Source organism: Hylobates moloch, unplaced genomic scaffold (assembly GCF_009828535.3).
Source record: "Hylobates moloch isolate HMO894 unplaced genomic scaffold, HMol_V3 SCAFFOLD_11, whole genome shotgun sequence".
NCBI lineage: Eukaryota > Metazoa > Chordata > Mammalia > Primates > Hylobatidae > Hylobates > Hylobates moloch.
In genome coordinates, this window is record NW_026652286.1 from 9,999,393 (window position 1) to 10,071,481 (window position 72,089).

The following is a 72,089-nucleotide window of genomic DNA, read 5'->3' on the forward strand; positions in this document are numbered from 1 at the left end:
GACTGGATGTTTTAAAGTAGCCTTACACAATGCCTGGTGATTGGCTTAATGACAGCTAAGTGGAGGGATGTCTTAGCCACATGTGTCTTGTTCTTCCAGGTAGCCTGGGTTATTAATGTGAAGTTCTAAAAAGCAGCAAGAGAACAAGCTCTACCCAATGTGCGAGTACTTTGTATACCTCTGTTTGCATCATATTTGCTAATGGCCCGTGACCAACTCAGATTCCAAACTCAAAGAATTTTTCTCTAAAATATATAATGTAAAAATACATATTTTATCCTGAATTATATCTGAGCTACTAATACTCTGAAGAGTCCACCTTTTTTACACTGGTACTGCCTTAAATGAGATCCATTTAATTTTATAGTTAAAAGAATACAAAAACAATCAAAATACAAACTACATTTGAAATGTTGACTCAGTGTAGAGACACTTTCTTAAGATTTATCTCTGAGCAGCATTATTTTTAATGTACCCCCTTATCAATGATTTAGAGGGAAACTGATAATCGGAAACTACCAAATTCCAGATTCCAGGTCCAAGATTATAAATGACTACAAGATATTTTTTAAAAGACCAGAATTAGTGAAATCTTTATCTTGGTTAACTTTATTTCATGAGAGCATGGTGCATTAAACTGATGTAAGAAAATCTATCATTCATGACATCTTTTGATCTTATACATCTTTGCAATTACATACATGGATTTCAATTGATTCTATTATATAGGAGCAGAAAATTTTCCTGGCATTAATTCATTTCTCTAAACCAGAAACCAAAATAGAAACAAAATATTTTTTGTCTCTATTGACATTGCTTTTGTTCAAGATTCATGCAATACCAACGAAATATTCATCATGTCTATACATAATGATTTTCTAATTTAGAAGTCATTATATAGTAATTGAAAATATGTAATGCAGCTTCAATTAACAAAATATTATTGTTTAATGAAATGACAGAAAAACCCAGGTTATGACTAGAAAAAATTGAAAGATTTACAAACATAAAAATTAAATTTTCTGAATGGAAGGACACTACTGACAGACTCAAAATGAAAAGATAGAGCAATAGAAAATCTACAATAAAAATAACTAAGAATGTAGAAAATTAATATTTGCAATATAAAGAGAGCTCTTGTGTATTGGTATTTTAAAAAGTGTAAAGAAATAAATAACCAAAGTATAAGAAACAAACCTATAAACAAAACCCAGCAAATCTGGCCAAATAGCATAAACTGTCATTAAAAAACAAACAAACGAAGAAACAAAAAAACAGAAATGTAAAAGGCAAAAGAAAAATATGTTAGAAAATGTTCAACTTCACTAGGAGTTATGAAAAGATAAATGAAAGCATCTTTAAGACAATTTTTCATTCTTTTGTTTGGCAAATAGTAAAATCCATTTTAATATATCCAGTGCTGATTACATTGATGGAAAGTAGGTACTTTCATGAAATCCTGGTGGGCTATGCATATAGACTCTTTGTTGGAAATATGCTGAAAGTATTGATCAAAAGTCAATGACAAATACAAAGCTTGGCTTTTTGCTGGAGAAACTTAAAATACACAAATACTCTCTCCTTAATCTCAAAAAGCTGTGTAGAAACAAATAGTGAAAATCTGTATAAAATCATCAGAAAGCTGCTGAAATAATCGGTTAGACAGACAAAGATTTCAGAAAGAGATAACTGTGGAGAAATGAACTTATTCCTGGAACTATATTCTATATTGTAGAGGCCTTTTCTGATTCTGAACACTATGAGTATCTGTGTCTGGTTTCAGAAAATAGCTACTTCTGGGGAACATACTGAAATATTGGTGTTCTAATCAGGCTAGAGAGACAAAATTGGAGCATCAGTGGTCAACATCTAAGAGAAAAGGAAATAGTGTATAACCGAGCCTGACACATAGTCAATTCTCTCCTTAAGACATTGGCTGTAATCTGCAGCTGCCCAGAAAAGACAATAGAATGTTAAGCTAAAACCATAAGGAAAAGTGAAGTAGAGATTTTAGCAGTTTCATCAAGCCAGGAAGACAAAATATTAATGTTCATGACTTGCCAGAAGAAGGATTGTTATAAGTAAACTAGATTCTTGGTTGGAATCTCTAGAGACCTTTGTTCTACGAACAAACTTAAAATAATTATTTTTTTAATACTACCTTAGCTATATGGCCTCAGCTTGGAATTAGCCAATGAGAAAAAATCCCATGAGATTTGAAAGACAGTTGAGAAGTAGAGGTCCCTGATTTTTTGATCTTTCAATCAGGTGGACAGTAGGAGTGACAGATTTAGTGACTTCTAAAGACTTGGCAGAATCCACTAACATGATGGATTCCATTTTGGGGCAACCTCCACCAATGGGACATCTTTCTTAGACATGGCACAATAATAGAATACATTGAATGATGTCAAGACTTCCTTAGTATTACATAGAAAAAATAAAGTTTTGGGAAATAGAAATGCTAGAGTAGGTTTATTGTGGATACCCTGCTTACATACGTCCTCATTATGTACAACAGAGGGCCTACAGAATACTCACTTTAAATAGGCTTCTAGAAATGTACTGTTGAGAGATTAATAGTATCCTTGAAAGGTTGTTTTGTGCCTGTAATCTGTGGTCCAGGAATCACAGTGGGAAATGCTGCCATCATAATAAATCTTCTGACCATCATCCCTCGATAGGAATGATGAGAGCCCAGCATGACAGGGGCGAGACGTTGGCATCTAACAACCAGAGAAAAGATGGTCACAATGACCATAATAAGCATAATGAGCATAAGGGCAATGGCAGTTAGAGTTCGACATACAGAAATCTTTGATTATGAATAAGGGAACATAATTAAATATGAAAGAAATGGGCAAACTATTAATGTCTTACTCGATTTACAAAACAAAACATATTATCTTAGGTCTGGTGAACTTAAATTGCTGTATTAGAGGGTCATGGTCCCTCACTGTATTCTGCAATTTAATCAGTTCAAGATCCAGGGCAGTGTGAATGCAGGAGAGGCAGGATTCTCCTGAGGAAGAACACTGTTACACCATCCTTCATTCTATGGTTATTTTACAAGTTCCAGAATGTACTGTGGGAGTCAACATATTTAGCAACTGACCAATTTCCACATGGCTTACTGACTTAGAAATAACAGGTATTATGGTAGAAAGGGCCAAATGAAAGTTCTTTAGACTGTCTCTACCTGCTCAAAGCAATACCACATTCTTGGAGGAATACTCCTTAAAAATTAAAGATTACAAAAGTAGTAATCTTTATTATATCCCTCTTTAACACCTCTGATTGGTCTGGGTAGAAACAGGTGAATCTTGGAGAAAGAGTAGATTAAAGTAAACTTAATGAGATAATTGCTCCATTGTAGCTGCTGTTCCAGAAGTAATTTTTCTGTTGACCTCATATGGCATCTGGTATAGAACAATTGATCTGGTATGTGTTTTTTGTTTGTTGGTTTCCTACCTGTTACTAAAGAATGCCAATTCAATTTTCTTTCATCACCTTATCACAGGGATGAAAAACCATTAAGTATTTCACATAATACTTCTTTACCATCTTATCACAGGGCTATATCAATTCTCCATCCTTTCATTACAAGTTAGCCTGTAGGGATATTATTCATCTTTCATCCCACAGGATAAAGTGTTCATCTTCTATATTGATATATCATACTGATTAGATATTGGTGAGACACATGTATGACAAAGTTGGAGAAGAAAAATATTTTACAGTTAAATTACCTGAAACTTCAGTGAAATACCAAGTGTCGAACAGTTCAGAACACAGTAAGGTAATCTTCCCAAGTTAAAGGACAAATTGTCAGTTAAAACTGACATCCGCTATCACTGCAAAAAAAAAAAAAAACAAGAAAAACACAGGTACTAGAGGGCCTCTTTGTATTTTGGAGGAAACACATATTTCATTGCTGCTCCTACTTAAAACTGTTCACTGAATTATGTGAAAGGGACCAAGAACAATAAAGGGCTTTTCAACTGATTCAGGCTGCTGTGAAAGCTGCTCTGTCACTTCAGCCATATGTTTCAGACAATCCCATGATACATAAAATGCCTATGGCAGATAAAGATGTTGAAATTGATAATTTGACAGATTTCAATAGAGCCTAATAAAATATTTGAAGCAGAATACTCTAATATTGCAATGATGGAGCATAAATTACTTTCAATTATATCATAAAAGTTAAAAGACAAAAGGATTAAAAATAACTATATCTACAAATATTTAGTAATAGATACATGATATATAAAATATGTAAATAGCGACATAAATTATATAAAATATGAAAGTAGAAAAAGTTGAAATATAGAGGTTTTGTATGCAAAGTTAAGTTTAAAATAGTCAATTATATCAATAAGATGTTTTATTTAGCCTGATGATAAGCATAAACACACACATATAAAATCAGTAGCAGATACACAAAAGATAAAAATAAAGGAATCAAAGTATACCACTAGATAAAAATACCTACTTTCTGCCGGGAGCGGTGGCTCACGCCTGTAATCCCAGCACTTTGGAAGGCTGAGGTGGGCGGATCACGAGGTCACGAGATTGAGACCATCCTGGCTAACACTGTGAAACCTCATCTCTACTAAAAATACAAAAAATTAGCCAGGCATGGTGGCGGGTGCCTGTAGTCCCAGCTACTCGGGAGGCTGAGGCAGGCGAATGGTGTGAACCTGGGAGGCAGAACTTGCAGTCAGCCCACATTGCCCCACTGCCCTCCAGCCTGGGTGACAGAGCGAGAATCCCTCTTAAGAAACAAAAACAAAAACAAACAAACAAACAAAAACTTACTTACAAAGAAATACAGAAAGAAACTGCAAAACTGTCAGAAAAAAATTAACAAAATGCCAATAGTAAGTTATTACCTATTAATAATTCATTAAATGTAAATGGACTAAATTGTCCAGTCAAAAGACAAATGATGGCTGAATGGATTAAAAAAGAGTATCATCTAACTGTATGCTTCCTAAAAGAGACTCACTTTAGATTTTAAGACATACATATGCTGAAAGTGAAGGGTGGAAGAAGCTAGTCTATTCAGACTGTAACCAAGAAAAGCAAGGTTGTCTATACTTTTATAAGACAAAATAGAATTTAAAGATAAAACTATCACAAGAGACAAAAAGGGCAATTATATAATAATAAATGAGTCAATTCATTAAGTGAGACCAGCCTGGGCAACACGGTGAAACCCCGTCTCTACTAAAATACAAAAAATTAACCCATCTTGGCAGCATGCACCTACAACCCCAGCTACTCAGGAGGCTGAGACCGGAGAATCCCTTGAACCCAGGAGGCAGAGGTTGCAGTGAGCCAAGATTGCATCATTGCACTCCAGCCTGGTTGACAGAGTGAGACTCTGTCTCAAAAAAAAAAAAAAAGAGAAAGTATATTATAATTGCCAATGTATATGTATTCAACATGGGAACACCTAAATATATAAAACAAATATTGATAGAACTGAAGGGAGAAATACACAGCAATACAATTGTAGTAGGGAACTTAGATACCTAATCTTCAGCAATGCATATATCATCGAGACAGAAGATTTATAAGAAAATAGCAGACCTGAACAACACTAGAGACCAAATGGACCTAACAGACATATACAGAATATTTCCTCCAACAGCAGCAGAATACACATTCTTTTAAAGAACACAGGGAACATTCTCCAGGAGAGATTACATATTAGGCCACAAAACAAGGCTCACCAAATTCGATAAGTCTGAAATTATATCAAAGATCTTTTTTAAATACAATGATACGAAACTAAAATTAATAACAGAAAGAAAATATGATAATTAAAAATATGGGGAAATTAAAGAACACATTCCATAATAACAAATAGGTCAAAGAAGAAATCAAAAATGAAGTAAAAAATATATTGAGACAAACATAAATAGCACCCCAATATGCCAAAACTTATGAGATACAGTAAGAGCAAGTATAAGAGGAAATCTATAGTGAGAAGTGCCTGCATTCAGAATGAGGATCTCAAATTAAAAACCTAACTTTACATCTCAAGGAACTAGGAAAAGAAGAATAAACTAAGTCCCAAGTCAGAAAAAGGAAAGAAATAAAAAAGAGGCAAAATAAGCAAAATAGAGAGAAAAGTAACAATAGAAGAGATCAATAAAACTAGGCTGGTTTTTCAAAAACATAAACAAAAGTCACAAACCTTCAGCTAAACTATGATAATCAAAATAGAGAAAATAAATAATATCAGAAATGAAAGAGGAGACATTACCACAGACACCACAGGAATACAAAGGACCATAAGAAAATACTACAAACCATTACACCCCAACAAATTAGATAATTTAGAAGAAATGGATAATTTTCTAGAAAAGTATAATTTACCAAGATTAATTCATTAGATAATAGATCTGAACAGATAAATAATGACAAAGTAGATTGAATCAATAATGAAAAATATTTTGGAAAAAAGCTCAAAACCTGATGGCTTCATTGGTAAATTCTACTGAGCATTTAGAAAACAATAAACCTCAATTCTTTTCAAATTATTCTAAAATTTAAAGAGTTTGGAAGTGTTTACTCCTATACTTACTATATACTTACTTATTACTTACAAAACTACTTACCATGAGTAGTTGGAAGTGTTTACTCCTCTTTAATTTTTTGGAAGAACATTACTCTATATCAAAGCCAGACAATATCACTACAAGAAGAGAAAATTAAAGACCAATGTCCCTGTTTAACATATATGCAAAATTCTCAACAAAATAATAACAAACTTAGTTCAACAGCATATTTTAAAAACCGTATACTATGAGTAAGTGAGAAATAATCCCTTGGATGTAAGAATCGTTCAACATACAAAAGTCTATATATGTGATATAACATATTAAAAGACTGAAGGATAAACATCATATGGTCATCGCAATAGATGCAGAGAAAGCATTTTACAACATTTAATGTCCTTTCATGATGAAAACTTTCATCAAATTAGGCATATAAAAATTTACTTCAACATAATAAAGGTCGTATATAACAAGCCTACAGTTAACATCATTCTCAAGTGTGAAAAGCTGAAAGTTTTTTCACTGTAATTAGAAATAAGACAAGAATGCCCATGCTCACTACTTCTATTCAACAGAGTACTGAAATTCCTAGCCAGAAAATTAGGCAAGAAAAAGAAATAAAAGGCATCTAAACTGGAAAAAAAGAAGGGGTTAAATTGTCTTTACAGGTGACATGACATGACAGGTATACTTTGAAAAGCTCGGCATCACTAATTATCAGGGAAATGCACATTAAAACCACAAGATATCACCTTACACCTGTTAGAATAGTATTATTAAAAAGACAAAAGATAAATATTGGCAAGAATGTGAAGAAAAGGCAATCCTGTATACTATTGATAGGAATATAAATTAGTACAAACATTGTAGAAAACAGTATAAGAATTACTCGCTAAATTAAAAATAGAGCTAGTATATGATCCAGCAATTTTACTTCTGGGTATATATCTAAAGAAAATCGAATCCGTGTTGAAGATACATTTGTACTCTTATATTCAATGTTGAAGATACATTTGTACTCCTATATTCAGTGTTGAAGATACATTTGTACTCCTATATTTAGTGTTGAAGATACATTTGTACTCCTATATTAATTGCAGCATTATTCTCAACAGCCAAGCTATGGAAGCAACCTAAATGCCCAGTGGAGGACAAATAAATAAAGAAAATGTGATAGGTATGCACAATGGAATACTATTCAGCCTTAGAAAATAAAGAAGTCCTGTCATTTGCGAAGATGTGGATGAATCTGCAGGCCACTATGCTAAGTAAAATAAGCGGAAGAACAGAGAGTCAAATCCTACATGATCTCAATTACACATAGAATCAAAATATTCAACCTGTAGAAACAGATAACAGAATGGTAAACGGAGGCTAGAATAACAAGGAAATGGGAAGATGGTGGTCAGAGGCTAAAAAGTTCCAGTTAGACAGGAGCAATATGTTTTGGAGATCTATTGTACAACATGGTGACTATAGTTAATAACAATATATTATATACTTGAAAATTGCTAAGATAATAGATTTTAAATGTTTTTGTGAGGTGGTGGATATGCTGATTAGGTTGATTTAGTCATTCTACAATGTATATGTATATCAAAGCATCACAGTGTCTAAATACATATAAAATTGTCAATTTTAAAAAAATAAATATACAAATGACACTTGAATCTTTCAAAAGTGGATGTCTGGGATGGCTATAGCATAGCGACCCCATTCAGGAGTAGCTGTAGAAGACAGTAATGAAGGGAGCATTTTCCAGTGGGCAAAAATCTGACAGGTATACTTGGTAGTCATTTTCCCTAAAAGGGGAGATGGCCAGAGACACTAACCTACAGTGATTCATAGGAGTGTTTAGTGGTTGGTCTGAGGGTTAATGACTTGAAAAGAACAAAGTTGAAAAGGATCAAGGAGATTGGTGGAATAAATATTTTGGGTGAACTTCCCTAAATGGGCATAAAGTGTGAGAATATTTGTATCTACTATAAAAATCCACTAAAGATAGCCTTAGTACAAGGGATTATCCAAAATTACATGGAAAAAATGTCTGATGACTCTGTTGATGTCAGTGACCACTTTCCTTAAATGCCTTTATTTATTTATTTATTTATTTATTTATTTATTTATTTATTTATTTATTTATTTTGAGATTCAGCCTTGCTGTGTCGTCAGGCTAGAGTGCTGTGGCTTGATCTCAGTTCACTGCAACCTCCACCTCCTAGGTTCAAGTGATTCTTCTGTCTCAGCCTCCCTAGTAGCTGGGATTACAGGCGCGCGCCACGACGCCCAGCTAATTTTTTGTATTTTTAGTAGAGACGGGAATTCACCTTGTTCGTTAGGATGATCTCGATCTCCTGACCTCATGATCTGCCCATCTTGGCCTCCCAAAGTGCTGGGATTACAGGCGTGAGCCACCACGCCCGGCCAGTTCCCTTTATCTTTAATGAGTGAACTCATTGTGGCAAGTATGAAGGTTATCATGAGCTAAGCTATGTAGATGTTACTTACCATAGTTGATCTGACTACAAACCTTCAGTGCTAATTTATCAACAGCAGAGAATAACACTGAGACCCAGACATAGCATAATGTCTCCACAGACCATATAGATACCTGAAAGAGATCTATTTGTACTTTCTGGAATAGATACATCCTAATGCTTCTGCCCAACCTATCCTCTGGAGACTTACAGAACACCTTTTTTTTTTCCTGGTATTCCACATACCAATGCTTATTGCCAGGAAACTCATTTTATAGAAATTCAAAAAGCAACAATTTGTTCACGATTAAAAAATTCACAGATCTTACTATTTTACTCATAACCCGAAGGCAACTGTCCTGATAGAATGAGGCAGTGCCTTTGCAGAAGACTGTTATGGCACCAGTTAAATGGCAATGTTTGTGGATTACAATAATGTTTTGCTACATGCTCTGAATCAGTGACTAATACATAGTATTTTTATGCCATAGCCATGATACATAGTTACAGTAAACAAAGTAAGAAAATTGTATGCTTCTCCCATTACCTCTGATAATCTAAGTAAATACTTCGAACAAGTGAAACACCAATGGTCCATTTAACTGGAAGGAGAAGCAGTGCAAAGAAGACAATTGCTGTGCTGACTGGGATGATTGATCCTATCCGTAATGTGAAATTAGGTTGTTACTACACACTGGGAAAGAGTATGTCTGGAAAATGACTGAGATTTTCTGGGAATAATCTCAGTATCCCATATCTAGTGATTACAATTAACTGAAAACTACAGCAACTCAGTACAAGAGAAACACATAATAGTGTAGACACTTTGTTAAGAGAAAGTCTGAGTTGCCTTAACCAGTGGGCCACTATTATAGATTATAGAGGTAGAATGAATATTAGAAGAATAAATTTCTAATTTCTAGCTGCTACCACATTATTAATTGCTATATTATGTATGCATTTTCCTCTTTGCTTTAATATTATTTGTATATATTAACCAATTAGTTTTATCTCCCTCTGACTAATATGCATTATTAGATGTTAAATCTCTCTAACTCAGTAATTAAATTACAGGATGTCAAAGAGAGATTGTGACTTCACTAGAACAAGAATAAATGTGATCTGAAGATTATATGGTCTTTGCATCTCCTCTTTCTGGAAGAAAGTCGACAAGTCTTTAGTTTTATGTGAGATGGTTGCATTCAGTTGAGCTGAAGCATTATTTTCTTAGTATTTTTATTCAGAAATTAAATATAGTTAAAAGGAGTAGTTATAGATGCTACATTGGTGAAAGAATGGTCTGTAATAAATTATGTGCTTCAACTAAGCATCAGCACACTTCATATTTCCCAGTATTCACCTACCTATATGAATTCGGGTTACAGTTTGTTCATGAGTGGTACTTGCCCAAAGTTTGGAGACAGACATGAAGTAGAGTCCATTATTATTCTAAGCTGTCTATAGCTGTCATATGTTGTGTGGTCAGAAGTGGTGATTGCCATGGCAGCTTCCAAATATACGGAAACTTCTGCAAACACTGCCTGCTTTGCAGATCTATCCGTCACATCCTTTTGTGCTTGTAGTTGATTCTCAGATTTCCCCATGATTATTTTTTTTCTCCCCTCTAATGCTTTAGATCAATATCATTGTAAGTTGTTTCTGATCTTTTGGCCACAGCAATCCAGACTTTCTTGTCTCCAATGCAAAACACATTTACATAACCTGTAGTTTCTATGTGCAAATCTTATTCCCATACTTGCAGTGGTTCTTATTTTCTTACTAAATCAAAATAGAATAATTCGCTAACGAATAAACAAAAGTCAGTCAAATGTGGACCAATGAAGTAAGTATGTTATTACCCAATAATTATGATTGACTCAAGCGTGGGCCTGTTGAAGTTCAGAGAAGAAAAACAAGATTGAATCAGCTGGAGTGTGATTATAAGTCACCTTCAAATGCTTGTCTTAACTGAATAAACAATATGTACACAAAGACTATAGGGAATTTAAAGGAAGCATTTTAGATACAGTCGGTTAATATCAGAAGCAAGATAAGGATAACCACCATCACCATTTCTAATGGTCATTGTGCCTGTCTGTATACCTTGTCAATACAATTAAATAAGAAAAAAATAAGGTAGAAAGATTAGAAAAATTATATGGATATAAATGATAGTGACTTGTTAATACTTAGGTAACAGGAAGGCAAGAAGATATTCTTCAAATGTTGTTTTTTGAGGGAATAAGAACCAAATATACGAAATATTCTTTAGTAAAAGGAGGGTATGAGAAAGTTTATTAGTAGAATGGGAAAGTGAGTAAACTAGCAAACTCTAGTTGGTTCTCAGTACTGAGAGACAACTTGACGTCTGTGGTCTTGAATAAAGAGATAACAATCACGGAGTTACTCATGTTTTCTAAGGCTATTTTCAATTGATTGGATATGCGTGTGGAGATACATATGGATTTAGCAGATTTCTGGTTAGGCAGTGTAAGTGACCAGTTTTCTAACAGCAAATATCTGAAAGTTTTGCTTAGTTCTGTGACTGCACAAAAGCCCATGGGTGACTTCATTTTGGAGATACTTCCTTTGCTACAGTTCTCTAAATGCTTATGGAAAGCTGTACCAAATAAATTATTTAAAAAAATATACGAAAAGCTAATGAGAACAGTGCTGATAAATCATACCCGTGGGTTGAGATAAATTAGACATTGTTTACATCAAAGCTTTAAAAAGCCCATTTCTTTTAAACATTAGCTTCATAGCAATGTTTACCTCATAAAACAAATGTTCAGTGTCTTCTAATAAGGAACTCACTCATAAACACATAAATTTTGTCTGCATAATTGTCATAGAGCTATTTGCTCCCCTTGTGAAATGATAATATGAATGAAAATTAAAGACTTAATGAAAGCTACATTTACTGTTGTTAACTAAATTAGCTTTAACCTTGACTTTCTAAAGTCTGCAACTTTATGACAAAGATATTCATGCAGTTAAAAAGATGCCATTCCCTATCCTTCATTTTGCTCCAAAATACTTACACCTTAAAAATGGCCTTCAGGGGCTTATATAAATGGAAGAAGAAATACACAGGTACACCTATAATTACTTTCCTATCTCACAAATTGTCTTCCAAAATCTAATATGGTAAATCCCTTAAGGTTTTGGAAAATATGCTGTGTACATGTTCCAGGATACAAATAATTTTGGATTTGATTATTGTTTTTCTAATCTTTTTTTTATGAAAATCTGTATGTAACCTCAGGAAATCAATCATACAGTATAAAAATGATAATATGAGCAGAAGATGAAAAGAGAGAAGGCCGGGGATTCAAGACCAAATTAGAATAACATCTTCATATTCTGTAAGTAGCAGTAGTCAGAAAAGGGAACAGACATATTGCCTAATTTAGAAAAAAAAATACCTTTCAACTTTAAAATTACAAATGTTTATTTGGTGTTTTAAAAAATAATTGTGTCCAGTATCACTCAGAATTTATGCCCAGTGTGTTAGCTTCTTTTGTCATTGGAGATGAACAAAGAGAATATCAATTCAAAATCTTGCCACCTCAAACTCTTTGAACACTACCCATGAGGCCCTAGGTTTTAGAATATTTCCTTTGTGTAAAAAGATCTACTATTTGAGGTAACTCAATGAATAAGTAGGTGTGAGTAGTGAAGCATGTGGGTAAGGTAATCTGAGAAAGCAGATGGAGTTGGGATGGATGGTAGTTCCTGTACTGACATTTGGCTACCTAATTGGTGGCATAAAGAACTTAAGGTAAGCTCCTTCAGGATGGCACAATTTGTATTCCAGAGTTCTTTACACCTTATTTTAAAATAAAATTTAGTTTTACTTTCTCTGTTTTCCTATTCTGATATATTTGCCTATATTTCTGCTTAGCATCAGAGAAAATCTGCTTGCCATAACAAATGTATTTATTCAAATAACAAAAAGCCAAGTATTATAAGGTTCCAGAGGAATAGTTGGCAAAATTGAAATTTCTAAGTTATAAAAATTACTGTGGTTGTCCATGTCTAAGCATATACTTAGTTGGTAAAATACCTATGTCAAGTTGTAAACGAAGTATTTTATTAAAATCACAGATATTATGTTAGGTTACAGTAATCCCTATAGCAGCAGTCAATCCTGCCCATGTTGTCTTTAACGAGAATTTAAATACTTATTTTAAGAATCACTTTGTAATAATCAGATCAATCAGCAAGCCCCAGCAATTAGGTTACTCAGTGTTTCCCAGCCTTTGGTTATCTTGCCACCAAAGGAACAATTCACAAGTAAGCAGTTAGAAATGGAATCACCAAAGAAGACAAGATCACTATCTCCCAGTTGGAATAAATCTTGAATTAATGAAGTGTTCTGTGTGACACAATCATGAACATAAACTTGTTTATGCATTTTGCACCTTGCTTTTTCCCCGTCTGAACTAAGACTTACAGAACTTCAGTACCAGGCAAGCAAAAGGGGAAGGAAATTTTAAGTTGGGCAAGTGTGTGAATTCATTCAATAGAGAAGAATACTATTTGGAAAGGGATTAATTGTTCTCTCTGTTAACTACCACCATTTTATACATGTGATTACAAATACGTATACACACATGCATCCATACTCATGTGCAGACCTACACACATGTGTACAGAGACACACATGTATGACCTTTCATTTTCTGCTGGTACTTTTGACCTTCCACTCATTGGAAAAGCTTCTAAATCCTATCCATTGACTGATGGGAAGAGTTGTTTATAACAAAAATGCAGCAAAAGTGCTTTGAGTTTGATGCTCTGAGTAGACAAAAATTCAGAGAAAAACATATGGTCTATAAAATATTACCCAGAAATATAAACAAATTAATTAAGTAAGTCCTGGACTAGGTTACAAATAAGTAAAATGAAATATGGAGTGAATAAATGCCAGTGGGTTACTGAAAAGAGGTTCTGTTCCCTAAGTTACACCCACTCCCTCCATACTTCTTCCCATTGGGACTTGAGCTTGGAAGAAGGTGATGACAGATGATAGTGTTATTGAAATCTAAGGACAAAGGAGATCTTTTATCCCTCTCTCAGGCAAAGCCTGGGAAGGTGCCAAGGCCCCACAGTGAGAATAGCTGCACAGTAGTGCTTTGTTTCATTAAGGTTCCCTATAACTATAGAAATGTGTAGAGAGAGTAGAATAATTTCTATGCCCTGCAAAACAGTAGAAAAGGGTGACAGTTTTTCATAATGCCGGGGGATGAAGCACAGTAGAATAGATTTCAGCTACCTTGGAAAACACAAAAAAATACCAAAGAGCTACATCCTGGAGTCACTCACTCGCATGCAAGCTTTAACTTATTCACAGCAGAAATAAACATCTCACTATGTATCAGTGGACAATGCATCGTGTCATCCGATTCTCGCAAAAACACCATCCGCAATTTATAGCTAGAATTCAAACTTAGAACTCTCAAATTCAATTTGATGATGTCTTCATAATTCTGCTATGAACACTACTTCAATTTTATTTTTGTTGATTGAAAAAATAAGTGAATGAATGTAATTGAATTTATTTTTGTATACAGCAACTGAAAGGTCTTAAATAATTTCAATTTATAAATTATTTGATAATTTTATTTTACATGTAATGCAATAGTCTAGTTCTTATTTGAATTTCTATCAGGTAGATGTTCTTTGGCTATGTTCAGAGTAATGCACACTCTTGACCCAAAGTAAGGATATATGTCAAGAATTTATGGCCACATTCTGGCACTTAAGACTCTATCAAAATTTCTATTTTATGATAAAGTTGATAATGCATATCTCCAATTAGGTTTTCTTATCCGTAAAGAACTGTTCTTAAAAGCTTTCTATACAATAACCGGTTTAACTTTATTTCTGCAAATCAATTCAGTCAGGAGTGTATGTTTGTAACTTTGCTAAAGGAAAAAATTACTTATGTTTTTAGAATGACAAGAGACAGGCAATACAGGATAATTTTTTAAAAAGCTAGAAGCAGTTGCTTTCATAAAATGAGAAAAGCACCTACTTTTATCAGAGAGGCAAGCTGTTTTCCCCCTGATAAAGTGGCCATAATCAGATAATAAATGTTGTGGCCCTTGGTTAATCATTTAAATGTATTTAAAAGTAAGTTAGATAGCCTAAGATATTTTATATCCTTAATATTAATATTTTAAATATATTTCTGTGAACAGTTAAAATTTAAGTAAAATTTTTTAATCTTTTTACAGTTTTATTATTTGTCTATTTTAAATATGCTTTTTTTTCTTTCTCTACTCCTTTGTGAAGTAACATATAATCATCCAAAAAGTATGATTCCTATTATACAGGTATTAAATTGAGGCTATAACCCTTTTATTTTTAAAACAATAAATTTTACTCATTGACAATATGTTGTCCCATAGATCTAAAAAATATTCTCATTTTTGGCTCATGCCTGTAATCCCAGCACTTTGGGAGGCCGAGACGGGCAGATCACGAGGTCAGGAGATGGAGACCATCCTGGCTAACACAGTGAAACCCTGTCTCTTCTAAAAAAATACAAAAAATTAGCCAGGCGTGGTGGCAGGTGCCTGTAGTCCCAGCTACTCGGGAGGCTGAGGCAGGAGAATGGCGTGAACCCGGGAGGCTGGAGCTTGCAGTGAGCCGAGATTGTGCCACTGCACTCCAGCCTGGGTGACAGAGCGAGACTCTGTCTCCAAAAAAAAATTCTCATTTTATTTGAAAATGATGTTATAAATGTATGCTAATTATAGTTTTAAAACCAAATCATATGATGTTTAAATTAATTTCACATACACAAAGAAAATGTAAATAAACTAAAATGGAAATCTCATTTATAAAATGAATTGCCATAATCCTAGAATGAACTTTTGTTCTTTAAATATTGTCTCTTTCATTCTTAATAATGTGTAACCATTCTGGGACTATCGAAGTTTCAGTTTCTCCCCCATCTGCTATGCATTTGAGTATGTATTCTTATGACCAAGAAAGTGCAGAAAGTTAGCTCTTGTTAAAGAGAAAGGCAGAAAAGCCATACAGAAATCACTGCCAGATTCTTGGGACATGAAGAGACAAAGCATGAAATGCAATAGTGACGATGAAGAGTTTTGACAAAAATGGCCTGATTTTCATTTACCTCTGATGCCCTGGGCTTCAAATCTGAGAAAACACATTGTAGCATGGAAAATCATCAGTAGCTACAATCCAGCATGGCTATCATCCGACAGGAGCAATGGAGCAGGATAAAATAAATCAAAGCTTGAGGGATTCAAGTTTAATACCATTTGATTAAAGACAGATACTACATGCACTAAGCTTCCTATTCTATTAAATAACACATAAGTGACTTTTGATTTGATAGTTATTTTAATTCATGCTGTATGCATGTAATAACATTCTCTCACTTGACATTCCAAGAATACTCATTCAATGAAAATAGTTACCAGTTCTGCAAACACGGGAAGAAGGAATTTTCTCTAATATTTCATTTCTATTAAGAGATTACATGTAATCAAGAGGGTTTTAAACACTGTCCTCAGCTTGACCAAACTTCAGTTACTCTTATTCCTGACTACAGGCCCCTGACCTCCTTTTACTTTAAGCATTTACTTTATAAAACTTGTAAATTCTTTCTCTGCCTCTTTGAGATAATGTAAATATTTTTATATGACTCTTACCAGTTTTACGACCTTGGGATATCTTTCTGAATGACCTAGGAATGATCTCTTAGAAATGGAATCATCAAAGAAGACAAGATCACCACCTCACAGTCTCTGTTAGGGTAGCAACATAATTTCAGTGGGCTCCGATTAGCAAACATGAAAGGCCTAATCACACAGAAAAGCATGAGTAAACTCGGGAATAATTTATAGTTCTCACTATATCCCTGGATCAACCTCCCCCTAAGTTTTCCACTAGTGCAACCCAGCACTTAAAAAATATGATGAAAGAAAAGAAAAGGGAAAGGAAGTGTAAGGAAAAGAAACACCTCTTGTCTTTGGTTTCAGCAGAATTGAGCTCAAAATGAGTTCTAGCCTTTTTTCTTTATCGTAATATCAATGGGGAAAGTATTCCCTATTTAATAAATGGTCCTGGGATAAATGGCTAACTATATGTAGATGATTGAAACTGGACCCCTTCCTCATACCATGCAAAAATGCAACTCAAGATGAATAAAAGATTTAAATGCAAAACCCAAAACTATAAAAACCCTGGATGACAACCTAGGCAATACCATTCTGGACATAGAAACTGGCAAAGACTTCATGATGAGACACCAAAAGCAATTGTAACAAAAGCAAAAATTGTCAAGTGAGATCAAATTAAATTTAAGAGCCTCTGCTACAGAAAAAAAAAAAAAAACAACAAAAAACAGAATAAACAACCTACCGAATGGAAAAAAAAATTGCAAATTTTGCATCTGACAAAGGTCTAATATCCAGCATTTATAAATAACTTAAACAAGTTTACAAGAAATAAGCAAACAACCCTATTATGAAGTGGACAACAAGAGTGAAACTCCATCTCAAAAAAAAAAAGTGCAAGTGTAAAAATAGACCCTGTATATTAGGGTCTAAATCATACCTCACAAAATGAGAGCACTCCCCAGGTAGATAGATTTCTGATGGAGATTTTGCATTATTATCTAGAACAAATATTCAACTTGGTAAAGCACAATTATCACAACATCAATTCTAGGATAACAAACAACTTACCCATTCTGAGGCTGTGAAAACAAATTGCTGCAACTGACCTATTAATGATAGCTATTTAAAAATGTTAAAAACTTGGGGAATTAAAAAGTAGATTTTGACAAGACCCTGGAGTAAATGTATCATTCTCCATATGTCTGACTTTATATTTTTTAATGCATTGAAACCTCCTGAAAAGCCCAGAGAACTGGCAAAAATTTGGACAAACCTCCATGTGTTATTTCCTGACTGAAGGGTAGGTAAAAGGATAATTGGTGAAATCTGTAAAACAGATCAACACTTATGGAAGAAGAAAACCACAAAGGCCATTTACCCCAGGTAGAGAAAGAGTCTAATCAGGTTAAGAATGAGAGAAATAGCTTTCTGTGCAGGTTCTGATTGTGTGAATTTTCTGGCTCAATAATGAGAGAACCAAAGTACAGGTGAAAAAAAAAAATCCAACAAGAAATTGCTGAAAACCAGCAATTTTCCCTTGTAGATTTTTTAATGTAAATAAAGGAAACACACTAAGAGCATAAAAATAATGCTCATTGCAGAATTATTTTTTAATAGCTAAAATCTCAAAATAACCTAAATATTCAATAATAGAATGATTATGTAAATAATGGTTTAGTTGTGATGAAAAAATACTAAGCAGATATTCAAAATCATGTTCAAAAAGTCAATGACACAGAAATATTCATATAATTTAAAGGACAAAAGCAATCTAGAAAATGCAATTTATGCTATTAACATGATTACCTAATATATATGTGTATGCATAAAAATATTAAAATTTGAACTAAAATAAAATTATTATGCTTCTCACTGTAGAGATCATAATTTTTCTTCTTCCTTTTATCTCCTTTTCAAATTCTCTGCACTAAGAAAATACTGCTTCTCTAATTAGAAAAAAAATCCAAAATAAATAATAAATAAATAAAAAGTATTAAGACTAAATTTTTTTCCAACCTGCAAGATAAAAAGTTAGCCTGGCCAAGCTTCATGGATGCTGAGTCAGAGGTAAAGTACTTTATTAATCATGACAACAGCAGACAGCATGAGCTTCATGTTATCACTGGTCCCATTAGCCCTCAAGTTCCGCAGGCGTGAGGAGGAAAAGTTTGTGTACATGGAGTCTATTTGTATCACAGTCCAGGAACCCTGAGTTTAAGAAACCTGGATCTTTTGGAGCTTCTAGCAAATGTGCCTAAAGTTTGTCCCAAAGGGAGAGAATATCTTTATTATACCCTTCAGGAAACAAGTCTGCGCTCTGCCTCGGATGGAGATGTTATCTCTGTCTTCAAAGCTGTCTGCTATTAAAAACATCCTTGAAAAGATAGTTTGCTGAAAGCATCCAATGCCTCTTGTTTAGCTCATGTGCAGAAATTTAAGAGAGTCATTGCAAGTACTGTCTCCCAAGGGAAGATAAATCTCCAAAATCAGTGTCTACTATGTCTTTATATTCTGAACGTGTTGGCAAAAGGAATAGTGCCTTTAAGACATGTTGTTGCAATTATTAGTACTGACATCCCACTCCCTGAGTCTGCAATAAAGTTCTTCATAGGACAGTACTAGTACTTGCATTATAATCCTATTAAGGATCTGTGGACTTAACACCCTCTTGAGACACCTGCATTTCACTGCTAAACAAACATTGGCTTGTCCTTTGGTTATTACAGGTGGTTTCCTACATCTGTTTCTTTCCAAAGGAATCCCGGAGTCAAGGAATAGATCTGATCCCTTGAACACATACTATGAGGGGAAGGTGGGATGAGGATCTTCAGGTAACCAGCCTACTTCAGGAGTCAGAATGTGAATAGGCAAAATACATTTCTAACATCATTGAGATATATTCTCCAGCCCGAGTCCATAAAATTTTAAAAATAGGCTATTAGGTAGACAAAATGAGACTATCTGACTTTGGTTCATATATTAAAACCCCTTCTTCCACAAATGAAAATCCTCTATTGCTCAAAAGGATTCCTCAGATATCTAAGTTCATTATTAAATCTTAATTATTTGTGACATTAGAGAAGTTGCATTCTACTACTTACATTCTTTGATCTGTGCTTCTTTAATTCTTCTTTATTATAGATAGAGATCTAAGTTAAGTCACCAGGAGTAACATGGGCAAATGTCACATTATTTACCATAACTATAACTTAAAAAAAATCACTTGATCCAGTGGTTTTTATTTTCACTACTACTAGCTCTATCTTTACCATCATTCTGTTTGAAAAGAAGTCAGATCTGAAAAAGCATATTGGCTTCCTAGAAAAGTCCATAAATGGAATAAAAATATTAAAATCACATAGTTTTTTAAAAGTGGTCATCCAACCTAGTGCTTTAATGGAAAAGCAATAATTTACCATTATGGTAATTTTCAGGATTTGCAAGCACCAATTCAGTAGAAAAACGAAGAAACTTAGTGGAGTGCATGATGATTATGCTAGCTTTCTTTTGTGTCTCTGTTCATATGACCTGCTAAACAAATGATTATAAATTTAGTTAATGATTATACTGGAACACAAGTTGATAGGTTTGGCTCTGTGTCCCCACCCAAATCTCATCTGGAATTGTAATCGCCATAATCCCCATGTGCTGAGGGAGAGACCAGGTGGGAGGTGATTGGATCATGGGGTGTTTTTTCCCCATGCCGTTCTCATGATAGTGAGGCGAGTTCCTACAGATCTGATGATTTTATAAGGCAGTTTTCCCTGCTCTTTCTGGCTGTCTCTTGCCTGCCACTATGTAAGATGTGCCTTTTCCCCTTCCGCCATGATTGTAAGTTTTCTGAGGTCTCCCCAGCCATGCAGAACTGTGAGTCAATTAAACCTCTTTCTTTTATTAATTACCCAGTCTCAGGTATGTCTTTATAGCAGTGTGAAAACGGACTAATACACAAATCTTCCCTTTGTTTCATTCTACTAACCTAGCAACAGTTAAATAAATAAAATGCTCTCCATACGAAGGACAATGCTTGCTATATAGGCAAGTTTAAAAAAATCACTATTTTTAACATTGATATTTGAAAAAGTTAATATGAAGTGTTACAGGACAAAAGTAGATCACAATATTATTTCTTTAGGTTGAAGTGAGGATGTATTTTTCCCTTCTGTGAGGGAGAATTTATCTCTACATTTAAAGAAAAACAGTATCATCTAATTTTTTATTAATAAAATATGGTTTAATACAATAACAATTTAGTGGCAAGAAGAAGAAAATATGTAGCTTATGTTGCTCCAACTCTTTATTCATCCAGTCCACACATATTAACTAAGTTAATGTTTACAACTTCAGAGGTTCTCAAATTTACATACTTATAAGTTGTTTAAGCTTAGGCAAACTAGGGTAATTTTTTATGTTTTAGACTCCTCATATGTAAAATGTGGTTAAAATAGTACTTATGTCATATGATTGATTTTAGAATAAATTAAATCAACATATATATAGAACTTACAGTAGCAACTAGATCATATAAAAAACTCAGTAGTATTTGGCTATTGTTAGGTTTATCATGTTTACTCCTTTATTGGAATACTGTTATAGTCTACTCACTAACTAGAAATTCTAGTTTCTCTTCCTCTCTGCTCTTTTTTCTTTTCACCTGCTGTTTTCATCAAAGTAACCTGTCTAAAGCACAATTCAGATCTTTCTTGCTCAAAACCTTTCAGTACCTCATACAGATTCCAACCACTACAATTTGACCCCAATCTAGTCCCTCCACATTTATTTCATACAACTGCCCTTGCCTACTTTACAAGGTATAAAAATAGTAATAGAGTTCTGAACTTTCTTGATATCATGCATTTCCTCATGCTTTCTAGGTATTTCACTTGAGATTTCTCCAACAACCAATAGTTGACTGAAACCTTTTATCCTCCAAGTTTTATTTTAGAATGAAACTTCCCCAGAAAATATTTCTGATTCTCACAACTAAACATAAACTCACAACTAGAACAATATAATCCATCTGTCTTTTGAGCCCCCCACAATACTTTGCTAGTATTTTTCCCATATAAATTCCTAGCTTACTTTTTTTTTTCTTTATGAAATGGAGTGTCCCTCTGTTGCTGAGGCTGGAGTGCAGTAGCTTGATCATGGCTCACTGCAGTCTCAAATTCCTGGGCTCAAGCAACCCTCCCACCTCAGCACCCTGAGTAGCTCGGACTACAGGCATGTACCACCACACCTGGCTAATTATGTATTCACTAATATATCTAACATATATTAATATATATTAGTAGCATACATATTGTCATAATAGTGATCATTGGTATATATAACATTGGTATATTTGTTATATATATTATATTTACAAGTGTGTGTATATAAATATACATAGAGAGAATATCCTCCTCCAAAATGTGCCTACTAAATTATGCTGACATTCTACAAACTGCAAAAGAAGCAATTCTTAAAACACTGAAAATAACGGATGAGATCTTTTAATTGAATTCAGATTGACTTTGAAAGAATTATTTCAGTCTAGTATCGTCAAACCCAACACTTGTACTTATGATTGTGATTTTGTTTTGTTTTTAATGTTTCTGCCCCTTACATAAACTTCCGAAAAACACATTTAACCTATAACATTATTTTAGTCTTCAAGCTCTTCTTTGTAGAACCCCCAGGGGTCTTCTGAGGGATACAGAAGCAATCTTATGTATGGCCTAGAAGCAGTTCTGAAGGAGAGAGATACCTAACCACAGGAGCCTAGTTCACCTTGAAAATGGACTCTGAAGAGCTGTAACTCTACATCACAAAGAAAATATCCCCAGGGCCTCATTGCTGCCTATCCCCACATTGTGCTATACACATGCAAGATTCCATATGACATGGTGAGAATGGAAGCTTTCAGAAGTGTGAGAACTGATGATCAAAGTGAGCTGATGGCACTGGGGGAAGGACACATTTTCAAAGCAGGCAAAAGCAACCAGTGCAAATTATACCTTAGAGGATCTAGAGTTCAAACAATCTTTACTTTAACTGCAAGTGAGGAGACAGTACTTTTGAAAAATAATTTTCTTTTTCACATATACCTTTATTATCTTTAAATTAATGTAAAAGTCATGATGTAGCTATTTGGAAATAATAGTATTTCTATGACCTCTAAAATCTAGACAGTGAAAGAGTCAGCATTCTCTCTTTCAGACGAGATCTTTTAGGACTCAAACGTGGTTGAGAATGCATGAGTATACAATTGTGTGATTCTTCTTTAAAGCCATTCTTTGTGTTTGGTGCTGAAAAAGTAACAAACTTGCTGAGGGATGTATAATGCTATCATGGTGTATTGCATAATAATTTTCATGCATTGGCTTTTAATCTTATGCTGTAACTTCAGCACACCACATAGCTATTTTGACATTTACTACCAAGTCCATCATTTACAATTGCACAGAAATCTAGGACACTGTTCAACAGCCATTTTCTCTAAAGGGCCAGAGAGTAAATATTTCAGGCTTTGCAGGATATATTGTCTTTATTGCAACTACTCAAGTCTGCCATTGTAGTTCCAAACCAGCTATTTGCAATATGTAAGTAAATCGTTGTGCTCCAAACAAAACAAAATAAAACAAACAAACAAAAAACAGGTAGTGAGCCAGATTTGGCCAGGCCATACTTTATCAACTATTAGTCTAAAACATTCTTTTAATGTTATAGCTACAAATTGAAGAGTATTGTTAGGATAAAAGAACCCATTTATATGCGTTATATTTTCCTTCTTGCATTTTATTCAATCATCTTACACTCTAGTCAAAAGGATGTACTTATTGTTATCCTTGCTTTGTTTGTATTTTCTCGCATTTGAAACATCAGTCCTGCCAGAAATTCCTATCTTAACATATTCTTGCCCAGAAATCTCATTTATATTTCAAAGACCAACACTAAACTTGCTTTTTTTTCACTTTCGTCTTCTTCAGTTGTGTTATTCTTCCTTTTATTTCTTAAAGCAAGGTGTATGCAGATTCTTTAAAACCCTCTAATTACATTCTCTGCAATATTGTTGTTTATCAACATGTATTTAGATGAATTAATTCACTTCAGACTTCTTCCCTTTTCAAATTGACCAGCACAGTGTTTTCTATAAAATGTTCAATAAACAGTTATTCTGCTAATAATTGCCTCAATAAGCACTTATATTTGGAAGGGGAAAGAAAAACATTTAAGGTAAATGTCATGGGATCAATTTGGCTAGAAAACTCCAAGTAAATCATGAGTCACTTAGTCTTTATTTCCATATTACTTTTATAACAGCGCCTACCCATATTGAGGACTTCCAAACTTGGCTGAGAATCTTGGACACTTGATACCATATTTTTGATACCATATTTTAAAATAAGAAATTGTTATAATGTATCAAAATTGATTCATCTGTTTTATGAAATCATTTAATTTCCCTTGTAAAATTGAAGGGAAATATCATGTAAATATGTAAACAGCTTTTAAAACAAATAAGGATGATTGCTTTCTAATGACATCTAACTTACTAAGTTTGTGTTTTATTAGCATTTCAATATAATCAGAGATAATTGCATTCTTCTTTGAGAATATGTCACCAGGCATTAGAAAATTGCAAATTATCAAATAAATATTACTCTCTCCCATGTAATAGGTGTATTCACCAACAAATTAATCAGTTTTTTCTCCTTAATTTTTTACTAAATAGGAGAGACTCAATTTTCAATAAATACATTTAAAAAAAGAAAATCATGAAGGTCAAGGATAGATAATATTTTTATGAAAATGCTTATTCCTACATCTTTTTTTCAAGAATTTTCTTATTTTTTCCTTTATTTTTTTTTCCTTAAAATTATCCTAGTTCTCATAGCATTTTACTGTTATGAATACTCACCTATGTTTACATAGAGCTTTATTTTTTGCCCCTCATTTGGAAATGAGATAGCTCTTTCTGTCCTGGGGTCTTTTAGGTTTAAATGATTGTTGTGAGAGAGAATCACTGAGAGCTGCAAGGGACATGGCAGGGTCAACAGGAGGCTGCAATAATGAGAATTCGACCTAAGTCTTTATTCTGGATCATAAATCAGGTCTTAAAATACCAGATAAAAGTTCAGAATAATACCCAGAAGGCAGAATTTTAAACACAAGCTGAAACTGCCATTGCAAAAATTGTAACTAAGAAAATGATGACAGTGAAAGAGATCTCACCTAACAAACTCCATCTTGTTTCTAAACTTTAAGCTGTCCTTGTTCATTCCTGGGCATAGGCTGAACTAACCTAGGAAATGGATTTAGTTTATGGTTTGACTCTGAAACAAAATCGATAATAGTCCTTTCCTGAAAAGACCCCCTTCTTGCTTTGAGACCAGTCTGCCTTTGTAGGACCAACACATTAGCTACAACATTCGAAATTACTGTTTAGGGCTCATGCAGCCTCTGGCCTCAAGTCCGAATCTCCTCGAATTGTTTCTGGGGATAACATCACTATTGTAAAACCTAAGATCAGTGCTTGAGATATTTTGCAGACCCTGCACTCTGATGGATCACCTGACATCACTCTGGTAATCTGACTCAACCAGTTCTGCAATACCACCTAGGTAGAGAAGACAGCAAGAAAATCTCACTTCCACTGCCCCTGTGATTCCATCTCCAACCTGAGCTCTCCCTACTTCCGGAGCCCCTACCTGCCAAATTATCTTTAAAAATTCAGATCCCTGTATGATAGGGGAGACTGATTTGAGTCATAATAAAACTCCGGCCTCCCACATAGCCAGCTCTGCATGAATTACTCTTTCTCCATTGCAATTCCCTGTCTTGATAAATCAGCGCTGTCTAGGCAGCGAGCAAGGTGAACCTATTCGGTGGTTACAAATTCAAGTTGTCTTAGGATATTTATAAGTCTTGAATCTACAAAGTCAGCCCAGGTATAATGGGAACTAGTTATTTATGTTAAATTAGATTCTCTGGATTCAAGTTACCAAAACAAAATTGATGAAAGTAGAAAAGAGGAATTTATTTAAGGAAATAGAGGCCAACTTTTAGTGTCAAGCAATAGGATGATAGGAACTAAAAATGAGAACTGCAAAGTTGTCAGGACTCCAGCTCTTGATCCTGTCTTTCTCTCTCTCCAGTGCTTTCACTGTCTCTTCCAGAACATACCTTTCTCTTGTTCTTCTTTGTATACATAACAGGATAAAGAAGGCTAAACTATTTATCCTTAAGCAACTGATTTAGAATGTCCTTATCCTAACTTCAAATCTCTAAGAGTGAAAGCTTATACACTTTTAAAAAGTCTAAAAGAAGAGTATGAGATTTTGATAAAATATAGGTTCATGGATGTTAACTATAATCTTGTTTATAAGAGAAAAAACAACAAGAGCCCAATAATAGGGGCTTTTAAAAATTATAGTACATCCATAGAATGCTATTTTTTAAAACACTACTGAAAATTCCATAGCAGGTATATGTAATTGTTTTCTTCTGTAAGATAAGTAAACTACGTTTGGAGAATGATTATATTCTATGACTTCATACTAAAAAAAGGTCTCATGCAAGCCTCTAAATATTCTGCTTCCCAGTTATAATCAGCAAGTGTTGATTACAAAGTTCTTATCTATTGTTTTAGAAATGCAAATATATACACCAGAGCACTGGAAAACCATTAACCACATTGCTCATTTAGTTTTTGGTATATGAGTGTTTTAGGAAAAGGTCTTCTATATATTTTCTTAAGGGATACATGAATTCCGTAGCCCTCTGTGAATTTATTCATTGCCATGTAAACCATGGATCTTTTCAACTTGTTCCAGTCTACATATCTCACCTGCATGCGATGCTCCAATAAAAATTCTGACTCCAGAAGTTTCAAATTAAAATTCGTTTTATTCAAATTCACTTCCCTCAGGAGCTGAAAACTAAACTCAGATACTTCAACAATTATACTTATTGGAGAGGGTGGGAGAATATAGAGGCATAGACATGAGCCTACACAAAGTTCCAGAGATAAGAAGAAAAGTTGGTTTTTCTTTTTGTTGTTGTAATTTTTTAAGGAATTGATATTTAAACTCAAAATCCAAAAAAGTCCATGAGTACATATGGATGCAAACGCATGATTGAATAAATAGATAAATAAGTAAATAAGAGACTATTCTCCCATGAAAAAGAATTTAAATAATTTTTAGAGATACTTTGAAGGAGATGAAGCATACCTCTTAATTCCTCAAGTATGGGTTGTGCATAATGACCTCCTTGTAAAAACTACACTATGGAAAGGGGGGCTGAAAAAGTAACTTTGCAGTGGAGAAACGTGACAAACACTACTTCAAGTAAGGTAATTCAATTTAACAGCAACAATGAAAATTATGTTGATAGTATGTACCCTTGATATTATGAGATAGCAATGTCATTTTAGAGACAATAAAAGAAGGAAATTGCAGAAATGTAGCATGCAGCAAAACCTGAGAGACATTCATTTATAATATGAATGTGTATCTTCCTGAACCAGGCCTGTGCAGTAAGTATTGCAGTCTTTATTCTACTGGTGCTCACCTTTCTAGTGTGAAAGAGGGTCAATCAACAATTAAGTCAATAAGAAAATAAGTGTACATTGTGATCATTCTTGTGAAAGAAATAGGCATAACACTTACACCCTATGCATTATATTATCGTGACCCAGTCGTTATTCCTTTCTTAGTATTTCGTGCTACCTATGTTATCAAAACATCAGGGGTTCTATCTAGGTCCTATTGCTTGCCACACAAAAAGCCAGTCATTGGAACAATGCGTATTGACCAGGGAAGAAGGCTTTAATTGGGTGTCACAGCTGAGGAGGTGGATGAGTCTCAAATCCATCTCCACAACTGGCCAAAGTTAGGTATTTATATAACAGGGAAGAAATGTAACTATGTGTGGGAAAACAGGAATAGGGACATATAAGAAAAAAAGTTGACCACAGGAAGCACATGGTAATTTAGGCAACCATGACAGGTAAGGTGTCTAGCATCTCATTGCCCAGATGTGGTGATCTGTAAGTTTCAATTCCTTGATACTATTCAGGTTTTCTGACAAAGGAGCCCAGATAAGACAAATGTAAGTTCCTCAAGTTTTAAGACTGGGAGAGTTGATACCATAAATACCTCTTCTATGGGACGATTAGGTGGTTTCACCTACAACCCATACCTTTGTTCCTAATTTCCAAACTCATTTGATAATATTGACAGATTAGTGTACTCTAAATTAGCCAATGTTTGGAGATGCTATAGCAGTTCCAAGGAGTAAAGATGTTTCTAACTGCCATTGGGTATGGGCATACATGTGTGTTTTAAATGGTGGGAAGTGGATATTCTGTAGCCCCATTTGAATTTGGAAAAAAATTACAGAAAAATGTTGTGATAATTTATGAAATAATGCAAACATGAATATTAATGTCTTCCTATATAAAAAAGAGTGAACTTTTAACCAATTCGTATTACTTCTCCAACAAATATTTCGGATGCATTTTACTATACATTTCGGAAGCATTGCATGTATAGTCTAAAAAACAGTTTGCTTTTTGATTTGTTGTTGTTCTTGCTTCGTAGAAAGGAGATATTCCTTGGCACAGATTATGGAGTATCATAGATCAAGAATATGAGAAGAATGTGATGCTACTTAAACAGGTCAGGATAGGAAGATCAGTGATGGCTTCCGGTTCACTATTAGACATCACAAGCACAAAACCCTCATGACTGCTTCCAAGATATTTCAGTTTATGAATCTAAATAAATAAATAAAAATAAAATTTTGTTTCGGTCAGGCGCAGTGGCTCCTGCCTGGAATCCCAGCACTTTAGGAGACCGAGGCGGGTGGATCACAAGGTCAGGAGTTGGAGACCAGCCTGACCAACATGGTGAAACCCTGTCTGTACTAAAAATACAAGAGAATTAGCGAGGCATGGTGGCACGTGCCTGTAGTCCCAGCTATTTGGGAGGCTGAGGCAAGAGAATCACTTTAACCCAGGAGCTGGAGGTTGCAGTAAGCCGAGATCACGCCACCACACTCCAGCCTGGGTGACAGACAGAGTGAGACTCCATCTCAAAAAAAAAAGAAAAGTTTTTTCATTTGTTTGAAACTTAGTTTTTGTTTGAAACTTAGTTTCACATAATCAACTTTCATACTTACCTGAGACTTGTGTGTTTTAAAACTTAGTTTCAGGTAATCAACAATATAAAACAATTTTGCTTAGCGTAAGATCGAATTTTTAAAACATTCTTGGTGAATATTTTCTAGTTTTTCCATGGTTGTTCTTTTATTTGATATTGTTTTACAGTTCTTTAAAAAAATTTCTTGTTTGACAAGGAAAAATAAATTTGAATTAAAAGAAAAAGAAGTATCTTGTATATTTGTTATTAGATTTTAATCAATCTCAGATTTCATGTTTTGCTGTTTTTTAAATTTGTTTTGCTTTGATTTTTAAGCTTTTGAAGTTAAAGTTAATATTAGAGATTGTTTGAAGCTTTTGGATGTTATTGTAAGTTTCTGGCCTTCATGAAGACCACAGAGCTTCTGGATCCTTTTAAATTGAAGAGAATTAGAGAGAAAGCACTGATTAATCTTTGAAAGCTCTCGATTACTTAATTTCAGAGTCATAATTAAAGCAAAAAATATTTTCTAAGGATGACTAAGCATAAGTAAACATCTTTGTGAAGAAATTCATATGAATTCTAAATCTTAGTTTAACAACAATATTGGTTCAATGGTTACAGAGCAATGAAACAGGAGAAAACAATAAGACCATAATTTGAAATATATTGGAAAATATGGTTTTAATAGGTATTCAATCAATTTGAAAGCATAAGTTAATGAGTTAGAATGAGCACAGCTTCTGAATAGAGCTATTTCAAGATAGTTTTATATGAAGAATAATACTCTTAGTTATCTAATTTAATTTCTGTAGCAGGAAATGAAAAGCCCTTGAATAGACATCTGAGGGATATCTTACCTGCATCCACCCCTATGTCTTCTTCTGGGAACTTCTGCTTTCTTTTTCTATCTTATTAATTTAGAGGCCAACCTGTTTGTAAAACCTAGGCCACAGTGGTCAGAAATAATTACCTGAATCTAGCTGGAGCAATTAGTCCTTTAATTTTTCAAATTAGAAAATAAGTTGAAGAGTTCTCTTCTTTGTGGTTTGGGTTCTTGGATGGAAAAAAAAAAATTAGGAATATAGGTTTTCTGAGATGTGAAAAAGAGCCTGTCTTTAGTAAGAAAAATTTAATGCCAAAATGAAGAGAGCTGAAAATATGAAAATGGAGGTAAAATATGCTGCAACAGTTGAATCCTTGTTTATGGATAGTGTCAGAATGTGACCACATCCCTGCCCTTCCAGTGGTTTGTGGTTTCACATTTTCTTGTTCAATGACACAATAAATAGCTTCATATAATATTGTTTGAGTGTTCTTTCTGCTTAACAATACTGTGTTCTCCTTTTCTTCTTCTTCTTGTATTTGATGTATCTCTGTTAGGTTGTACGGATACAAAGAAGATTTTTTTACAGATCTTAACGTGGTATTGAAGATGTAGAATTAATATTCAAAGAGACTACTTCAGGACCTCTTTGGAAAATGGATGGAATAAACACTTAGTGTACTTGAGAGAGTATTATAGATATTTTTACTTTCAGAGCTCTTTGGTCAATATGACTTAAATGTTTACATGAGTGTTTAAAGCAACTGACTAGGCTAATGTTTTTAAAATAAACGTACTATCTTCTTCCCCTATCCTTCCTTCCTTCTGTACCTTGCTATCTTCTTTTTTTCCTTATTTCTTTCCTCTTTGCCTGAAAAAGTCAGTCTAAAACATATTCCTTAGGGGTGTCGAGTACGGTGGCTCTCCACATGGAGGAGGGAAGGCAGCAGGTTGGGTGAGGTTTGGAGCTGTGTTGGAGTGAAGATGGACCCTGTTTGAGGAAGCGATGGCAACTATGTCAGCTTGGTACTGAAAGTAAAGGCCTGAATGTAGTGAAAAGGCTGCCTCAGAAAAGAATATCTTCAATGCCAGTTGTCAGCAGCGGAGGTCAGAGCTCAAGCAGAGTGAGGAGGGCATTTTAACATCCAGTTGCAGGTGATTGAAACAGAGCAGGACGAAGAGTGGCCATCCAGGAATTTGGCGGTGGCTGCAAGAGTGAGAGTCCTGAGTAAGATGAAGAAGACATCAGTTTGTGTGTGTAGGTGGGGGAGGAGGTGCAGGCAGTGATGGACTATTGGTTATATTGGGGAGAAGGTGCCTGTGAATAAATAAATATATATATATATATATGAATGTATGTATATGTGTGTATCATATATATGAATGTATGTGTATATATATCATATATACATCTATATGATATATACATCCATCTATATATATATGCATGTATATATATGATATCAGAATATCAGAATCAGGTTTTTTACTGTGAGAGAAGAAAAATACAAACATGGAAAGGAAGAAACAAAAATTGACTATTTGGTCTTTGATTCAAATTGGAAGTATGAGAGTGAATTTATGGATTGTGATATCTAAATTGATTGACATAGAGAGATATACATGTAGATATGCATATATATTCTCCAACTCTTTCCTCTAAGAAAGCCCAGGAAGAGTAACACCCCTATAGCAATGATCACACTTGCAAATAAATCTTTGTTTCTAAATCTTATTCTCCACTAAAGGCACCAAGGCTATGATAAATGGATAATTTCAGGATTGGGACAAGAAAAATATATGACTGGCCTAGAATAGTCTTGAAAGGGAACACACTGACCAAATCCAGAATAATTTGAACAGCAAATTAAATCCTAATAGGAATTAATTAAAAATCACTGAAGAAAGTAGAAAACCATGAGTCCATATTGGTTTGAAAAACAGAGTCAAAAATAAATGGAAGAAGAGAAGCTCTTCCTTGTTGTATAATCCTAACTATTAACTGTGTAAAAAAATGACAAAATTAGAATAATCACGATGCAGAAATCATCATGGTAAAATTAATTCAGCCAAGAAAAATCTGTGGTGTTAAATCTAGTGGGTGTATGTTTGATAAGTACAGGAAATTTACGTAGTCTCAAATTACCTCCTTACAAAATATTTACTAATTGAAAGGGAAAATAGGTTACCTAAAATGGAAGAACCTGGAGAATCCTATCATAACACAAATGATGAATGTTTACTCATTCATAATAGGACAATTGAAATTATTTACCAAATGATATATTACAATGAATGGGACACAACATCATTTGTGTGATTTTCCTGCCTAATGTGAATAACTTGAATCAAATCATGAGGAAAATCATAATACAAATTGAAACACATTTCACAAAATAAATGGTTTATCATCTTTAAAAGTATAAAAGTTATGAAAGTCAAGAATAGGGTGAAGTCAAGGACAGAAAGAAATTAAAAAGATATGACAATTAAATGCAGAAATAAACCTAATTGGCACATTTTTCTATAAATGAGTTATTGGCACAATTTGAAAACTTAAACAGAGTCTACTATTATTATAATAAAGCATCATATCAATTTATTGGTTTTGATGTTTTATTATTGCTATGCAAGAATATATTTTTGCTTGTAGAAATGACACACTCAGATTTTCAGAAGCAGTGAAGCATGATGTCATGGTAACTTCCAAATTAAAAAGGAAAGGTTGTACTAGTTTTACAAACTTTCTTAGTATCAAATCATTTCAAATGAAAGGAAATAAAAATAATGCAAGAAATAATGTTTTCTAAATAAGCATAGTATTATCCTCGTTTTTCCAGCTGCTGAACAAGGTATAGTACCAGGGACCAGGTTAACTCACCTGACTCAAACAACCATAAAGCCAGAGGAAATATATGAAATTATAGCATCCAAGATATTTGGATGCTGGTCAATGAAAAATAGTGATCCCTGAGAGATGGAAATAAATGAAGTGAGTCTTATTTTTTGATGGCCCTAGCTCACTGTCTTAAAAAGATTTCCAAATTAAAGTGAAGGGAAGGCAACCCCAAGAGAAGTTAAATGGAAGAGATGGAGCTTTCCTGAATTCATGAAAAGAACAACCCAAAATGATTAGAGAAACCATGCTCAGGCCTCATAAAGGGCCAGGAATAGTGCCTGCTTCCAACAACAATGATGGGAAACCTCCTAAGTCAGGGACATCAGTTAGACTACTGAAGAAGGTTTTGACTCACTATCGGGGAACCGTAGACTAATTACAGCTGTAAGTTGGATTAAGCTTAAAAAAAAAAAAAGACCTGAAAAGATAAAATTGTTTGCCATTAGTTTAACTGCATCTCATAACAAAACTCAAAATATTTATTTCAGTGGAAAAATATTCTGTACCACAAGTGTAACATATAGTTTTTGATCGAATGTTTAGCATCGAGTTTCTGTTTGCTAATCATTCAGATATCTAATATACCTGATGATGTTTTTATTATTAAACCATCATCCTTAAGAATTTGGTTGATTATAAAATTATAGGTTAAAAATTCTCTTCATTCATATATTGACCAGGGTAGGGAATATATGTTAGTATAATAAACTACCCTGAAATTTCACAATAAATTTTATTGTTTGGTCTCATTACAGTCTGAAGCAGATCAAGCTGTACTCCCAAGCATCCCTCTCAAAACAGTGACTTTAAAATCTAAGATCTAGAGAACAGGAAACTACTTTATTTACTGAAGTAGTCCATGAACGAAGAAGGATGTGAAACATTTAGTAAGTGGTCAAAAAATATCTATTGCATTAAATGGTGAATAAAAAAATTAACAATAACTTATTGTATATTTAAAAATAACTTGGCCAGGCATGGTAGCTTATACCTGAAATCCTAGCACTTGGGAGGGCAAGGTGGGAGTATCATTTGAGCCCAGCAGTTGCAGACCAGCCTGGGCAACATAAGAAGCCCCCGTCTCTACAAAATTTTTTTTTTAATTAGCCAGGTGTAGTGGTGTGTGCCTGTCCTTCCAGCTCTTAGGGAGGCTGAGGTGGGAGGATTGCTTGAGCACAGGAGGTCAAGGCTGTAGTAGGCCGTGATTGCACCACTGCACTCTAGCATGGGTGGCAGAGTGAGACCTTGCCTCAAAAAATAAAAAGGTAAATAATAAAAAAAATGAAAAGTGGAATTGGAATGTGTCTAATACAAAAAAAGGACAAAGGTTTGAGGCAATGAATACTCCAATTACCCTGATTTGATGATTACCCATTGTATGCCTTTATCAAAACATTACATGTACCCCATGCATATATTCAACTACCAGGTACTCATAATAATTAAAATTTTTTAAAGTAAATAAAAATATGAATAGAAAAATAGAAAAAGTTTTTAGAGTCACAAGTCCCATGGAGGGAATAAATATTTATAACATAGTATGTGGTTTATTTAATTTATCAAAATATGCTGTAGGAGTTGCTGTAAGAATTTCTTCTAATTCAGAGTACAATTAGTTTACATCTTTATCTGTGTGTGAATAGATGCCCAGACACATAATTGTGTGATCTTTTTCTTAATAATGTGATAAAAGTTTCAAAAATACTTGTTAATTGAATGTTAGATGAGAACAATAGGGACTATAGAGTAAATGAATCTTATTATTTTCAAGTTATATATCACTCCCCTTTTCTTTACCACTTCTTTCCCTAACTGTTCTCCATAGTTGTGGTAATATTTACTCTGAGTTTTCTCAATATAAAAAATGAGGCTTAGTCATTTGCTGTTATTGAATCAGTCCTCTTTACTTTTGTGTTATAAATTCAATTGTAATTTTTAAAGTAATATGCCAGTTCATACAATGTACATTTACATCAATAAATTCATTTGGCTATAGACATTTGACTATCTTACAAAAAGTCACAATCTTAATAACTAGAACCCTTATTGCTTATTTATGGTTGTAATGAAAGTTCATAACATAAAGAGACAGAAAATATAATTATATTTTCTAAGAATAATTTTTACTCAGCATCTAATTAGTAAGTCAACACCCAATGTCATTAAGTCATTGTTCAAGATAGCACTACTATGCCCTATTGAGGTACCTTTTCCTTCTTATACTTCTGAACCTAATCCCCAAATTGAGGTTCCTTTCTCAAGGTGAATTTTCTGACATGTCATTAATTATTTTTCCTTTTTGTTTAATCTTATTACTCATGGTAGTTTGTCAGATCTTTTGAATTTAGAGGGACTAAAACACATCAGGAATCTCGCTTTTCTTGACAACTACATTATATCACCTCTAGCATTGGCATGTTTTACATTTTCATGTTTTTTTTTTCTGATTTGATTGACACATTGCCTACAAATTGCAATAGCTCTTGAATATATTTTCTTGATTACAGCCTCAAGAACTCCACCCCCTATAAGGGAGTATGCTCTGATTTTCAGAAGCAAATATTCTTGTAATTAAAAGAACACTCTGTTTTCCTTATTTAGCAGTGTCAAGGAATAGTTACTTATTTAGGATTAGAGCTCTAAATTTTATTGGCTTATAAATACTATCATTCAGGTGATATTTGGAGTAAAAAATTTCCCCTTTCTATAGCATTTAGCTTTTCATTTATCCCAAAACCCATAGTATGCAGTAAATGTCTACTATGTAAGAATTACTGACTGTAAGTCTCTTTTTAAAAGGTGTATCTGAAAGAAACTTAATTAATATACTGAATTCACCTAGCAACATGCTGGGTTTACACCATAAATCATTTTCCAGAAGATAGCAAGGTGAAATGGAGACTACATTAAAAATAACAGTTTGGCAATTTCTTTACAGATATGAAAATGTAACTCTTGCCTTTCACCTTGAGACAGAGAGCCTGTCTAATAAAGGATGTGGATTCAAATAATTTGACCAAATAAAAAAATTATCTTGATCTCTATACTAGTTTCCTAGGGTGCCCAAATATCTTACCACAAAACAACAGAAATTTTTTCTTTTACAGTTCTGTAGGCAAGTTCAAAGTCAAGGTGCATTCAGGGTCATGCTCCCTTTGTAGGCTCTAGGGATGATTCTTTCCTTGCCTCTTGCTAGCTTCTGTTGGCGCCTAAGAATCCTTGCATTTGCAGGGCTTGCTTCTGCATCATGCCAATCTCTACTTTCATCTTCAAATGACCTTTACTCTGTGTCTCTATCTCTTGAATATTCACCTTCTTTATTTTATAAAGATGTGGTCAGTGGATTTAGAACCCACACTAATCCAGCCTGACCTCTTCTTAAGTAAGTACATTTGCAAAGACTCTTGTTTCCAAATGAAGTCATATTCTGGGGTTCTGGGTAGACATGAATTTGGGGAAGATACTAATCAACTAATTGTAGTCTCTATGAAGCAGATAAGATATAAGAAATCATTTCATGCAAGTAAAGAATCTTACAGATAAACCATTTTTTAAAAGGTAATATCAACTCAATCATTCAATTGTCATAAATTCCTAGTGAGACTAATACACCTACCTCTGCACCAGACTTACCTACACTGACTATCACAGCATACAAGGGACAGCCCAGTACTCCATGTGCTTTTGCTGAGACCGCCCCTTCCTTAGTGTTGATACTGTAAGACTATTAATTGCAAACTAGCCACTGACAGGACAAATCATAAAAAAGAAGTTGTAATTAGAGCTGATTAACCACTCATTTCTAAGAGAATATCAGCACAAATCCCATCTGGATTGTATCCCCACCTCCCTCACTTATTACTGGGTATATACTCAAAAGATTATAAATCATTCTACTATAAAGACACATGCACAAGTATGTTTATTGCAGCACTGTTCACAATAGCAAAGACTTGAAACCCAAATGTCCATCAGTGATAGACTGGATAAAGAAAATGTGGCACTTGGCTGGGCGCGGTGGCTCACGCCTGTAATCCCAGCACTTCGGGAGGCTGAGATGGGCAGATCACGAGGTCAGGAGATGGAGACCATCCTGGCCAACACAGTGAAACCCCATCTCTACTAAAAATACAAAAAATTAGCCAGGCGTGGTGGTGGGTGCCTGTAGTCCCAGCTACTTGGGAGGCTGGGGCAGGAAAATGGCATGAACCCAGGAGGCGGAGGTTGCAGTGAGCCAAGATCGTGCCACTGCACTCCAGCCTGGGCGACAGAGCGAGACTCTGTCTCAAAAAAAAGAAAAAGAAAAAAAGAAAATGTGGGTGGCACTTATTCACCATGTAATACTATGCAGCCATAAAAAAGGATGATTTCACGTCCTTTTCAGGGACATGGATGAAGCTGGAAACCATCATTCTCAGCAAACTAACACAAGAATAGAAAACCAAACACCGCATGTTCTCATTCATAAGTGGGAGTTGAACAATGAGAACACATGGACACAAGGAGGGGAACATCACACACTGGGGCCTGTTGGAGGTTGGGGGGATAGCATTAGGAGAAATACCTAATATAGATGATGGGTTGGTGGGTGCAGCAAGCCACCATGGCACTTGTATACCTATGTAACAAACCTGTATGTGCTGCACATGTATCCCAGAACTTAAAAGTATATTAAAAAAAAGAAAAGAAAAAAATAGGGTCATTTTATAATTTGGCTTCCAAATCAGGGCAAGAGGGTGGAATAATAGTTATTGAAGATGGTAATGTGGAAGGAGGGTGAAGGATGAGAAATTCCTTCGTGGCTACAATGTGTAGTATTTAGGTGATGATTACTTTAAAAGCTCAGACTTCACTACTACACAATATGTCCATGTAACAATACTGCACTCGTTCCCCTTAAATTTATACCACAACAAAACAAAACAAAAGACAGTGCAAGGAAACACCATTAAAAATTGCACTGAGACCACAGACATAAAAGAAGGTAAGAATCTGCCTGTTCTACCAATAATTGTGACTCATTGGGACCTTGTTCCCAAGTCTCTACTTAGGCACTGAACTAAATATATGTGGGATTCCACTTTTCTCATTTTTCAAAGCCTTGTAATGTGCCCTCTCAAACTTACCTGGGCTGTCACTGATAAAACGTAATATTCCCAACCTCTGTCTTAGTGTTGCTGCCACCAGCTTGTTCTATCTCAAACCTGACTGCAACCCCATCCAACAGAGACTATACTGACATTTATTCTAGTAAGGATGTTGAAGTTGAGGTAGGTGTCCTCCTTCTTTTCCCTTGAAAACCTCTTGGCTTGAAAATGCCATTCACTTAACAAGACACGACCTCACACTACACCACTGATACATCCTATGCTTTGTTGGTTATCCAATAACCCCCAAGTCATTCCCCATCCTTTCTTGAAAACTTTATTTTTTAGTTCACTATTTCCCTCTCCAGCACTACTTCTGTGGTAATTTTAGTGACTAAAAATTTCAACGGTATTCTCCACCTCCACCCTTGTTATTCAGTTCTTTGGGTTTACTACTGCTGACAATATTAACCTTCACCTCTTGACAGCCACCCCTCCCACATGAGACATCACTGTTATCCATGAAAATCTCAGTTTTCAGCACCCACTGTCAAATAATCACCACGTATCTGTCCAGTTTATTATTGGGTTATCATAGAGGGGAGATCAACCATCCCTTTGTACTAGACCATTCTTATTAGCATACAAACATGCTGTTATATTTCTCACTTAAAGAAGAAAAACAATACTACATCCACCTCCAGCTCTGTCTCTTAATCTAGTTCATGTTGCAATACAAACACAACTCACTAGAAGTGTTGTCTACAATCTCTGCCCAATTGCCCTCTGTAGTCACCACATTACACTTTCTTTCTTTTTTCTTTCTTTCTTTTTTTTTTTTTTTTTTGAGATGGAGTCTCACTGTGTCACCCAGGCTGGAGTGCAGTGGCGAGATCTCGGCTCACTTCAAGCTCCGCCTCCTGGGTTCACGCCATTCTCCTGCCTCAGCCTCCCAAGTAACTGGGACTACAGGCGCCCGCCACCACGCCTGGCTAAATTTTTGTATTTTTAGTAGAGACGGGGTTTCACCGTGTTAGCCAGGATGGTCTCTATCTCCTGACCTCATGATCCACCCACCTAGGTCTCCCAAAGTGCTGGGATTACAGGCATGAGCCACTGCGCCTGGCCACCACATTATACTTTCATACCAGTAACTCCACCAGATACAAGGGAGGGGGAAATCTCTTATCATCACAGCCAAAAATGTTCTTCTTGGATCTCTCTGAAGCACTGGCACATAATCACACTTTCCTTCCTTCTTGAAATACCTGCTTCACTCAACATCCGGGACACTTCACCTTCCTGCCTGTCCCCCGACTTCACTGTCAAGCCTTCCTCAGTATGCTTTGATGAATCATCAACATTGAGTTGTACCAAGACTTAGTACTGTGCCTTTTTCCCTTCTGTCTCTGTTTTCACTCCCTGAGTCATATTTTCCCTGCTCCTGGCTTGATCTTTCTTGTATATAGTATTGATTTTCACAATAGTGAGAAGTTTTATTCACAGCTTGTGCATCTTTGTCCATAGCTCCTCACTCCTATTCAATTACTTAGTCATCATCCATACTTGGAAGTCAAATGTATATCTCAAGTTTAACAAAGCCAGGACAAAACTCTTACTACCACCACACATTTTTTTAAATTCATCAATCTCCTATTAATCAATAAATATCTCCATCATTCACCCAGTTAGAGTAAACATTTAGAAATCGTTGTTGAATCCTTTCTTTTTCTTTCTTACATCACATTCATTAACACTGATGATCCTTCTTTCAAAATATGCAATCAGACTACTTCTTTCCATTCATTACCACCCTAGCTTAAGTTACAATCATAGCTCTTGTAAACGACAAATATAGTCTCCTTGTAGCCATTTCTTCCACCATTTTTACCTGAAATCCATGTAAACATGGAAATCCTCTGTCATCTTTTTTCAAAGGCAAATAAAATTCAATCCCTCCCTTGCTAATTCTCTCTATCACACTTAAAACAAAATGCCAAATGCTCACTGCAATCTCTGCCTGCTGGGTTCAAGTGATTCTCCTGCCTCAGCCTCCCGAGTAGCTGGGATTACAGGCACATGCCACCATGCCCAACAAATTTTCGTATTTTTAGTGGAGATGGGGTTTCTCCATGTTGGCCAGGATGGTCTTGAACTCCTGACCTCAGGGTGATCAGCCCACCTCGGCCTCCCAAAGTGCTGAAATTACAGCCTGCCTATTTCTTATTCATTTAGTCTTAGTAGATTGTATGTGTCTAGGATTTTTTCTGTTTTCTCTAGATTGTCTAATTTGTGGTCATATAATTATGCATAGTAATTCTTATTATATATAATTTATTTAATTTCCGTTATAAATGTTGTAATGTCTTCTCTTTTATTTCTCATTTTATTTATTAAAATCTTTCTCTCTTTTCTTAGACTACCTAAGAGTTTGTTAATTTCATTTCTTTTCAAAAAGCCAACTCAGTTTTATTGACTTTTTAAATTATTTTTCTATTGTTGATTTCATTTATTTCTGCTCTAATATTTATTATTTCCTCCCATTTAATAACTTTGTGCTTAGTTCAACTTTTTTTTCTAGCTCCTTGAGATGTATAGTTAGGTTGCTTATTTGAGATCTTTTTTCTTTTTTAATGAAGGTATTTCTCCATAAACTTCCCTTTTAGTATCTCCACAAACTTCTCTCTAACTACCTCTTTTGCTGCATCCCACAGGTTTGGGTAAGTTTTGTTTTGTTTTCATTTGTATTGAAGTATTTGTCATTTCCTTTTTGATGTTTACTTTGACCCAATGATTGCTCAAAAGTCTGTTGTTTAATTTCCATATATTTGTGCTTTTTTTTTTCATTTTCCTTTTGTCACTGGTTTTTAGTTCCTTCATTGTGTTCAGAAAAAAATACTTAGAAGAATTTCAATCTTCTTAAATCTCTCACAAAACAAGTGACCTAGCATGTGATCCATCTTGGAGAATATTCCAAGAGCACTTGAGAAGAACGTGCATCTTGGTGCTGTTGGGTGGAGTGCTCTGGATATGTTAGGTTCATTTGTTCTATAGTGTTTTCATGCATGTTATTTTTATTATTACCAGTACTCTAAGATTTATAAAACTTTAAATTAGCTAAAAAGCCGTGAAAGACAGAGATAACTTGAAAGAGTACATTAAATAGAATGCTCGCTAATCTTTTATCCCACTTCAATTTTTTTTTTTTTTTTTCTGGAGACAGTCTCGCTCTATTGAGTAGCTGGGATTACAGATGTGCACCACCACGCCTGGCTAATTTTTGTATTTTTAGTAGAGACGGGGTGTCACTATGTTGGCCAGGCTCATCTTGACCTCCCAACCTTGGGTGATCTGCCCGCCTCCCAAAGGGCTTGGATTTACAGGCGTGAGCCACCATGCCTGGCCTCAAAATCTTTCATAATTTTTCTATGAGAACAGTCACTATTCTCCCCTATTCGTCCCAATATTCATTACCTTTCCCCATTGAAACTATTAAGCCATAAATATATGCTGTGTATTCATGTTTTTATTGTCTGTCTCCCACCATTAGAACACAAGCTCCATGAGAGCATAAAATTTTAAATATCCTGGCACATAGTAGTTAATCATGTTTTTAAAGGGTGAAGGAATGCAAATATTTCATAATATATCTTAATGCTTATACGTCTCTCTCTCTCTCTCTCTCTCTCTCTCTATATATATATATATATATATGTATTTTTTGGGGGGGGGTCGGGAGAGGGTCTTACTTCCATTGCCCAGGCTGGAGTACAGTGGCACAATAAGGCTCACTGCTCCCTCAGCTTCCCAGGCTCAAGTGATCCTCCCACATCAATGTCCTAGGTAGGTGGGACTACAGGCATGCACCACCATGCCTAACTAATTTTTCATATTTTTAGTAGATATGGGATTTCGCCATGTTTCCCAGACTAGTCTCGCACTCCTGGGCTCAAGTGATCTGCCCACATTGCCCTCCTACATTGCTGGGATTACAGGCATGAGCCACCACACCCAACCCATGGATTTTAGGGAATATTTTATTGTCTGATATATCAGTTCCTCTAGAAAGCCTTGACTGGCATCCTCTCTGAAGTCCCATAATACTTTTCACATACAATTGTCTGCCTGTGGGCCTGTGACTGTCGGAAGAGTGAGTTCTTTGGAGTGCAAGAAGCAACTAGGCTTTTACATCTATTTCCCTGGTTTCTAGCATACTGTCTACATTAGACAAGGTGCTCAGTTTATATTCTCTGAATGAACAGAATACAAGGTCATATAAAGAAATAGCTGAAAATAATTTGCCCAAAAGATCAGCCTTAAAATCCAGACAAGATGAGAATAACCATTAGAATTAATAAATATGTAGCCACATTAAAATATTCTGCCTCACAATAATTTCACCAAAGTTAGAAAAAGTACCGATTTTAAAAATTAATTTAAATGGGCTATGTACTACTATGAAGCAAGGTTGAAGGCATTTCCCTAACTTAAAGTGAAATATAACATATTACAGATTAACTTTACAGCATCTTTTCCATATGTTATACATTCTATGAAACAGATAAAGAGCCCTGATAACTATTAAAATCAGAGGAAAGAGGATAAAGGCATCACACAGGAGCAGAGTGTACAATCAGATGTAAAATAATCAGTGGACTATAGAAAGGTGGCATTTGAAAAGAAATTACAAATCAGTAGGAATTAATGGCTCTTTCTTTGCCATAATATCTACTGATTTGATTGCCAAGGAGATTGTTTGACACATGGGTTTTTATGCCAGAGAAATTTGTAAAAGATGGTGATGGCAAGCTTAATACCAGCATTTAAAGAAGTATATGTTGGAGGTAGGACACCAAATATATAATTCCTTGATTTGATGTAAAAATATTTAATTTTCTAAGACCTAGGATGCAAACTTAGTGTTACAAGGTTTGTGAATGATGTCATTCTGCTCTGAGTTGTAATAACATGTTACAAGGTACAATTAAGAAGATGGTATGTACCTAAAATTATTTACAGGGTTTTTTGGTCTATTTATATTTCTGAGTCTCTTCCTTTTATATGTATGGGTGCACACACACACATACATATATACATACACATAAAACAGGTCACATTATATATTTAAATGTATATCTATTTGTATGGATTCACTAAAATATTTACTAGATGAGTAATATGTGCTAAACATGATATGAAAACATGAAGGGAAATAAGACAGTTTGGCCCCACAGGTACTTGGCGTCAGTGTCGGGAGAAGAATATGTTTAAAAGTACTAGAGGCCAGGCATGGGGCTCACACCTGTAATCCTAACAGTTTGGGAGGCCGAGGGGTGGATTACCTGAGGTCGGGAGTTCAAGACCAGCCTGGCCAATATGGTAAAACCCCTTCTCTACTAAAAATACAACAAATTAGCCTAGTGCAGTGGCATGCGTCTGTAATCCCAGCTACTCTGGAGGCTGAGGCAGGAGAATCATTTGAACCCAGGAAATGGAGGTTGTGGTGAGCCGAGATCACACCACTGCCCTCCAGCCTGGGCTACAGAGTGAGACTTCGTCTCAAAAAAACCAAACCAAACCAAAACAAAACAAAAAAGTATTAATGCATGCAGTAAATGATCTTTGTTAGATATTTACATAACAATCTGAAAAGTCCAGGAAAATGAGTGTTGCATGATATTTACTGAAGGGTTTTTACTGCCTTTGTAGCAAAGAAGGCACATGAATGTACTGTCTAAGAAAGAGAAAGAACATTGTTGTATAGGGCATACAAAAAAAAAAGTAATGTCAAATTAGAAAACAGCGCATGCAAAGACATGAAGGAGTTCAAGAGTGAGGGACACTTGGAAAAATTGCATGCAGATCAGTATGACTGCTTATTTACAGATATGCACAGATATCCAAGATTTAAATATATGCATGTGTATTGCTTTCCATTCTTCACATATTTAGATAGATACTCTTCTCTATTTTTTTCCTGATTGTAAAAAGAAAAAAGCACTTATTTTTCAGGGGCACATGATGAAACCTGGCTACTTTCTTAAAGCACCAAAGCAACAGAGCAATATAATCCAACCTAAAAGGCACAGGATGCTCTACTTCTCATCATTACTCCATGAAGTAGTTTGTCTATTTGTGAGGAAGACATTTCACTTCTAAACTGAGATTCCAAACAGCTCTCATAAAATGGAGATGCTTCATGCTTGAATTTTATTTATATATTTAGTTAGTTATTAATCATAGTCACAGTTGTTATTTCTTACTGTGTCCTGGGAATAGGTGATTCCCTACCCCTATCCCAAGTTCAGAAAAAAAATCACAATAGGGGAATCAAATTAAATCATGATTTACTGGTTCCAGCTGTATTCAGAAAGGCATTTTTGTCATTTTTTAAATTCTAAACACCTTAAAAGGCATTTGCATCTTCAATGCTATGAAAGGTCATGTCTATCTCTGAGGGCCATATTTGATGGAATTTTTTTCAGTGGGTCTGACAGCAGAGAACACAGTACTGTAGCTCACACCTCACCAATGTAATTTGGAGTGTTAATTGGAAAGAACCTAGTTGCCCCTGTGATTTCTGCTCTCTAACAATTGGTGACAATATGTCTCATCTTTCCTTTCGAAGTCTAGTAGACAGAAAAGGTGAGGATTGTAGGGAATTTGTCTGAAGAGGAAAGCCATAGAGAATGTGGCAGAGAGAAGAGAAATGTAACCAAATAAAAAAAATGAGTGCTTGGTGAAAATAAATGAAAACAAATTGTATCACTTCTGAAATGAAAGTTGAAGCAAATGAACTAGAGTGATTATGGCTAGTCAGCTTCTAGTTATGATTTTTTAAAGATAAAGTCAAGAAGGAAACCTCAAAAGTTTTATGACAGAAGAGTCAAGCAAAACAAAAAGAAGGGGACTTTTAGCTTCTCAGCAGTAAGTCTATGAGAATAAAAGAAGCAGTTAATTTATCATTGCAAAACACTGCTCTGCATTCTGAAAATAATAGCTAACACAACTTAAATAAATGCAAAATGTCAGTCACTGTTCTAAGCACTTTGCAAGTGCTTAACAATGTAACCGCCTCAAAACTTTTTATAAGACAGGTTACTATTATCACCCGTGTTTTCCAAGAAAAGGAAAAAAAATACATATAGGACAAGTAAATGTAATATCCTATGGTAGCACAGCTATTAGGTGAAGCTGGCTTCATGAAGAGGCAGTAATTTATTACAGACACCTTGGCTTGAGGGGCTTCCTGCAATTAATTACTGTGAAGAATCACTAGTGCTTCTCAATTTTCTAAAAGAAGGACAGAAAGGCTCTTTATGAAAAAAAATAAATGACCCATTAGTTTAGCAAAACTGACATGGAATTGGAATTGAGTGATTTAAAAATGTCATCTATTTGAATACTGGCTAAGCTTTTGATAACATTAGACATAGTGGAGGGCATAGATATTGAATGAATAAGATGGTGAGGATTTGAGTTTGGTACACTGAAATTGACATTGATGCCTCAGTGGTAGCGAACCTTCCCATCTATAATAAGCCTCTTCACAAACCACTAAGTTGGACGGTTAATCAACTTGTTAATACAATTGTAAAATTCTAGGGTCTATGTATTTCATGTTTGAATTTTCAGGACAAAAATTCCTGCCACATGATTACCTAGCTTAGCTGGATCATCTTCTGTGATGGAGATTACTTACCTTTCAGAGCAATGCTTTACATCCTTGAAAAAGCTTGTTTCAAATTTTTTATTAAATTCAACTGATACCTAATGCTAAATGACGAGTTAATGGGTGCAGCAAAACAACATGGCACATGGATACATATGCAACAAACCTGCACATTGTGCACATGTACCCTAAAACCTAAAGTATAATAATAAAAAAAGAAAAAAAAAAGAAAAAAAAATTCAACTGAAATCAGTGACCCTGTAGCATTTAAAATTGGACTCAATTCTATCTCTGGTAAATGATTCTCCTAGGTGGATCGACATACCTACCTTATCATTGTGGTAAAATATTGGATGTTTTCAGTTTATAAAATTATCTTTAATTAGTAGTTGATGTAGCTGCAAAAATCACCACTTATCTAGTGGAAAATGTGAAGTTATTTGAAGTGCTGAAAGGTATTTTTTCAATTAAAGTAACCACATTCTCACTTCTCTTCTCAGTTGCAGCTTTTGAAGTGCGTCCATTTTATATTTCATCCTATAAATGAAGTCAAAGAGTGTTTTCAAAGAGATAGAACAGAAAACTTGCTAAAGAGGATTGCTTTATTTCCTAGAGTCATGTCTTTCAAATGGCTTCCTGTTAGGGAACTGTCTTTCTCATCCAGCAAAGTTAGATATCATCCAGACTAGAGAAGCATGAGGAGATTAATTTCAAAATTCTGTAAAATATAATCCAGGAATAGAAGTAAACAGCAATTTCTGAGGCCTAGGGAAGGACATTCTAAGCAAACTAAGAGTACATGAGGAAACTGAGGGACTGGTGATGAGGGATGGGGCAGAAGAAGTCATAAATAGAGAAACAAAAGAAATAGAAGAGACACACCACAACATTTTTAAGCACCAAGTGAACACTTTTATCACTTATAAAAGTAGCCTGTTTAAGGAGTAAAAATTTACTCTGTGTAAATGGCATAGCATATGCAAACAGAAATGTACTTGTTTAGAGAGTATACTGTGCAAGATGAAATAAGAAATTGACAATATTTTTCTTGTAAGACTGCTATCACCACTGACTACTAAATAGATTGAGAAATTATTCCTACTCCTGGTCTTAAATTTTTATAGATGTTCCTAAAATGTTCATTTAGCTCACCTCTGGTGACAGATTGTGCAGAATGATTTATAAATGGGGCTAATTTCCATATCACTGATGGATGCTTTATTCACTTAATGATCACTGGCAAGTGGCAGCTACTATAAAATTTCAAGTGTCACTAATAGGACTTTTTAGCTCTGACACTATAAAATAAAAGGTGTGAGCTTTTTTTTTTTAAAGACATAAAGCCTAAAAAGCTTCAAAACCTAAACAGACAAACAAAAGACCTTCATTTTTCAAGATACTAAACATTTTAGACCTAAGATGGCTTTTCCAAATACATGATTACTGTATTTTCAGGCAATAAACCTACACGCCAAGATGAATATATTAAGGATTGATAGTATACTAAGTTGCATATAATTAGGAAAGAAACTTTGAAATAAAAACAAAAAATGAAACCTTCTCTTTTCCAAAACTGTCTGCATAAATATTACATCCAAGTAGCTGATGCTTCATCATCATAATAATAAAATGAACATTATATTCACTGTATGACAGGTACTAGATGCTATTTTCACCTGTTTTTTCACGTATCTTGAATTTATGTAATTTTAGAAATTTGGAGTTAAAAATCTTTTTCAAATATGCCCTTAATATATCTTGCTGTTTTTGTACAAAGGATATGAAAATATGTGATTTTAAAGGTCCAAGAGTCCAACTAATGCAGTAAGTGAGAGGCTTTTGTCACATTCACTCATCTATCAGTGAGTTGGGGAGTTACATCGAGAGGGATGGGTGCTTAGCCTTGTTTTTCAATCTGATAGAGGATGCCATGCACCTGAATTTGTTGAGTGGCTCTTGAGGCCTCAGTTGTCTCATCTGGGTACCAAGGCAGGTGGACAAGCAGCTCAAAGGACTGTGACATCTCATACGTTAAACTTACATTCTATAAACCCAGAACTTAAAATGGAATGGGCACCAATTTAAAACAGACAAATATACAATGAACTGTCATCTCCTTCAAAAATCTTACCACCATTGTTTTATAACTGCAATTATTAGGGAGTATACAGGGACTTGATATTAGAACTTGTGAGCATCATGTCCCAAAACACAAGACCAGGGCCATTTCCTTGTTTTCAGCATACATCTTCACTATGTCAGGCAATGGTTAAATGGCCAAGCGTGATGGCTATTTAAAGATGTACTAGCATGAAAAAAAAAAATATTTTCTTTGTGTAGTGCCCGTTTTCAAGAAAGAAAAAGACTTTCAATCTGCCTTACTTTGCTCTATTGTGTTTACTTATCTAGAGCTCTTGTCACTTCAATCGATTTTTTTATTTATCACATGTATTGTTCAGTATCTATCTACTACAATAATATATAAGCTCTTTGAAAAAAGTGTTTCTTTCTTCTCTTTTCATTACCCGTTTACCCTTAATGCTGAGAATAGTGGATGGCTCATAGTAATTGCTTTAAGTATATATATTTTAACAGTCCCATGTTCTGCTGACTGAGCCTGCTGGGCATGAGTATAAGGATATATACTTCAATAAATAAATGCAATTTATTCTACAGCTAGTTTTCTTTGGGGATCTATATCAGAGCAACACTTATTCTTAAATTTTTAACTTTAACATATTTTTTCTATATAGATAGATTTGCAAATGTTGACAGGATTGCCACAAATACATTATCAATGCATTCTGATAAATACTGATACTTTGTAGCATATTCTCATTCATAATGATAACCAGTGTTCATACTCAGTACTTTCTTTTACAATCTGTTTAGAAGCCACCAGAAGTTTGTGTGTGTATGTACCTGTCATCTTTTACCCTAATCATTACATATATGAGGAAACAGATTTGTAAAAGGTGCTAGGTAAGTGCAAAATAAGCTGGAATAAAATACATAAGTGCTAGTGTAATCACACAATATTTGTTCTTTTGTGCTTGGCTTATTTCATTTAGCATAATGTCTTTAAGGTTCATTCATGATGCAGCTTTGTCAGATGTTCCTGCCTTTTTAAGACTGAATAATAACCCATTGCCTGTATATACCACTTTTTTAAAAAAAATTTAGCTTTCATTTTAAGTTAAGAGATACATGTGCAAGTTTGATATATAGGTAAATGTGTGTCATGGGGGTTTGTTGTACAGATTATTTCATCATGCATTTACTAAGCCTAGTACCCATTAGTTATTTTTCCCAGTTTTCTCCCTCTTCCCAGCCCTCTAACCTCTGATAGGCCCCAGTGTCTTTTGTTGCCCTCTATGTGTTCATGTATTCTCATCATTTAGCTCCCACTTATAAATGAGAACATGTTGTATTTGGTTTTCTGTTCCTGCATTAGTTTATTAAGCATAATGGCCTCCAACTCCACCCATGTTTCTGCAAAGGGCATGATCTTGTTCATCTTTTGTGACTGCATAGTATTCCATGGTGTATATGAACCACATTTTCTTTATTCAGTATAGCATTGATGGACATTAGGTTGATTGCATGGCTTTGCTACTGTGAATAGTTTTGCAATGAACATACACGTGCATGTGTCTTTATAATAGAACAATTCATATTCCTTTGGGTAGATAGCCAGTAATGGGATTGCTGGGTCAAATTTCTGTTTTTAGGTCTTTCTGGAATTGCCACACTGTTTTCCACAATTGTTGAACTAATTTATATTGCACTAACAGTGTATAAGCACTCCTTTTTTTTTTTCCTGTAACCTCACCAGCATCTGTTATTGACTTTTTAATAATAATCATTCTGACTGATGGGAGATAGCATCCCATTGTGATTTTGATTTGCATTTCTCTAATGATCAATGATGTTGAGCTTTTTTCATAATGGTTAGGTGCATATATGTCTTCTTTTGAAAAGTTTCTGTTCGCATCCTTTGCCTACATTTTATGAAGTTTTTTTTCCTTTTTGTTTTGTAAATTTGTTGAAGTTTCTTATAGATGCTAGATAATAGATTTTTGTCAGGTGCATAGGTGCAAAAATGTTCTCCCATTCTATAGGCTGTCTGTTCACTCTGTTGATAGTTTCCTTTATTGTGAAGAAGTTCTTTCGTTTAATTAGATCCTATTTGTCAATTTTTGATTTTGTTACAATTGCTTTTGGTGTCTTTGTCATGAAATCTTTGCCTGATCCTATATTGAGAATAGTATTGCCTAGGCTGTAGTCCATGGTTTTTAAAGTTTTGGGTTTTAGATTTAAGTCTTTAATCCATTTTGAGTTAATTTTTGTATGTGGTATAAGGAAGGGGTCCAGTTTCAATCTTCTGCATATGGTTAGCCAGTTATTGCAGCATTATTTATTGAATAGGAATCCTTCCTCTATTGCTTGTTTTTATCAGGTTCATTGAAGATCAGATAGCTGTAAGTGTGTGGCCTTATTTCTGGATTCTCTATTCTTTTCCATTGGTCTATGTGTCTGTTTTTGTACTAGTACCATGCTGTTTGGGTTACTGTAGCCCTGTACTATAATTTGAAGTGAGGTAGCATAATGCATCCAGCTTTGTTCTTTGTACTTAGAACTGCCTTTCCTTTCTTTTGGGTTCCATATAGATTTTAAAAGTTTTTTCGTAGTTCCATGAAGAACGTCAGTGATAGTTTAATAGGAATAGCATTGAATCTGTAAATTGTTTGGGGCAGTACGACCATTTTAGTGATACTGATTCTTCCTATCCATGAGGATGGAGTGTTTTTTGATTTACTGTGTCACCTCTGATTTCTTTGTGCGCTGTTTTGTTGTTCTCCTTTTAGAGATCTTTTGCTTTCCTAGTTGGCCGTATTCCTAGGTATTGTATTCTTTTTGTGGCAATTGTGAATGGGAATCCATTAACTGATTTGACACTTGGCCTGACTGTTTTTGGTGTATAGGAATGTATGTAATTTTTGCACACCAATTTTGTATCCTCAGAATTTTTTTAAGTTGTTTATCATTTAAAGGAGCTTTTGGGCTGAGAGTATGGGTTTCTCTACATATAGGATTATGTCATCTGCTAACAGGGATAGTTTGCTTTTTTCTCTTCCTATTTGGATTCCTGTTATTTATTTCTCTTGCCTGATTGACCTGGCTAGGACTTCTAATACTATATGGAATTGAAGTGGAGAGAGAGGGCATCCTTGTCTTGTGCCAGTTCTCAAGGGGAATGTTTCCAACTTTTGCCCATTCAGTGTGATGCTGGCTGTGGGTTTGTTATAGATGGCTCTTATTATTTGAGGTAAATTCATTTAATACTTAGATTATTGATACTTTTTTAACATGAAGAGGTGTTGAATTTTATTGAAAGCCTTTTATGCATCTATTAAGGTAATCATGTGGTTTTTGTCTTTAGTTCTGTTTATGTAATAAATCACATTTATTGATTTGGGTACATTGAATCAACTTTGCATCCCAGGAATAAAACCTACCTAATTGTGGTAGATAAGCTTTTTGATGTGCAGCTGGATTCAGTTTGTGAGTATTTTGTTGAGGGTTTTTGCATTGATATTCATCAAGGATATTGGTCTTAAGTTTTCTTTTTTCTGTGTGTCTCTGCCAGGTTTTGGTATCAGGATGATGCTGGCCTCATGTAATGAGTTAGGGAGGCATCCCTCCTTCTCAATTTTTTTGGAATAGTTTCAGCAGGAAAGGTGCCAACTCTTTGTACATCTGGTAGAATTTGATTGTGAATCCATCTGGTCTTGGGCTTTTATTTTTTGGTTGGTACCCTATTTATTACTGACTCAATTTTAGAGCTCATTATTAGTTTGCTCAGGAATTAAATTTTTTCTGGTTAGTCTTGAAAGGGTGTATGTTTTCAGGAATTTCTCCATTTCTTCTAGATTTTCTAGTTTATTTGCATAGAGGTGTTCATAATATTTTCAGATGGTTGTTTTTATTTCTGTGGGGTCAGTGGTAATATCCTTTTTGTTCTGTCTCACTTTTTTCCTTTGTTCATCTAGCTAGTGGTCTATTTTCTTTTTTTCATGAAAACAGCTATTGGATTTGTTGATCTTTTGAAAGTTTTTTTGTCTCTATTTCCTTTAGTTCAGCTCGGATTTTAGTTATTTATTGTCTTCTGATAGCTTTGGGGTTGGTTTGCTCTTGTTTTTCTAGTTTTTTTTTTTTTTTTTTAGTTGTGGTATTAGGCTGTTAATTTGATATCTTTCTAACTTTTTGATTTGGGAATTTAGTGCTATTAATTTCCCCCTTAACAATGCCTTAGCTGTGTCCCAGAGATTCTCCTATGTTGTATCTTTGTTCTCACCGATTTCAAATAACTTCTTGATTTCTGCCTTAATATAATTATCTATGCAAAAGTCATTCAGAAGCAGATTTTCCAATTTTAATGTAATTGTATTATTTTGAGTGCATTTCTTAGTCTTAATTTCTAATTCATTGTACTGTGGTCCAAGAGATTATTCACTAGGATTTCAGTTCTTTAGCATTTGTTGGGGAGTATTTTACCTCCAAATATGTGATTGATTTGAAAGTATGTGCCATGTGGCCATGAGAACAATATATATTCTGTTGTTTGGGGCTGGATAGTTCTGTAGGTATCTGTTAGGTCCATTAGATCCAGTGCTGAGTTCCAGTCCTGAATATCTTTGTCAATTTTCTGTCTCGATGATCTTTCTAATATTGTCAGTGGGTTTTTAAAGTCTCCCACTACTATTGTTTCAGAGCCTAAGTCTCTTTGAAGGTTTCTAAGAACTTGCTTTAGGAATCTGGGTGCTCTTGTATTGGGTGCATATATATTTAGAATAGTTAAGTCTTCTTGCTGAATTGAACCCTTTATCAATCATTATGTGGTGCCCTTCTTTGTCTTTTCTGATCTTTATTGGTTTAAAATCTGTTTTGTCTGAAATTAGAATTGCAATCCTTGCTTTTTGTTTTCAATTTGCTTGGTAGATTTTTCTCCATCCCTTTATTTTGACCCTATGTGTGTCATTGCATGTGAGATGGGTCTGTTTAAGATAGTATACAAGTGGGTCTTGGTTCTTTATCCAACTTGTCACTCTGTGTCTTTTAATTGGGGCATTTACATTCAACATTAGTATTGTTATGTGTGGATTTGATCCTGTCATTATGGTGTTAGCTGGTTATTTTACAGACTTGTTTATGTGGTTGCTTTATAGTGCCACTGGTCTGTACTTCAGCATGCTTTTGTTGTGGCTGGTAATGGTCTTTCCTTTCCATACTTAGTGCTTCCTTCAGCTCTTTTAAGGCAGGTCTGCTAGTAAAGAATTCCCTCAGCATTTGCTTATGTGAAAAGGATCTTGATTCTCCTTCCTTATGAAACTTAGTTTGGCAAGATATGAAATTCTGAGTTGAAATGTTTTTTAAGAATATTAAGTATTGACCTCCAATCTCTTATGGCTTGTAGGGTTTCTGCTGAGAGGTCCACTGTTAGTCTAATGGGCTTCCTTTGCAGGTGACCTGACTTTTCTCTCTAGCTTCCTTTTACAATTTTTCTTTCATTTTGATCTTGGGGAATCTGGTGATCATATCTTGGAGAATCTGGTGATCATATCTTGGAGAATCTGGTGATCATATCTTGGAGATGATCTTCTTGTGAAATATCTCACTGAGTTTCTCTGTATTTCCTGAATTCGAATGTTGGCCTCTCCAGCTAGGTTGGGGATGTCAAATAGATCATATGTTTTCTAAATTGGGTCCATTATCCCCATCTCTTTCAGGGACACCAATGAGTTGTAGATGTTATCTCTTTACATAATCCCATATTTATTGGAGATTTTGTTCATTTCTTTTCATTCTTTTTTTAAATATTCTTGTCTGACTGTCATATTCATTAGGCTAGTCTTTATAACCTGAGATTCTTTCCTCCACTTGGTCAATTCTGTTATTAGTACTTGTGATTGCATTGTGAAATTATTATAGTGTGTTTTTCAGTTCTATCACATAAGTTACATTCTTTTTTATACTGGCTGTTTTGTCTGTCAACTCCTTCATTGTGTTATCATGATTTTTAGTGCCATTTGATTGGGTTTAATTTATTCCTGTAGCCCAATGATCTTCATTCCTATCCATATTCTGAATTCTTTTTCTGTCATTTTAGCCATCTTGGCCTAGTTCAGAACACTTGCTGGAGAGGTGCTGTAGTCATTTAGGAAAGAAGGCAATCCAGCTTTTTGAACTCTCAGGGTTCTTGTGCCAATTCTTTCTTGTATTTGTGGGTTTATCTGCCATCAGTTTTCAGGTTGGTGATGTTTGGATTATTTAACTTTTATCCTATTTGATGAACTGGAGAGTCTGATTGTGGTGCAAGGTAGATTCAGTCAACTTACTTCATTTCTGGAAGATTTTATGGGGCCATCATTCAGCACCCAACTTTTGGACTGCAGCCTGTAACTCTGGGGACTAGTATTGGGCCTCAACTTTGTTCTCTGGCTCCTTGAGGTTAGGAATCCACTGTTCTCGAAGTGGGGGCAGGGTGCCCGCAAACTGCTGGTCACTATACTCTCATAGGTGGTATCAGCAAAAGCATTATTGTGCACTGACAGCAGGATTTGTCTTTGTAGCAGCAGCTTGGCGTAGTGCTAGTGGGTACTGGGGTGTCTGCCTCCCTGTGGGTGTTCACCGCAGTGGCAGATGCAACGCAGCTGGGAGTGTGGAGGAGAACCCTTGCTGGCAACTGTGTGGGTGGTCATGCTGGAGGTGGTGTTGCCTCAGGGTTGGGGCACTGGTGGTTGCCGGTCTGGGTGCCTTCAAAATGCCCTGATAGAAGAAGTGATTGCTCAGGGTGTGGGAGGATCCCCTGCTCTCTGCACAGTGTTAGCGTAAGGCTGGCTGGCTCTGTGCCTACCAAGACTCTTCAATGGTGGTTGGTGGAGTAGGGGGCAGGGACTACATTCCTTTGAGCTAGCTGGACAAGGAAAGCAAAACCTGCCTGTGCAGAAATGAGTCAGCAAAACAATGTGGGGAATTGCCATGGGCCTGGGGGAAGGTACAGTGTGGGGAAGGAGTGGGAAGGCTGATTCGTGGCCTTTCGGACTGCCCCCATGGAGCTCTCCACTGGTCAGGCATGGTCCACCAACACAGAAGCTATGGTGTAGGCTCCAAGGGCACTCAAGATTGCCCTGTAAGCAAGCGTGGTGGCCAAGCTGGGGCACCAGGAGAGGCCAGGAGACCAAGGAGTGCTCAGGTTGGATTGGCCCCCTCTGGTGGGCAAGACTGCCTTGCAGACTTCAGGTGTGACAGTTCCCTTAGGGCTAAAGTCTCCTATGGTAGAAAGTAAAGCCTAGAGGAATAGCCATCCCTGGCCATGCTCTGCTTCAGATGCCCCCACACCAAACTCTCTTGGCTCCACATCAGTTGGCTTGGTGCTCCTACCACTTCTCTAAGCAGTTCTCCCTGCCAACGTGAGTGTCCCTGGTGGTTGAGCGGTCTTCTCCTGCTGGGGTTCCTGAGGCCTGTGGTGAGAACAGATTGCTCCTTGCCAGTTCAACTCATCTTTTCCCCTAAACCCACTGGGGGCTAGAAATGAGTCCTAGTGCATAGCAGCTCTATGCAGCATTCCCTGCTTCCTCCCCCTTCAGCTCAGCTTCTGTGTCTTCCCTCCATCCATCCGCTCTGGGTAGGTTACCTCTGAATATCTGTTAGGAGCACAACAGTCATCTGGTCCCTGGGTGGGAGCTGTTTCATCTGACTGTCTAGTTGGCTATCTTGCCCTCTAGAACCACATATTCTTTATTATTCATTCACTGATGGACATTTGGATTGTTTGCAGTTTTTGGATCTTGTATAAGGAGACATTAAAAATAATTTTACAAGTTGATGATGCTTGGTAAGGAATTTGATAGCTGTTCAGGAATTATACAGGCAATTTATACAGAGAGATCAGCATGCTGTGAAGTTTAAAAAGTGAGAAATTATATGAAAGCATATCTTGTGTGAATTTTCCTCAGTGATGTTCATGTAATTATATTTTAAAAGGCAATATACAAAAATTGGTAGAAGGCAGATCTAGAAAGTGACCAAAATGCACATTAACTTCTTTAAAAACCTGGCCTAAAAGATGATTTCATCTATTCATCTTGTCAGCTAGCCCCTCCTGCATTTCATTTCTTGCCATTCGAATGTGCTATCCCCCTTTTGTATTCCTCGATCATTTTTTAATTTCAATTTTCTTAATAATTTTAATCACTTTCTGCCATTTCAATTAGTATGATGTTCATTTCCTTGGTCTTTCTGTTAGAAATTGTGTTTTTTCTGTGTTTTTTTTTTTTTTTTCTTCAGTATAGTGGGTGCCTGTTACTTTTCCTTGCAAATCCCGTGGCAATTTAGACAGAGTAGGCATTCACCAAATACTTCTGATGAATTACTGAATTGAAAAACTAGGGTGACCTCCATTCTGGTTTGCCTTAGAGAGTTCTAGTTTATGCTTAATTCCAACAGTGTGATTATTAATAGAGCCACCTTACACGCTCAACAATGCTTCATTTGGATAAGTAGTTTTATGAACATTCTTGAGGTAACCCTTATTAGATCAAGCCCTATAAACTGATATCACTGTGGTAATACAAGTTGTATTATAATTCGTCAAATTACCACTCACTTTTGTACGAAGACATTCTAAACATTTTCAGCATGTGGTAGGTAATGCTAACTTGGTGCAACCTCCTTTATTCCATTTTTATTTAAACTGCAGCATGGGTCTTTTACTGACACCTGGGGAATTTGACCTATAATCTCAGCTTTTAGTATGTTTTCCCCTTTTTAACTATTTTCTCACCTTTCTGTCAGGTTCAGTTGAATTTTGACTTCATTTCTTTGTATTTACAATGTGCAAAAATATAAGACTGGGATTCTTGCATGGATTTACTATCTTAGTGCAAGATGTTATCTGTACAAGTTAGATTTTATAGTTGCTAATTACTCAAACTAATTTTAAATAATCTAGTATATTAAGAATGTATTAGAATTATGTTAAGTATATTATTTAATAGCTGAAAAGAACATGGTAGACTCAGGAGTAGGTGGGAACAACGGTCATGGGTATCGGCCAAATAGGAAAATGTCACGGGTACTCTCCACGTGTTTGCTACTACATTGCTGCACTTTATCCCCAACAATCCCTCAGCCACGCCTCTCTTCTCTCAGCTACAGGCTGTACATAATCTCTAACCAGCCGTTGGCTTTTACTTTATTCCAATATGATTTAAATTTGAAGAGTAAAGTATTATTTATATGCTTGAATCATGTGCCATCACTTTAACTGCACAGGTATGGGGTGCCTCTGCTTTCCCTTGTCAGAAGGCATAACTGATGGCATGAAAGATTTACATTACAGCCCACACAATGACTTCCTCATCATACATGTCCATCTTGTCATAGTTACTTAAGAATGTCCTCTCATAATGTAATTTGATGATTTTTATAACAACAAAACCCATTCAGTTTTCCCTATGGAAAAGAATCTAATGCTCAAAAATCAATAAATCTAAATAATCAAACACAGGTTTCTGAATGACAGTCATACTTTATTTCTGTTATTCTCCCTCGATATTGTTTAACATATACTATAAATTATCAGTTTAATTTAATCACAGTTAAATACATGCACACAAATATGAGAATATGGGGGAAATAATTAAAAGAAAAATTTAAACTATGCATGTGTATATGCACACACAGTTATGAGATTAGATAAAAAGAAAAACAGGTGAATGGTGTAGTTTTCCTTTCTGCAAATGGTCATGGGCCTTTAGTAATATTTGTTACTTAGGATTTTCCTTCTCTATTATGCACTCAATCAGTTACATATATTTTCACCAGCTTTATTGGATGAATGCCTCAATTGTAATTACTGAGGAAATGAGCTCTTGGTGATTCTCCTGGGGTGGGTGAGTATTTTTCTTTTTTGTTGTTGTTTTTTTTTTGAGACGGAGTCTCGCTCTGTCGCCCAGGCTGGAGTGCAGTGGTGCGATCTGGGCTCACTGCAAGCTCCGTCTCCCCGGTTCACTCCATTCTCCTGCCTCAGCCTCCCCAGTAGAGTAGCTGGGACTATAGGTGCCTGCCACTATGCCCGGATAATTTTTCGTATTTTTAGTAGAGACGGGATTTCACCATGTTAGCCAGGATGGCCTCAATCTCCTGACCTCGTGATCCGCTCACCTCGGCCTCCCAAAGTGCTGGGATTACAGGTGTGAGCCACCACGCCTGGCCACTGGGTGAGTATTTTTCATGAGCTTCTTCCTCAGATGGTTTTTGTTTCTTTCCATATTTTCCATTCTTATAGTAAAAATCATTAGTTATCCTCTAGTTTCCCTTTAGTTATCAAGAGGATTTGAATATTTTTGTATAACAACAAAATCAATTCAAATCATTCCCTATGGAAAACAGTCTAATATTTTTAAAATTCTTAAAGTCAAATAATCAAGTCCAGGTTTCTGAATGGGCTTGATTATTATATAACATTATATTGAACATGACATTGATTATAATTATAACATTATAATCTGACTTTAGGCCTCTTCAGTGGAAGGGGAAAACAGGAAAGATTGTTAGCAAGTTAAGCTATCAATTTAACATCGATTGATTGTCATCCCTTTTGTATATATTTCTCAAAGCCATTTAAGCATGAAACTGAGTTACAGAAACATAAAATAAACATATTTCAAGCAGGGCAATAGATGTAATGTCAAAGATACCACCTAACTTTGTCCAATTTATTTTGGTAATCACACATTAGAAATAAAGCAGGCAGAATTACTATACCCCCACAAAAAATTTCCACATTCCAAATCTAGGAATCTGAATATGTTCCTTTTTTTTTTTTTTTTTTTTTTTTTGAGGTGGAGTCTCGTTCTGTTGCCCAGGCTGGAGTGCAGTGGTGCAATCTGGGGGCTCACTGCAACCTCTGCCTCCCAGACTCTAGCAATTCTCTTGCCTCAGCCTCCCAAGTAGCTGGGATTATAGGCACGTGGCACCATGCCTGGTTAATTTTTGTATTTTTAGTGGAGAGAGGGTTTCATCATGTTGGCCAGGCTGGTCTCAAACTCCTGACCTCAAATGATTCACCCGCCTCGATCTCCCAAAGTGCTGGGATTACAGGTGTGCACCACTGAGCCTGGCCTGAATATGTTTTTTTCAATGGCAAACAGGACTTTATAGGTGTGATTCAGATTAGGCATGTTGAGATGGTAAAAATATGCTGTATTATCCATGTGAGTCCAATATGATCACATAAATTTCTAAGCATGAAAAAATCTTTGTAGGCCACAGAAACAAGAGAGATGGCAGCCTGAGAAGGCATCATCTTTCCTCTCCTGTCTATCATTGGCTTTGAAGATGGAAAAAGGACTTAAGCTAGGGAATGTGGGTAATCTTTAGAAGTTGTAAACAAGAAAACGAATTCTCCCATTGAGCCTCCAGAAAGAAATGCAGGCCTACTAGCACCTTGATTTTAGGCCAGTGAGATTCTCATAGGATTTCTGATCAACCATGCTGTAAGATAATAAATACTTTTTTTAAATTCACTAATTTTGTGGTACCTTGTTAGAGCAACCATAGAAATATGTCTGTAGGAACACTGTTTTTAGGAAAAACACTGTCTATAAGAAAAGACTGCATATTCTACAACTACTGGTTAAGAATATCAAAGTAGTTGTTCTCAGATTTGACTGAACATTAAAATTACCGTGAGAGCTTTTAATACTTGCAATGCCTAGGCCCACCTCAGCCCAGTTAAATCAGAATCATGGGCTAGGATCCAGACAACAGTGGTTTTAGAGCTCCCCAGAGAATTCCAATATATAGCCAAGTTTTGAAAACCACTCATACACGGAGTTCTGCAGAAGAATATTTTAGCTGTTTGTGTTGGAACTGAAATATAGTATTACTGGGTCATTCCACAACTAATAAGTGCAGACTACTTCTAGATGAGAAAATATATTATGAGACAAGTGAATCTATTCTCTTAATAACTCATTGCCTTGTTTCAAAGGTGCCAGCATTTTTCTCAGAAGCAATGTTTGCAGAGTTGATAGTATATTGCTTTTTCAGAAACTTTCATTCTAGGCTGGAATACTTGAGACTAGATTATGAAATGGGATTAAAATAATATGATAATGAAAGGATTCTAACAAAAAAGGAAAAGAACAAGTATTTGAAAAGTAAATGGCTTCGGAATGGTAACATAGTTGGTGCATTGTAAAAGTTAGAATCCCCTAATCAAAAATATGGATATACTTTGGAAAGAAAACATATATTCTTGATGGAAATAAAGAAGTCTACTATGTAGTAGAAAATAATTATATTTTTAAAATGTGTATATTTTTTCAAAAAGTAAATTTATTTTTATTTTATCATAGGTTACAAATAATAATTGTATATGTTTACAGGGTATACTGTGATGTTATGATACATGTATTCATAGTGGGATGATTAAATTAAGCTAATTAACATAACCATCACCTCACATACTGATTTCATTGTAGTGAGAACATTTGAAATTTTTTTTAGTAATTTAAAAACATGCATTACTACTAATTTTAGTCACCATTATGTGTTTAATGCTTTTCAACTAACAAAGAAAAGAATTTAAAGAGTGAATGTTGTACTTTTTTACATGAATTGAATATACATTTCCTATAAACATGATCGCATTATATTATTTCAAAATAAAAGAGTTAGTAATATGGAAAACGATGAATAAGAACAGTTTTATAAGTTGGTGGGGAGTGTAAAGAGTAGTTGACTGGAAGATAAGTGACCTGCACATTCATCTTGGTTCTATGGTTGATCCATTCACTGGTGACTCTGGGAAAAGATTGACTCTGAGAAAGAACAAAGTATATGAGGTATGTTAGCAGGTATTCATAGTTTAAATTTAAAATTATATGATTTGGAAACTGAATATAATGCTAAATTTAATAAAATATCACATTGAAAGAAGAAAACACAGTAACCTAGAATTCTATATACCTCAAAATTATACTTCAAAAGTGAAAGATTAAGATTTCTCAAGCAAACAAAACACTAAGAAGATTTATTGTTAGTAGCTCTACTATGCAAAAAATGTTAAAAGAAGTTCTTCCAGGAGAAGGAAAATAATGTAGTCAGCAATTTGGAACAATGGGAGACTGAAGTGTGCATATCATCTGAGGTCAGGAGTTCCAGACCAGCCTGGTCAACATGGCGAAACCCTGTCTCTACTAAAAATACAAGAATTAGAAGAGTGTCATGGCAGATGCTTGTAATCCCAGATACTCGGGAGGCAGAGGCAGGAGAATCGCTTGAACCCGGGACACAGAGGTTACAGTGAGCTGAGATCGCTCCACTGCACTCCAGCCTGGGTGACAGAACTAGACTCAATCTCAAAAACAAGAAGAAGAAGAAAAGGAAAGAAATAATAAAGTTAAATATAATATTCTACTTTTTCATATATTACTTGACCTATTCGATAATTGTTCAAAGTGACAACAGAAACAACTTACTGGGTGATAGTTATAGTATATGGGTAAGTAAAATGAATGAAAGCAATGTTATAAAGGATAGGAAGGAGGAATTGGGGCTACTGTGTTGTAAGGTAACTGTATAATCTGTGAAGCATGATAGTGTTATTTAATAGTGATTTTAGATTTGTTGTGAATGCATATTGCGAAGTCCAGGTCAAATTCTATTTTATTAAAGTATAGTAATGTAATTGGTGTGAAAGGGGACAAAATGAAATTATATACAGTACTTAATTAAAACCAGAGAAGCCAGAAAATAAGAGAAGAAAAAAAAAAAACAAGTGCAACTAAAAGAAAACGTATACAAGCATGGCACTTATTAAACCAAACCAGTCAATAATCACTAAAAATGTGAATGCTTTATACCAATTCAAAGACAGAAATTGTCAGAATGAATAAGAAAAATAACACAAAATGCAAGGTCCAGCTATATAGAAACTCACTTTAAATATAGACACAGGTATGTTAAAGAAAATAAATGGAGAAAACATGCCGTTATAACAATGATGAAAAGCCAGCTGGAGTAGCTAGATTAATTTAAGACTAAGCAAACTTCAGGGAAGGTCAAATATCAGGAATAAAGACAGATATTTTAGAATGATAAATGGGTCAACTTTTAAAGATTTAACAATCCTTAATATTTATTCATCTAAAAATATGTATCAAAATCTATGAGACAAAAGCTAATTGAACTGTAAGAAAAACAGAAAAAATTACCAATATATTTGGAGACTCACTGCTCCTCATTAAGTACTTGATAGATCAAAAAGGCAGTAAATCGGTAAGGATATAAGTGACCTGAATAGAACCATCAATTGTGTCTTGATCAAACTGACATGTATAGATTATTTTGTCAGCCATCACAAAATACACATTCTTCTCAAGCTCAAGAACATTAATCAAGAAAGACCACATTCTGTGCCAATAAAAACATATCTGAACAATTTTGATTATAATATAAATTATATAAGTATTTTTCAGATTACAAAGAAGTTAAACTAGAAATAAATAATAGAGTTGAAACAATCCCATGAACAAAATGTTTACTACTATCTTAACAATCATGTTTTAAACCTGTCAATATCTTACAATAACATGGAAGACACATGGGCCCATTTCTTATAATACAAGGTATAAGGCAACAACAATAACAAAATCGTAAGTGTGAGAGGACCATCAGTTTTCCACATGTAAAACTGAACCTTGGCAAAAACATGAGTGTTAGAATGAATAATGGAGCCAATTAAAAAAAAAACAACAACAACAACACAGGTTTACAACATTTACCCACATCATAGCCCTGTCCCAAATCACTCATCTCCTTAAAAAAGAGAGTTATAAACCAGTCCCAAAAGATTAAATTTTAAATATGCAGTATGCTGATTATCATCTGTTTTTCACAAATCACAGTAATATGGCTATAGAAATTATGCTTTTAAAATATTTGAGACCTGTGTTGAATTTATTGGTCATTTATGATTAGAAAAGTATACTGGTAAAGAAAAGATGTCTTGTATATGAATATAATATTAACTAGCTACCATTTGACCAAGAAGCTTCCACTGAAGGGAACAGTAAAAGTCCTTGCTACTACCTGTCCATATTGCACATATTCAGTTTCCCATTGCTCTTATCAGAAATCTATCTAGGCAACTAAAACATTCTTTGCAGATAATGTGCTGGATTTTGCCATATGAATGGTAAACATGAGTTAGTCTGGGGCATTACACAATATAAAGCAATGTGATTGAAAACTAGATACCCTACTTTAGATACTACTCCAACATATCAAGATAATTGAGTTATTAAACACTGCATAACCAAAAAGAAGAGCAAGGTGAACATCTAAAAATATTATTTATCCTACAGGAATTGCTGCCTTATCTGCAAAATTTTAATTGGATTCTGTAATTGTTTTATTAAAAATCCTATCTTAAAAAGTAAATGAAATTAATTTACATCGGAAATTATGTTAGGGATATGTGAATGATTAAAGTTTGTGTTTCAATATCATTCTGGGATTTTATGTTTCTCAGATTTTAGTAACCGAGTAACTATGATAACTGCAGCACACCTCTGCTTTAGGTTTGGATCCTCCAGAGCATTCAGGGATTTTAGAAAGCTGTGGCTATCAGTTTTCCTTGCCGTGTATAGCTGGTAGAATGCTTTCATTTGCACTTGGTCTTGAGCTCAAGATTTTACTTGTATCCAACTCTGAGTACTTTCAAATTGCAGTTTTTAGAACAAATTAAACTCACTTTATATGTGAAAAAAAGTTTTCTAACAACTGTTGCAATTTATTTCAGATTTTCCATTTAGCAGAAATGAAATTGCCCAGTAGGCCTGGGTCTGTTCTATTTGTAGTGGGTATTTATGTGTTCATGTGCATGGATTTCTTATTCTTTCTATTTCTGAAAAATTCACAACTTCCAGCTTCTGTGAAATATTGCATCTACTTGTTTCCTCACCACCCATCCACCTTGTAATCTAACATCAACTTCCACAGAGAAAGTGCTTTGAATTTTCCATAGCAATACTTGCTGTTTTAAGTTTTCTCTTGGTACCAAAAATATTACTTGATAACTTATTTCCATTAAGGGCTTCATTTTCTTTTCACTACTCTTCCTGCTTATTATCTTGCAGTGCTTTTTCAGCTAATGCATTGCCTCTACCTGGAAGTCTTCCTTGACGCTTGAGTAAGAGTTAGATTGTCCTCAGCAGTGTAGGCATACAACCAGTTAGGTCCTGTAGGCCAGTCCTTACTACATTGCATTTCGGTGTATTCATTGTTTCCTTAAGGATCTTGTCCTCATTTGTTTGTTTATTTAAACCCAGCACTTAGATTAATATGTTGAACAGTGAATACTTGGAGATGAGTGTTTCTGATTACAGGTACCTGCGTGAGATAATATTCAAAATAGATAAGAGATATTTTTCAATGTAATCTTACCTTTCATATCAATATATGTGAATATAAACTAGTGACTTTATTGGTGTTTATTGTCTGTTGTGATAAAAATTATGAATTTATGCTCATTAATTTACAAATGGTTCTTCCACTCTCCTCCAACTTTTATTCCTTTTCTTGTTGCATTTAAAGTGACATTGTTAGTGTTGCTATATGAGTCATATGAACCAGATACATGATTTGAAATTAAGATATATTTAGTTTTGGAATGTTAATGTAAAAGAGGGATGTTAACTTCCCTATGCAAATGAGATGATGGGTTTTGGTACTGAAGAATATCAACAGCACACGTGCACACACATAAAAAAATCACTGAGTATATGATTTACTCAGGTGTCAAAAGAATTACCTAAGCTTTATATTTTTAGAAATGACAGGGCAACTTAATCAATAAAATAATATATATTGAGAGAGTGTCCCTATAAATATCTTAGATAAAACATTATTTACTAAATGAAATAATGGCAGTTTGCCACTATTATACCTAAGTGGAACTTATCAAATGAATGTCTTGCTTTCAGCTCTGTTAATGTTTTACATTAGTAGGTTTATGTGAGACACTTTTGGCTTTAGGTAAAAATGCCAACAAAAAATAAATACAAAGTCTGCTTTGGAAAGTTTGTAATTTCTAAAGTTCAGATTTTGTTATTCATACAACTTCATTCACTAGAATCTCGCTTTATAGTCGCATAAGAGCAGAACAAGGGAAAAATGGCTATGCAAATAGATTTGGGTAAAGCAACAAAATATCCAAAATATATTTAATAGAATTTTGAAAGACCTTCTTCACTGGAAGCAATGATAATAGATGCTAATATCCATGAACTGCAAATTGTACAAGAAGAGGGGAGCTGAGCTTTATTTGAGGCCCACCCTAAATCAGCCCTTCAATGTTAGGAAGATCTTAAATCTATGCAAATTGTGTGTGTGTGTGTGTGTGTGTGTGTGTGTGTGTGTGTTCACTCACAAAAAGAGGTGAGGTGAACTTCCTCTGATCCTCCTCCTGTTGTTGGCAATAAGATGAGACCTGAGAAAATTCATTTGACTCCATCCTGCCCTGGGTATTGGTCTTCTCACATAGGCTGTTTGCTGATTGAAATATGAATTCATATTCATTGACATGGACAGTTATACTATCCAGTAGAAAATTTATACAGTGAAACCACATTAGACATTATTAGTGGAACCACAGTTAATGTGTGAGGACATGTTTATGCACCAATATGTCTAGAAGACTGCATGAAAATCTGATAATACTAGTTGTCTCTGAAGAGGAACTTACTGGTTGAGATGACAACAGTGGGAAAAAGGCTGATATTTTTTAAAATTACCTTTTTGAACTTTTGAATTTTATATCATGTAAATGTGTCACCTATGCAAAGGTTCATTTACTTAAATTGTGTGTGTATGTGAAAACTACAGTCAAATGTGCCTCTGATAAAATCTATTAATTGTAAAAATGGACTAGCAAAGTGACTGTCATACTAAAGGCTCAAATATTACATAATAATTTTGGCATTTAAAATATCATGGCTTGAGGATATAGAATGCTATCACTTTCCACTTTCTTTCACTTACTTCTTGGTAATTTTCTCCCAATTCATACCAAGAGAATAACTTTGTTTTGACAAGCAGAAGACATTTACAGAAATCAGTGGCCTTGGAAATGCTCACTTATTTCTGGAAAGATGATAAATTGTCTGCACATTTGGCCAATAACTTCATCTTTTTTCTCCCTAAAATGACAAACTCACCTGGTGTGTATAACATTATTTATAGAAAACAGTGTAGTAAATCTCATAGTGAAATGATAACTTCTGATTTTGGGACTGCTCCCAGATGTAACAGACTGTAGGTTTTACTTTTGTTAGACCTTAGAGCAAGGACAATAGTAAAGATAATAAGATAGCCAGCATTTATTGACTATGCCCCATATGCTAATTACCTGAACCACATGACCTCATTTAATCTTCATAATGAGCCCTTAAGAGAGTACTGCCATTACTTCCATGGTATAGGTGAGGAAACTAACATACAGAGAGGTTAAGGGATTTTCCCTAAGTACACACAATAAATGAATGATAGAACTAGTAGTCTTTTTCCAGAGTCAATGTTTCAAATCCCTAGAATATACTAATACTTGTCATTTCCCAGCTTGAAAAGCCTAAATCTAAATTATAGGCTTAATAGTTTCAATCTTACCTAAGAAAAAAAGGCATTCTCAGGTGTTAAGGGGTTTTAAACACTGATATTTCTTAAGTAAAATCAACACATGAGGCAAAGGTTGCTGTTAGTAGATACACTGATTTATCATTTGAACTTCAGCCTCATGGATTTTCAGATTGACTAGAGCTGTACATACCCATTTGCATCTCCATCTGAGTCCACCTTACATTCCAGCTAGGCCTAGACCTTAGTTGATCAACCAGGACACAGTTGCTCACTATAAATGGAAATATCTGTGCCTTAAACTCTCTCATTTATAGAATTTTGTTTAAAAAATTGTGGAATCCAAACATGATGTTATTTTGAATCAAATATGTTTGGAAAATACTGGCTCAGAAAACTGGAATGGTGGAAGTTCTTGATTATTTTTTAAAAATAGCAATCCTTCATGTAAGAGGGAAAAATTGACTTGATCACGTGTCCCTAGGAGTTCAGGATACATCCTGGTTTGGACCACTCCATTCCCAAGACATCATTTATTTGTTGCCACAAGGGCATAAAACCATGGGATGAGATGTTTTTAAAAATTTTACATAAAGCTTAATGTTTGTGACTTTTCATGTTTGTGATTTGGTAAAAGGTCAGTCAATGTTATTACATGTAAAAGAGGCAGACTGGCTTACCACATTCATGGGGGAAAACAGTGACCAAAGTATATTCACAGAGTTTGCCTGAGAATGATCTTCTTCATCCTCCCTGTCTACCGTGAAAGAAGAAGTCTGTACATTTGAAAAAATAAAATAATAAATCTTGGCCGAAGGGCACTAGAAGCCAGTGGAAATAAAGTGTGATTACTAATTAACATTATCTTAATTATACTATTGTAAACCTAGTTTGATTGATTTCTCAGCAATGTGACCCCTTGGCTCACCACATTAGAAAAGAACAAGTTAATTAATTAAGATTTGGGGGAAAAAAAGAGAATATTTCCTCCCATCATTGACCAAGAATTCCGTTGAAAATTATTTCATCAATATTTAACATTTCTCAAGGAATAGGAAACAAAAGCCCATTGCTTAATTTTAAGCATAACTGTGACTCAATTTCTACTTAAGTAATCATGGAAGTTTTATTAATCTTTTAAAAGAACAATAGCAGCAACAATAACAAACCCCTAGAAGGCTTTGTAACCTAATACAGTCTGTGAGACTCCAAAAGGAATTCTAGCAATTAAAAATACTCTCATGAAAGCATTTAATGGATGTCAATGAAAATATATGGATAAATGAGCAAAAAGCCTAATAAATATAAGTAGACTGCTGCAGGTCATAAGGTTTATAAGCGCTGTAACCCAGAATTTGAATCCAGTGTTTTCAGATTATTAATCCAATATTCTCTTTATTTCTCAAGTTTAGAGGCATGTATAAATATAAACTAGCCTTAAGTCTACCCGAAATTTTTAAAAATCTGATTTGTCACATATGGAGGTGGAGGTAACTATTATGCTAGTATTTTAGCCTAAAATTAATAATTAAAAGAGATCTAAGCATTCTTTTGTCTTTTACACAAAAATCTATAATTCACCCCAGATTGTTGAGAGAAAACACTTTTTCACGATTAATAATGCCTAGTAAATGTCAAATAAATTATAAAATTAGAAAAATCATCCTTTGTAAACTTCGGTGTAATAAAGGATTGCCACATCAATAATCAATAGATGATGAAACTATTGGTAAAAGGTATTAGGTGAATTGGTTTTGAAGGGAACCAAATAATTCTCCTATGTTAAAGTATTGCTTCCTACCCCAAATATTGTTTGCTAAAGTCAAAGGGAAACTTTTTTATAACAAAGAGATCTAGTGATCACAACTCTAAGATAAAGTAGCCAAACCCAACATCACTACTAGTGGGACCCACTGGTAGAATGTGCTGGCCGGTGTGTTGCAATGTGAAGTACACTGTCTCACCTGTCAAGTGTTCTTACTAAAACATTTCAACTTGCATTTAGTCCAGTCTTTAGTTCCAAGCTTTAGTTTATAAAAAACATAGAGAACAAGGAAATGACATTGTAAGAGAAGAATTTGACAAAACAAAGTTGGAAACATTCTGCAAGATAACTGACCCAGACTGTTAAAAGTCTCAATGCTGCATATTTTTAAAGTAATATAAAATGTATGATTTGGATTAAAATATGTTAACAAAGACTTTACAGCAATACACATAATAAAAATGGCTGGTTAGTAGTGTGTCCAGAATTGGTTCCTTCCAGTGGGTTCTTGGTCTCGCTGACCTCAAGAATGAAGCCACAGACCCTTGCGGTGAGTGTTACAGTTCTTAAAGATGGTGTGTCCGGAGTTTATTCCTTCAGATGTTCAGATGTGTCCAGAGTTTCTTCCTTCCGGAGGGTTCGTGATCTTGGGGACTTCAGGAGTGAAGCCACAGACCTTCACAGTGAGCGTTACAGCTCTTAAAGGTGGCATGTGTCCGGAGTCGTTTGTTCCTCCCGGTGGGTTCCTGGTCTTGCTGACTTCAGGAGTTAAGCTGCAGACCCTCGTGGTGAGTGTTACAACTCAGAAAGGTAGTGCAGACCCAAAGAGTGAGCAGCAGCAAGATTTATTATGAAGAGTGAAGGAACAAAGCTTCCACAGAGAGAAAGGGGACCCAAGTGGGTTGCTGCTGCTGGCTTGGGTGGCCAGCTTTTATTCCCTTATTTGGCCCCACCCATGTCCTGCTGATTGGTCCATTTTACAGAGCGCTGTTTGGTCGGTCCATTTTACAGAGTGCTGATTGGTCCGTTTTCACGGAGTGCTGATTGATGCCTTTACAATCCTTTAGCTAGACAGAAAAGTTCTCCAAGTCCCCACCCGACCCAGAAGCCCAGCCGGCTTCACCTCTCAGTAGGTTAAAAACGGATTCAATGTCACAAAAAATAAATAAGTAAAAGGAAGTAAAACTGATCTAGATTAAAATAGACTAAAGCGATATGTAAAGCAAATGCAATTAGTAAACTGTATGTGAATCTAAGTTTAAAAAGGTAATTGTAAAATATTTATTGCATGCAACTCAGGAAATTTGAAAAGGAACTGGAAGTTAGATGACATTAGGTAGTTACTGTTACTCTTCTTAGATGTAATGAAAATGCAGGTAACATAAGAGAATGTCATTGCTTTTAGGAAACGATGCTGGAATATTTCAGTGTAAGTTTCATGAGACACATGAAAAACATTAGCAAATGTTGGGTCTATATGGTTCATTCTTTTAACTTCTCTGTGTGTTGAAAAATTTCATAATGAAAACCTGGAAAATCATTTGATGATAATATGCCAAAGATATATTACCTACATTCTCATATGTTAAGAGTCTTTAAAGTATCTTAGTCAAAATGCATTGAGAATTATTGTAAATAGAGAAGAAATCAACTCAATTTATTTGAAAGGTAAAAAGACACATGGATAGCAAATGTTCCTTGGCAAAGTGACCTGTGCCTAAAACTGTTTTTTTTTTTTGTTTGTTTTTGTTTTGAAAAAAGGAAGAATTTTAGAGGACTTTGTGGAAATGATAGAGTAGTGCCCAGGATAAATCTTATATTTTTAGCAACAACAACAAAAAAATGAAATAAACTGATAGAAGTTGATCTAAATAGGTAATGCCACTCTTACTCCTCTGAAACAATGGTTTGCCTTTCATGGATATAGGTGTCCTACTTGCTAGAACCCCTATCTTGCATTTCTCCTGAGAATATGCTGTGTTTTGGTAGACCATCATGACTTACATAATTTATCTTTTTCTCAGTGGGACTTTTGTATTCCTGATATTTCTCCTCATCTCTAATGTCTCCCAATCAGCATGAAATGAAGAGATGCTCTAGTGGAAAAAGAACATATGATTTAGTCAGAAAACCTTACCTGCTTCACCTACCAATCTTGGGTTTGGGGTAAAGATCTTTAAAGTTTCTTCATCTATAAAATGAAGAGAATGATATGACAACCTACCCTTTAGGGCTATATATTTGATAATTTATTCTTTAAAGAAAATTCATTTTAGCATGTACTGGCTAGACGCTGGGCTAGTTGATTGAATGAACTTTGTGATCTAAAGGGTTTAATAGATGTTAAATTTTTAAAGTAGATGTAATCACTGTCTACTACGAGAATATTAAGATGGACCACCAATCTCAGGCTTTAGAATAGGCCTCCTAAAAGAGTTGATATCTCACTTGGTATTTGATAATCTAGTAGGAGATAAGTTTAAAAATGACAGTAACAACACTACGAGAAGACGGAATAATATGTTAAGGCAATGAAATTGAAGATAGCATCATTCATTCAAAGAAGTCATATTTGGAATGAGACTCAGAGGTTTCAACAGAACTCCCGGTATGAAGTGTGTAAAGATAAGAGTTGAGACAAGTAAAGTAAACTGGAACGATATTATAAAGGGTATTCTATGTGTGAATTTCCATTGTTGTTGATTAAAATCAGTAAGTTCAGAGTAATATGTGTTTTAGACAATGTGTGACTCAAAGCAGTCATATGTAGAAATATTAGAGAGAAAATCAAGACCTAGGATGATATCTTTCATATGTGCATCCTGAGAGCCAAACACAGTATTATCACAGTAGGTATTCAATTCTAAAATTGGAGGCAATAATGAACGGAGATACAAAAGTCAGTGAAACACTCTAGAGATATTAAATACTATTCTTCAAATTGAATATAGTAGGATAGGTTTTTTTTGTTGCTCCCTTTGGAATCTTCACTTGCTTCTTGTTCATTTTCCTCCTTCTCAGTGGGCTGAACATGGCATTGTCTCAGTGCTCTCTGAACCTGCAGTAAAATTCTAAATTCAGAGCAGGCTTGGAAGAAAAGAAAATCTCCCTATAATATTCATAACTTCTTGCTCATTTAGGCACCTTGAGATTGGTAATTTCAATTCAAATAATCAGTCGTACTCTCAAGAACAGATTTTGTGAGTGAGAACTAAGCACTGAACAGTCTGCTACTGTGCAAAGGCAGCCATGATTAATTCATGAAAAGATGGTATTTGAGCATTAGTTACTTTCCACCTGCAAATGTTTACCAATATGGATCAATTTTTTTTTGAAAAATGAGATCAAAATTTTGAGTGTTCTTATTATTTGCCTATTTCTTCATTACTCTTTTCTGTGTAAAATGAGATTCATTGTTTTTCTTCTGATTAAGTACCATAATGAAGAAGATTTAAGTTAGATTTATCAGCAGGTTCATGAAGATACGGTGCCATGGAATCATGGAGCCAGAAGTTGCAGAGACAAGCTATGCTAAAACTGTCCTTCCTAAGAAAGAAGGATCTTAGCCCAGGAACATCCAGTTTTTTGCCTAGTACAGTGATTGTAAGGATTAACATTTGAATCTGTGTTTCTTATCTTCTAGTACAAAAATCATTAAATACATTGATCTATAAAAAATGTGAAAACTATTGTTCATAAAAATATAGAGGGAGGAAAATATTAAACTGACTGATAATTAAATTTATTTTGATATATTGATGATGAGAATATCAGGTCAACAATTATCTTTCTTTGTTGTAGCACTTTTGACCTCAAGGATCTGAATGAAAGGACCTAGTGTGTTTTAAAAAAAGAATAAAAGGATAAGAAAAAGATCACTGAGAAGGCTAAATATTAGAGATAACTGAACAGAGTACAGGTGACCCTTTTCTTAACCATCAGATAAGCGGAAAGGTGAAGGGCATTTAAAATTCCCTGGAAAATGACATGGAGTTCCGCATCATAGAAATCGTGGTTAGTAATATTATTAGCAATATGGTTGCTCAGTCTGTCAGTCTACGTAGATAATTCTTAATCACAAAAAGTTAATTTTCTGGGTGCTGTGGTAGCTCAGTCTTAAACACACATTTTAATATTGAAAAAAAATTTCTTAGGAGTATGCCTTAGGCAGAAAACACTCTAGGAGGATATCCACATTTCAAAAACGTATTTCTAATGCACAAAAAAGCGAGGAAAAAAGAAATTGGAAACTAGCATACATTAGTGCTTCTCAGTTTTAAATGTGCAAAAGGA